Genomic DNA, 72,089 nt, shown 5'->3' with positions numbered 1-72,089 from the left:
CTTCCCCAAATCATATTTGCGTACGTGCAGGATCACAAGTAATGTTCAATCGATTCTGAATTGGAGTTGCATAATTTTAGTAACACATGAATTGTCCTTTAATGTGTAGTATGAGGATTCACAATAATTTCTACCCACAAAGTATGTTGAATCGATTCTGAACATACTGTAGTTGCATAGTTTTAGTAACACATGAGGTGGCTTCACATAAGGGTGATAATGGAGTGAACCATGATTTGATGAAAAATATATGAAAAGGCATTTCCACATGAGGCGACAAGACGTGAAGAATAAAGAATAGAGGGTTGAGAATTTTCAACATTTATCAATGCTTATTGTCTCATGTTATTGATAATTAGAATTTAAATATTCAAACATAAGTGAGTAGGTTTTGAAAAGTTTGTAGGGTAGAAATTTTATATACGAGAGTGGCATTTTGGAATTATGACATTTTGATCATTTGCCCTAGTTTTAGTTTTAATAATACAACCCTATTGAACATACTTTGTGGGAAACCCTTTTGAATCCTCACACTACACGTTAAAGGACAAATGTCAATTATTTTTTAAGGTCATCAAGGACACTAAAAACACGACAATTGACATCTAAAAAAAGTTTTGTCATATAATCTCCTCTATTGGTGTATAATTGTCGCCACATGTGGCTCGTGTGTTTTTCGTAAGTTTAATCTCATGCATAAGTAGAGGCCAAATATATGTGCCTAAGAAGTGAGAGTTGGTACATTTGACTTATGAAGTTGGAGAGGTTAACAAGGATGACTTTAACATTTTTTTTTCCAAAAAAGAAAACTCCTTGCGTTAGTTATAAAAGTTTACATCCGTGAATCGGGTGGGCTGTTATATACATACCACAAAAGGGGCTCAATGGTTCCATCTTATGTGGAGGCCCATTGATTCAAGAAAGGGAGAGGACAACCATTGCTGGATGAAGAGTAAGTGTTTTCTTTCGGCTCCTTCATATCTGTCCGTGATGCCGTTGTATTTATTCTAGCGTCGTCTGAGTACAAACCACTACTTTTAGGTTAATAATTGAAGAGTTTTGGCATTATCCCAATAACTATAGAAGTATTGAAACTTGATAGTTTATGGATTTTGTAGCATTGATTTAAAAATACAACGGAACTTCTGAAATGATAAGGTCTCCAATCAGTTTTCCATAACAAATCTCTAGAAGTATTTGAAATTATAATATCATGACACAAATCAATGGAACTCAAAAAATATTGTTTCTCCATCTTTATTAAGCAATATTTAATTAGCCCTTTGATCTTTTCCATATTCCCATACTTGAAACACATGATCCAATTGCATATCATGAATTTCTAAATAATTCAATGATACTTGCAATGGGTCATCGAGATGCCCTATGCTTAGTATGTTTCTTTTCATCTCTATAATGATACTTCACTTAGAGAACCCTCTCTCAAAAGCAACAATACTACATGGTATTATGTATAACTAAATAGCTTGCCACAATCTCATCAAATTTGATAAACTATTATATCAATTCTTCATTTTACAAAAACATACACCAAGCTTCATCCATGGTGTAACATTCACAATTCAAACACGACATATCAATAAAACCATTGAGTTCCACTTGACAAGCCTTTGCATCACACACTTGTTGAGAGCATGCATTGACATCAAAAAACTTGGTTGTAACTGAGAAATTGAAATATTGACCCTCTTTTTGCACTTGAATCCCTTGCAACATCATCAATGGCATCATGACATGGACTAAATAATTTTGATGCATTAAAGGGGCCTCGTCAGGGAACCTTGGCGGTGATCCATCTTTTGAACATAATGTTGACATATTTGAATACAACTTTCTGGTGATCCATCTAAGTGAGGCATCATTATGACTAGTCTTATTCTCAGTCATTTGCATCAAATAACAAATGACTATGTATAATATCATTATTTCCAAATACCTAGCATGTAAGGTTAAAGAGGGGAAGATAAAGAATCAAAGGTATTTATCCGGATGAAGTATAACAACAACGCAACACGAGAGAAGAGCAAAACAACCATTTGTAAAAATTATCATATATTATAGAAGGTAATAGTTCATCACATAATGTTGTATATAATTGATGTGTATAAAGTTACTATGTATACTTGAGTTTGATTTTGTTTTTGTCATAAAAAAAAAAGCCAAAAACTTGGATATTGGCCATAAAAAAACAACACTACTACAAAGTGTCAACATTTCATGCATCACATCATCAAAATTTTGGTATTCCCCACCCCCCTCCCCTTGGTGAATGCAAAACCTTACTCTTAACTTTCATGATAATCACCTTTTCAAAAATGCAAGTTAGAAAGCACACCAACTTGGCATATCCCAATCTTTCGAAAACAAATAAGTTGAAATATGATGTTTGAGCACATACATTTTACCTTTTGTGAAATTTTAAACACCATTCATGATAAAAACACACAATCTACTTGTGAATATTTCCAAACTTAGATCATCGTCTTATAGTATGTTGCCATATTGTACAAGCCTCCGCTTTGATAATTTGTTGCGCAAATGGCATTTTTGCTAATATGATCCGATGTTATTACAACATGGTCTTGAGTTTCATTGTTGTAATTGTTGGACAATGAGAAACTCTAAAGATTACGTACGGGTCACACCATAAAAATAGAAAAGGATTCCCGAGTCTTATAAATCCATGCACTTTGATTTTAACAATATGAAAACTAAAAACCAAGAATAAAACATTTGCCTCTAGCATTAGGACCCACCTCCATATCATTGTGGTCACGTGGCATGTCCACTATAGTGCAAGGCTTGTTTTTTCACTGCCCCACAAGCCCATGTTTAGTTCTCTTTACATCTTAGCACCAATATTTCTCCTTATAGTTGTTTGAAGTTCCAAACCATTCTCGACATGCTGCACAAATAACTTTTCTGCTTTAGAAAGATCTAGCTTTAAGAAAATATTCCTTCATTTTTTCTACTTTTTGGAACCAAGAAAGTTTTGCTATTATTGAAAACGCTATGGGGGTATATATGCAAGGGAATGTATGATACTTTCCCTTTATAATACACATACACATATATACATATTCCACATGTAACTAGCACCAATGATTTATTTGTTTGTTTAGCATCATCCTCCTTATATAATTGGCTTAACAGAATATTTGCTTGAAAAAGCAAAACGGAAAACCATGGGGTTTAAATGAAATCACATTAATCCATTCATAGTTTCCATAAAATCGAGTCTAAAAAGAAGTAGAGAGAGACATATATATTTAGCACGACATATTATAATTGGGTTAGGTTAATTGCATAAAGTTTTTCCATTTGAGCATTGTTCAAGTTTTTAATATTACTAGGGATAGAATTGACCCTACCTTCAGAACGAGCGGAATTTGTTGTAGAAACATTTTAAAGTTTTTTCTTTTGGTTTAGCCTTTCCGGAGAAACATTTCATGGTAATAGTGCAAATAGTAGTTGGCAACGGTGCGGCTCAAGCCTGAATCGAGCCATTAAACCAATTTTAAACGGTTTTTTTCGGTTCAAGCCTGAGTTTCCTTAACTGGTTTGAGCTCGGCTATGAGATGGCTCAAGCTGAACCAAACCGCTTAGGGTCAAACCGGTGAAGGCAAATCGGTTTGGCAAAACCTGCTCACAAACCGGTTTGCTGTAAGACCCAGGGGCCAAAACAGAATGCAGCAGACAATGAATGAGTTGGAGTGATGGGCCATGGCAATATGCCATCATCCAAGCATACCGACTTCTTCTGTCTGCTCAGGGCTTGCATCAAACAGGGGTCCCTTACCCAAGCCAGATTAGTTCTTGCCCATCTCACCTTCCATGGTGTCTCATGGGATGCCTCCTCCTCCCTGGGAGACTATGTGGTGGTCACCTTAGCAAGGTGCGGTTGCAGAGAAGATGCTCTTTCAATGGCTCATCATCTTCCTCATCCCCTCACTCTCTTCTCATGGAATGCCCTCATTTCCTCGTCTCTTCATGATCCTGATGCACTCCAAACTATGTACCTGCAGATGCAATCACAAGGGATTGCACCAAACTCTCACACCTTTGTGCCTCTAGTTAGAGCTTGCGCGCTCACGCAAGACGTCCAGCAAGGTAAGAGGTTGCATGCTGAGGCTCTTCATATGGGAGGAATGATGACTTCTGATGTTTTCTTGAGTAGCTCTCTCATTGGTCTGTATACTAAGTGCAGGGCCATTGTGGAAGCAGAGGAGGTGTTTGGCACGACTCCAGGACATGATATAGTGTCTTGGAATGCGATGCTTTCGGGATACCGAGAAACAGGGGAATGTGTAAAGGCGCTAAAATTGTATAGACAGTTGCAGGAACAGGACAACGTAGATGTAAACGAGGTCACATTTGTTATTATTGTCCAAGTATGTGGTGCTTTAATGGAAGATGGTGTTGTATATGATGGTAACTCATTGAGTAAAGATGATTGGCTTGAAGTCGGACAGGCGCTGCATTCTGACATATGCAAGAAGAATCTTGAATCCACCCTATTTGTGAGTAGTTCACTTTTAAATATGTACAAAAAGGCAGGATCTATGTCGGAACTTGAGTGCGTATTCTGTGCATTGCCAAAGATCGATGTTGTGGCATGTAATGTGGTGCTATCTGCCTATCTTGAAGAAATGCAAGTAGATATGGCTTTACAGTTCTACAAATGGATGCAAACAAGGGGCATCCATCCAGACAAGCGCACCTTTGTATTTGTTCTTCAAGCATGCGCCGTGCATGCAGAGGCGGAGAAAGCGTTGGATACGGAAGGGAGGTCAATCAAGAAGATTTCGTTAGAGATCGGGAATGCGTTGCATGTTGATACTTGTCGGGAGGGTTTTGCATCCTTCCTCCTCGTTGCCAATACTCTGGTATCCATGTATGGAAAATGTGGAGCTGTGAGGGAAGCAGAAGAGGCATTTTATGCATCATCTCAACACGACATTGTTCTATGGACATCGATGCTCTGTGTGTATGTGGAAAATGGTGAAGCCACAAAAGCTTTGTTGCTGTACAGGCAAATGCATTATGAAGGTGTAACTCTTGATGCATACAGTTTCATGTTTGCATTACAAGCGTGTGCTTCTCTTGCAGAACAAGTGGAACTTTCTTGTTCTCAGAGACAATCAAGCAAACGAATCGCCCTTGAAATTGGGCAAGGATTACATTCATTGGTTCGCAAGAAAAGGTTTATCAAAGATGTATTTCTTGGCAATTCTCTCATCAGTATGTACGGAAAGTGTGGTGCCCTTGTAGAAGCTGAGGATGCATTTAATGCATTGTCCCATCATGATACTGTATCCTGGAATGCGTTGCTCTTGGAATATGTCGAACAAGAGAAAAGGGTACAGGCTTTACAACTGTATGCACATATGCAAATGCAGGGAGTCAGTCAAGATCGGATAACATATGTTGCTGTTCTTCTTGCCTGTAGCATGCTCAAGGAAAAGACAAACAATGACATCAATCTCAATATAGGACATACCTTACATTCTGACATATGCAAGCAAGGCTTTGCATCAGATGGTTCTGTATGCAGTGCCCTCATGAGTATGTATGGCAGATGTGGATCAGTTTTAGAAGCAGAGTATGTGTTAGATTCGCTACCTCAACCTAGTCTCAGAGCATGGAATGCAATGCTTAACATTTATACTGAGCACAAACAAGGAGAAAAGGCTCTGGAATTGTACCAATATATGCAGAAACAGTCTGCCATTCTTGATGAACTTACTCTTATTCGTGTGTTACAATCATGCAGTGAAACAGGATGCCTAAGAATGTGTCAAATTACCCATTTTCATCTCATATCCTCTGGTTGTGAGCGGATCCACTCTGTGGTTGCAACCCTAATTCGTACATATGGGAGTTGTGCAAGAATGGAAGATGCCCAAGCAGTCTTGAATGAGATGTCAGACCCTGATATGGTGATTTGGAATGCATTCCTCACATGTAATGCTTGTTATTCAGTGGAAGCACATAGCTTTGAGATTTTAAGGCAGGAAGTTGTTGAACTTGATGGAGTGACATTCACATCAATCCTCATTCTTTGCTGTCATACTGGCCTTGTGAGAGAAGCTATCAAGTGCTTCGAATCTATGTGGAGAGAGTATGGTATAACTCCGAATGTTATGCATTATTGCATCATGGCTGACCTTCTTGGAAGGGTTGGAGACTTTAGGAGGGTTGAGAATATGATAGAGAGGATGCCGATGCATGCAAATACCACTGTTTGGTTGTGCGTGCTAGCAGCATGTCGAATACATGGCAATCTTGATCTTGCTAAAGAGGTGCTCAATCGTGCTGAGAGTCTTCTGTCCAAGCAGCCTTCATTTTATGTATTGCTATCAAATATGTATGTAGAAGCAGGGTTGCATGATTTCACATGTGGAATGGGAACTATATGTGACTAGAGTCCTTTCTGTTTTGTCCGTGTTACATGTACTGAGACAGGTGCTTTGAAGATGTGCTTATGGAGTCTCCCAAACAAGCTATGAAACATGGTTATAAGGAGATAGCCTTCTCAGGAGGGAGTTATTTGAGACATAGATGCATCCCAAACAGTGCCATTACTTTCTGCATGCATATTGTTTCGGCAGCTGCTAGCGCTCTTACATCTGTGATTGTGATAAGGCACTACGACCATCACATGAGTTCAACATTGTCTTCTTCTCGTAAGGAGGGCACACCATTGGAATGGTTTGAAGGTGGTCTCATCACATTCATTCTGGCACGAAATACTCTGGAAGTACTTGAGATGTCTGGCATCCCTTTGAATGCCTTGGAGACATGATAAACGAGAAATGAGGCAGTGCATTACCAGTAGTAAGCAACAATTCCTTGGATTTTAGCACGTGTTGCAGTCAAATCCAGTGGTTGGTTTGATGGTCTTTCCCAGTATTGCAAAATGCGAGGACTGGGTTCTTCAAGCTTAATTCAACCCATTCTATCCTTTGGATTAATCCTTATATTCCATGCTTACTGATGTTTAACATCAGTAAATTCTTATGGTTCCAGAGAAATCGTCTCACCTACACTTATTTTGAATTGGATCATGAGTTGTCCTTTGTCTTGTAAAACTTGCAAATCGAGTATTATTCTATTGCCTTACTTGTCATCGACTTGTTTTCTCTCTCATCTTGTTTCACTTCCATTGTGAGACATCAACACGAGAAATAGAGTTCTTGGTAGCAATAGAATTTTTACTTTTTGGAAAGAAAAATATATTCAAATTTTTTAAGAAGCCAAATGGCATATGAAACAAAACAAGAGGTTATACCTTAACATCCTGTCTCATCTATGGAAACAAAAAATTAAAATACTAAATGGCTAGAACTATGTAAGGCATCAAAGAATCTCGTGAGCAAAGAAGTTAACCATTCTAAGCTTGCATGGAATGCAACTTGTGTCTTCAAAATATCTCCAACATGGGGCAATCCAAGATGGAAAGGTCTTTGAATCGAGTGAATTACATTTGGTGTTGGATGATAGGGTCATGGTGTTGATGGACATATTTATGTGCACACAAATTGCTATTACCTGATCTCATGTAACCCCCACTTCAAATGTTGTTGAAGAGACACAATGAAATTACAGATGGGCTGATACCAAAATTTAGTGGTGTAGATGGACATATGTATGTGCACACAAATTGGTATTACCTGATCTCATGTAACCCCCCTTCAAATGTTGTTGTTGAAGAGACACAATGCAATTAAAAATGGGCTGATACAACAATTTAGGCCATTCTAGTTAAATGTAGTGTTATGCCTACTTGCACATAACTACACAACAGAAGGAAAATTTGTGTGCTAAATGCTAATCTTCTTTAATTTTCAAGTTATATTCGTCACGATGTTATTGTACTTTTTTTAGTTTTTTGAGTTCAGTAAACCGTATACGAAGAGCTCAGATCGAAATTACAAAACGGTAGTCCCGGCGGGGCTCGAACCCGCGACCTTCGGCTCATAAGACCAACGCTCTAACCAACTGAGCTACGGGACTTACGTATAGTGAAGTTTTACAAAATTTAATTTCAATGCATATTGTTGAATACAATATATAGCATAAAATGATTATGCTTTGCATAATTGTCGGTGGTATTAAAGTATGGTTAGTCCTATACCAAATGTATCTTATCATTCTCAAACCCTTTGTTTTAGAAGCAATGAACTTTTCCTTTAAAAAGCAAAATCCCATGAAAGGGGAGAGCTAATGGCATAACGTTTTTCATGTTTGCTTGTAAGTTGGAAATTTAGCAAAATAAAGACTATATTTTAAAAATCGTCTTGTTTTTCAATAGCTTTTTCGTTTTCATTTAATTCTTAACAGGTCATATTGTGATTCTAAATGAATAGCAATTTAATATATAGTCCTTCGCCAACTTCAATCAAACTCACTAGAAGTTAAATCATTTATTGCCTAATTACCCTTATGCACTCTTGCAACTAGTTCTAGCTAGAATATCTACCTCAATTTCTAAGGCCTTAAGTGAAGGAGTATTTGCACCTAACCTTCTTTGAATGCAAATACAATGCTATGTGCTACACCTTTGAATGTTTATACAATGTTAATGAGTATGCATTCTTTGTGAAGAGCTAAAATGATAGTAGAATTTATTTTGAATCGAATATTAGAAAAGAGATCTTTTGGGCCACTAGATTAGAAGGAATAAGCTATTAGACAAAGGCAATTTTTGGTCAATCTCTATGCTTGGTTATTTACTAAAGCTTTCCAAGGCAACTATTGTAGTGCTTGAACAAACTCTCTTTCTCTCATCTATACTTCTCGTAGAGTTGGACCAAACAATGGTCGACAAATTTCATAACTATATTTCTCATAGGGTTTGACCTGTAATATGACAAACACTCACTAGAAACCCACAAAGTTCGGAACAATGATTGATAATGATCGAAGAATACCAAATATTCTTTATCCTAATGCAACAAATTCACTTATAATGGACGAGGCAATGTTTATAAGTCATTTGATTTATTTAAAAGACTCTATAAGTAAACAAGGTGAAGATATTAGGGCACTCATGCAAGAGAATGCAAAGCTACAGATCATATCTATTGAAAATGAGAGCCATAAGAAAGCAATTGTAAAACTTAAAGATGAAGTTAGAGAATATAAGTAAGCTTAGTTAGAAACAAATGAATAACTAAACAAAATTGATCTAAACGATGCATTGAAGAGCTAAAAATAGACACAATGAATGAGGTAGGATGTGAGTGAAATGAAAATTGTATGCACAACAAAGTCGTGGGTTGATTTTGTCAATGACTCACCTATTATGCATGTGATAAATCAAGGAATGAATATAGAATATATCGATTTCCAAGAAATAAAAGAACATGAACAAAGGTTGAGAAACATTGTCATCCATGGTAGGAGTCGGCAACGGTGTGGCTCAAGTCTGAACCAAGTTGTTAAGTTGTTAAACAATTTGGTAGTTTGGTTAGGCTAGAGTTTGCTTAAATGTTTTGAGCTCTATTTGGTTTGGCTTGAGTCATGCTTTAATTGGCTCAAACCAATTAAGCAAAATTTAAAGATATAACATTTTTTTATTTTTTTTATTTTTTGAGAGAGAGATGATGATTGATTGAATTTTTTTGGCATCCATACAAAGGCCAATATTGACCCATAGGAGCTAAGTACAAAAGTTATCTTGAATATGTGACTCCTTCCTAAGAAAGGATATTCATACTTTGAAGCACCAAGTCTTGGTGTGCAAATAAGGCATACACATATAAGCTCAACTTTCTAGGTGTTCTCTTTAGTATGATACTCACGTCATCAACCCCTCTTAATATATCACATCATATCTTTCATGAATTGCACTATATGCAGAGCATGTAAAAAGCAAGTGATGTTCATCCTCTACTAGCCCTTCCTTGCATAGCTTACATGTCTTTATATTTGGTTCAATTTGATTCCATAATGCAACTTCAATACCTAGGTTGTGTGATCAAGTGAGACGGAGTGTTAGGGTTGTATGAGAGTTAATACTCATGCTAGTAATGAGGTAAGGCTTAATACAATCAATATGCCTTCTTGCCCTATATTGAACCCAACATTCAGGATTGATGTTTGCAATGTAATATTCTAATTTGTCTTTTTAGCGTCTTTCCACTTCTTCCTTAGTGGATCCATCAATCTTTCCTCAATACTTACATATTTCATAGAATCACTTGAAAACTCTTGGAGATGTTCCCCATGGAGATGTTCCCCATGTTTTGAACCATTTTTTGATGTCAACTACCCAACTGGATGAGAGAATTTTGCTCTTGTGATTCTTTTGTAGTTTACACCCAACATTCCAAGAAAGATGTGGTAATCTATTATTTGGCATATTCTTGATGTATCCATATACTCTCTATAGCGCCAATATCTCTATAGGTCGAACACCTATTTCCAAGAGCGTGACTTGATAGGAGGTGGTGGATTTTACTCCCTATTGTCTCCTTAAAAACATCCTTTGAATCTTCTCAATCTCATTCCATGCATTACGGGAGAGAGTACCTCTTGACCCTTCTACTCCATAAAGCGAAACTTGTGTTACCATGGCATTAAATAACATTTGTTTCACTTCCCATTCATGAGTATCACTCTGGTTGCATTAATTTTCCAACATATAATAACTCTTCCAACCAACTTGAAGTCTAGACTCAAAGCATACACTCCATTTATTCGTGGCTAGTACATTAATACCAATATATGTAAAACTTTGTACAAATTGTACGTGTTCTCCTTTATATATAAGCATAGGGTATTGGTGAGGCTACATGGTTTGCACTACCATCATTTTTGTTTTATCCACATTTACAATTAGTCCACCACTTTGGCAAAATGCTTCTAATTCTCCAAGTAAATGTTGTATACCACCAACATCATACAAAAAGATAACCATGCCATCCGCATAAAAGCAGTAAGATAACGTGTTGCATTAGTTTTGGGGCATCTATTCATTTCTTTTCTTGTTACCCTATTAACCACTTCTTCCAATTTATCAATGCATAATCCAAAGAGTGTAGGTGATAATGGACATCCTTGCTTAACCCCCATATTACTTAACAAGTGTTCTAAGAAACATGCAATAGTTGACATCTAACTTGTTCATATAATCATGCAATAGCAACTCGATACTCTAATGGCATGCCAATGCATTCGCTTCGAAAGCTCACTTCGTGGTATTGTATCAAATGTTTTCTTAAAATCAACAAAGCAACAATAAAGTGTCTTTCCTTACAGTCGACTTTCTTCTATAATTACCCTTAATGTAACAAGATTATCTATTACGGAGTGTTTTGGTCTAAAACCCACTTGCCGAAGGAGGAGGGGGGGAAGCAAAAATTAAACAAAAAAGAATCAGTAACCAGTTTAGCCTAGACCAATTTAAGGTTCGGCTCATTTCAAGTTTGAACTCTTCCAAACTAGTTAAACTATTGCCAATTCTTAATTATGGTATTAATGAGGATAGTATAGGAACACATGCATCCCTAACAATCGGCAACGGTTCGGTTCGGTTTGAGAGGGTCCAAATTGAACCAGTTTGGAACCGAACCGTTTAAATTTTTGGAAACCTGAACCGAAACGTTAAACAATTTTCAAACCGTTAAACCATTAAACCGTAAAACTGTGGTTTTGTGGTTTGGTTTCGGTTTTCAACATAGGTCAAAATTTTAATTTTTTAAAATTTATAATCTTTTATTTTTTAAAATTTGTAAGATGTTCCTAAAATGTGAGAATAAGGTCTGAAAATGACAAGATTGTTTAAAAATAATTTTTAAAATTTTTTACAAATTAAAAAAAAAAAAAGCATTAAGCTGTGGTTTCGCGATTTGGTTCGGTTCAAACTGAATTGTTGCCGATTGTTATGCATCCCACAAATTTCATTGATGAATTCTTTAGTATGCATTATGGCATGTCTAATGTGGATGTGTATGGGCTTATTTTATGGTGTTACTCATTCGGGAGAAAAGCCATTCTATGAAAAGAGGCTGACAATATAAAGTGGAGGACCATTCTTGAAAAAATTTGGGTATACCTCAAAGATACACATGCTTTGTGAGTGCATATCATAATATCTCACAACAAAATTCTTGCCATAAAACATATAAAGAAAAATGTAAGAATAAGGTTAAGGATGTGCCCAAAGATGGAAATTTAGGCAAATAGGGACATGTGACCTATGTGATTAATTTATGTATTTATGGTTATGTTTTTAGCATTGTTTTGGATACCCATGGAATGTGGGATTTAACACAGAGGATTTGACCAATGCATCAGGCTTCTCGTTGCAACTTGGAAGCATGATACTTAAAGGATTCAAGGTTTGGACAACTGCAATTTACACTCCTTGATATGGATAAAAATCCAAGCTAATGAAGATGACAAGGAGGGGTGGCATGCTTGATTAAGAGGGAATTGGAGAAATATGTGATGAACATAAAGGCTACACCAACTAGAAACATCCCTCATCAAGATTCTAATGTTTATTCTTATTTGCATTGAGATAAACCCTTTACCAATGTAGGAGATGACATTGCTTATTTCAAAGCCAAACAGGAAGTTAAAGACGTGATTCGTAGCCCAAGCTCTTGTTCCAAGTTTTGTTGACACATCTAATTCTACCATCGACAATATACTGATGCATTTGTATGACCCCAAATGGTATATTGGCCAATTTACAACACTTGCCAGAAATGATTTAGCACAAATGAAATTACTCCACTACTGAGGAGAAGGTTGTACGAAACCAAGGGTGACCTAGACAAATGGATCTTGGAAATGAACTTCTTCATACATTAAATGGTCCACCTATGACCGGCACGAAGAGAGATGAGAGGAAATGATTCACAATTCGGAGTTGCAACTTCTGCCTCCTCAATAATGTACTTGATGACAAATGTGTTTATATCTAGAGATGCAACATTTAGTATCACGAACATCTTGGCATCTTAAGAGAAAATGTCTTTGGTAAGCTAGTCTTTGGTGTTCAATCGTACCCAACAACCCACACCTATATCGCAAATGATGCAACAAATGACAACAACTCAACCAACTTGCCAAATTGTCCCGAATGTCACACCAACTCATGGAGATAGTAAAAAAATGAGGGGCTTGATTTTGTTGGTCCCTTCACCCCAATTTCAACCTATACGAACAATTGGCACATCTTAATACAAATGAATTACTATACAAAATAGGTGGAGGTTGAAGTACTCTAAGAGAACATGGCATCCTCAATGGCAAATTTCCTATTGAAAAACATCTAGTGTTGATTTTACTATTGTTCTTTCCTATCGTGTGTAGGATGACCAATGAAGACAAGGACCAGGACCAAACACAAGAATAAGGAAAAAGGGGATAGAACAAAACACATCTAAAGTTTAGGCCAAATGGTCACCCCAATGTGAAAGGGGACAAGCCCTTTGTAAAAGAGCTATAAAACGAGCATGTTGTGACTTTTTAGCTTCTTGAATCTTTGAGTCCCAAAACCCCTCATTTGAATCCAAGCTCTCTCTCTCCAAGCTCTCTCTCTCTCTCTCTCTCTCTCTCTCTTGGTGAAAAGGTCTCTCCCTCCCTCCCTCTTTCTTTCTTTTTTTCGTAAATCAATGTTTGTTATTAAAACAAGATGATAATACAACCCTTGCTATCTTCACTACTTCATAAACAATGATAGTGCAAGGGAAACCCTCTCAAGTGTTTTAAAACTAGATGACATAAGTCCATCTCCTCTTGGGACAACGTCCCCATACAACATAGTTGTGAAAATTGCCAAATCAACTTCCCTTTCATCCTATGGAGTTGTTGTGTTACCCCATGAAGTCCATCAAACAAGAACCCATTTCTCATGGTCCAATTAAACCACATCCCCCAATATCTAAGGTAGTAAAAGACAACCTTATATGATGGTGTGGGCATAGCTTTATCCTCATCAATAAAAACCCGCTTATAAGGTGACAAAATATTTCTTGTTATCAATGCCCAAATTTGTGATATAATCACTCAAATGGCTTTAGCAACCGGACATGTAATGAACCTATGTCTGACATCTTCTTCAATCACCATACAGAAAAAACATGTCCCATTCGAAATATGTCTTCGTTTTAAGGCCATCGCCAAAGGCAACCCACCAACTATGGCACACCAAAGAAACACCTTTGCACGATATGGAATATGAGACTACCACCCTGCATCTAAAACTCTATGCCACCACTTTACATGTTGAGTAATGCACAATGTATCTAAAACCTTATTTGATAACCAAGCTCTATCTTCAACCAACTTATGGTAAACATCATTAGTGTGCACCACAAAAATCAATTTCCCAATACCAAATGACCAATCTTTCCATGCCTCCACCACCACCTCTGGAATTGAGAAAACTAATCTAGGCAATGCCAATATTGATTGCCAAATATACCCATATGCACGTGGTATATGAAACTTATTTCTAATTGTCCAAAAGACCATCATTTTCCTACGTAACTCTAAGATACCATCTTCCACATTTACCAAGCCTAGCCTTGCCATTCAATTGAACTGTGAATTTAAACTTTCTTTTCAATCCCAGTGTAATATCCTTGAAGCTGCCAACACCTCTGCTGCCAATGAATTTATATCTTTTCTACATTTAGGAGGCCCCCAATTAAACAAATTCAAACATCGCTACCAAGAAACCACCAATTGTTGAACCATAATAGATTCTGAACATTTAAATGATCGGGTACTATTAACAACATGCCACCAAAAAGTTGTAATTCTCGTTTTCCCATGGTATATACCAACCTTTTCCACAAAATAACTAGTTATTTCTGCCCAAGGTTGGGTACCTATGCACATACCTTTCAAAAGATTGAATCTTCGAGCTAGCATATGATCTTCTAAATTTAATAACCCCCTAGCCGTTTCGGGGTACAAATATTGTTCCATGATACCCAACTCATACCAAGGTTTGTTTCTTTCTTCCATAGTGTATATTTAAGTGAACGAGCTAAATGATCAAGTGATTTCTTTGTCCACGATAACAATGGCAAAAAATAAGAAATCATTGAAATCATTATAGCTTGTACCACTTTGAGACGAGTACTAAACGACAATGCTTGAGACTTCCAATGCATAAATTTGTCCAAAATGGTTTCCAATATCCAATTCAAACTTTGCGATGATGAGATATCAACACCAATAGGGTAACCTAAGTGCCAACACACATTCCCTTGATCTAATATTTGGCCACCCCATCCAAGATTAACCAAATCACTCTCAGTTCATCTAATGAGCATCGACTTCCGCATATTTATATGTAATCCTGACGCCAATGCGAACACATTCCACACCTCCGCGACTTTAGCTATATTATCAGGTGCCGCTTTGAGAAATAAAAATGAATCATCATCCAATGCTTGAGCAATCAATTGTTTCCCTGATGGTAGAGCTAATCCAACTATTTCCCAACATGTTGCCAACACATGCATCTTCGCCAAAATCAGGTGTGTAGCAATTGCAAATAATAATGGACTCAATGGGCACCATTGTCTAAGTGATCTTTTCAATGGTATTGCCTTAGTAACTCCACCATTTGACATAATGTGTGACTCTACATCTAATCCCACCAACAATGATATTCGAGACATCCTTTCCCCAAAACCCATATAAGACATAAGTTGAGTAATAAAAGACCAACTTACATTATCATATGCCTTCTCGATGTCTAGTTGTATCATTACAATTTGTTGTTTGGATTCCTTTGCATAATCTACTGCCATTGCCATTTACACATTCAAAATATTATGCAAGATGTCCCTTCCCTCAATAGACCCATATTGCATTGGATGGACCACATACAACAATACCTTTTTGAAGTCTATTTGCAATTACTTTGGCAAAAATACTATACATCCCACCCAACAATGATATCAATCTCCATTGAGCAAAAGACGTAGGAGATGCAACTTTTGGTATAAGTTTAACAAGACTAACTTTCTATGAATCGGGCATTTTACCAGAACACCACACTTTTGGAATATCATTGTCAGAGGGCCTTTGAGTTCTGGTACAAATGCTTTAAAAAACTCATTCATAATGCCATCCCAACCCGGACTTTTATTAACTGCAATATGTGACAATACATATTCCTCCTCCTCCTCCTCCTTTATATCCTCCTCCAATGCAATCATGGCATGTTGCCCGCCACTCGCCTTGTCCGAGTTAAATAACATCGATCACGCTTGTGTTATGTCATCATTTAGAATATAGTATTGCCCAAAAAGATTCGTGAAATGTTTAACACAACTATCAATAATCACTTGTGGGTTTGTATTCAAAGTTCCATCAATCTCTACACTTACCACATTCATTCTAACATGAGATGCATGCAACCCATGGTAAAACTTATGTGAATTACTGTTGTGATCATGTACTTCATTTTTCATAGCCACCACCCGTGATTTTTGATAAGTACGAACCTCGAATACTTGTAAGGCTTGTGACAATGTCTCTTGAATACCCAACAACACAACATCAAATGGAATTTTTACCAACAATGCATTACATGTATCTAGAAAGTGTTGTAATAAACTCATATTTTGAATCCCTCTCTCTCTCTCTCTCTCATATTTGTATAAGCCAAGGGTTTGTTGGCCAAACCCTAACATTGTTGTAAAATACTTATCATAAAATACATGTAGAATATGTATTGTAAGTATTCTACAACTATTCTAACTTCTTTTTTTAAATACTTAGAATACGTATTTTACAGATAAAATACGTGTAGAATACTTAGAATACGTAGAACACAAATTTAAATGATAAATACTTGTTAAATACGTAGAATACATCATATTTTAAAAAACAGCGGTTCTAACACATAGAATAGTTAAAAGTATTCTAAAACGTACTCTAAACGTAGAATACACGTTTTTTAACAACAATGAACCCTAATCACTCTCTTCAATTTTACTTATCATGAGAATCTTTATGAATCGAGGTTTGCTTCATACTTATGCTTTAATTCGTTTGTCAGTGTTTGATAGTGTGTGTATTTAACCTCAAAGCCCATTAGGGTATCTATCTTTGTGTATACCTAATTGTTTTCTTTCTATTGTCCGGTTGAGCCAGCTATGTTCTGTGTCGTCGACCACTCATTTGGTTCACCACCAAAATGTGGAGATCTAACTCCACTAGTGTGAACACATGCGCTTGAAGTGAATGATTCGAGCTAACACACCTATACAATCAAACTAATAAATGACAAAGGAAATCATTTTATCATTTCAACCATATGGGACCTCACAATCTAATATGTTGTCATGCCCAAACATGGTATAATGTACTATCCATAAACAAATGGATTGGCCAAATCAACAAAGAAGATGCTTCAATATATATCGAAGAAACTGCCAATGGCAACTCAATCAAAAAAGACTAGAGAGCAATTTTACATGTTCAACATGCTAAACAAGGTATAAGACAAATACACAAGTGACACGATTCCCCCTTGCATTTGGACTTGCATTAGTAATGTTGTGTGAATTCTAGATTTCAACTCAATAAATCTAGGATCTAGGCAAAAGAACAATTGTATGAAGACATGTCTTGACATGTGTAAAATGCAACTACTATAAATCACGAAAGACTGTATGAAAGGGTTCCCAACTAGAACTCCAACAACTTGCTTTCATCAATCGAGAAAATAACTTTTCAGCCGATAAACAAGTTTTCATCTCTTGTTCAATGCCCTTGCTCCCTAATTAAAACTGAAAAATAAGCTGAGGAACTTGTGTCTAAGTATGACTTGAGGACCTAAGGGATTGCAATTATAAAATGAGCATAGCTAACCACATTAATGAGAGAGAGAGAGAGAGAGAGTTAGAGGCAAACATCTTCATTAGAACATCATGCGACACCAACAATGCGATGAGGTTCTTGTTACATTAGTGTTGTTGATTGCATCTCAGGCATGATCTCAAACAATAATTTATCGTATGGGTCATCAATGGTGTTTCAAATACGTCTCAAATCCTTAGATAAACAATGGTTGAGCAAAACAATGCCCTTTTGGTCTCTTTTGATTATAAGTCTATTTGCTTAACCATTAGTGATATCCTTAACAAAAATCCCACCCTAGGGTACCTTCTTCTTCTTCTAAGTCCACCACTAAAAACCTCGTTGCTTTCATATCTTAAAAGTAATTGATACCCTCAAAGCATGGCTTAGCCAACATGAGGCAAATGGCCTCCTTCATGTTGTTGAAAAGCCTCAACCCAACTATGTGTTGAAAAACTCTATAAAAAGGAATAAATGCGCCCCTTGGCCAACAATTAATTAATAACATCATGTAGCTAAGTGGTGCATTTAGTAAGAGTAGGCAAACATGTGACCTACTAGCCATCGTACCATGTATGTAGCATGTGCTCAATTGCCATCGATTGATTTGTTCACGAAAAACCTGAATAGTTCAACCCTTAAAAGGCAAGACAATATATACCTCATGAACAACCTCTTTGCTGAGAAATCAAGCCAACTAGAGTTGCATAAGACTCACATGTCAACAACATCACTAGAAAAACCAAGTCCAACGAGAATCGATGAGGTGACAAAAGGTTGTTACTTCATGATGGTTGTACTATAAAAGGTTTCTCTAGGCAACATTCCAAGACCTAGCAAAGATCTGCCTAAAGACAATAGTGTTGGGTAGCCAAAACGTTTGAAGGATGAATGGCCCTTTTGTAGAAGGGGCAAGAATTTGTACAATACATATTTACACAAGCATAAATGTAGGGCATAAGAAGATTGAACTAGACTTTTGCACAAGTGATATGGTCACCTGCACAACTAGAATGCACTTACTTCTTTGGGAAACATGTGTAGAGGGATATGTCTTTGAAGATAGTTTCAAATCTATCTTGTGCACAAAGGGTAACATCAGAGTACATATGCCAAGATTCTCCCAGCCAAAAATAGTGCACCCTTTAAAATACAGTCAATGGAAAGCAATTGAAACATAATCTATCAATCTTTGGGCATAAAAAGTGACAAGAATTAAGATATCCTGCCTACTTAAAACGGCAATGCTACTGGTTTTTGTTATGTCTTTGCTGTGTGGAAAATGTGCCCAAAAGTGGGATCCACAATCCTAGTTTTCCACAGAGGAAGATATATATTTAAACATTAGAATCCATATAATTACACATGAATCTAAAACATCTGAACTCAACAACCTTGAATGAAAAAACCAAGTGGACCCCTCTTTAGTTTCAAAAGCTCCTGCATATACATAAGTTGTTCGAGCACAAACTGAGACATGCAAAGCTGTTAAACATTCAAAAATGAATAACAAATAGTTCATTTGCATACAATGAATAAAAGCTAATTCTTGCATTCAACTGTTAATGGCCAATATGACACTACATTTTATGATAGCGGCAATGAAAATAATCAAGTCAATCATGCTTATGTGTGCAACATAAACACAGTGACAAAATTCCCGTGTTAGTGTGTAAATTTTAATATGAAATAGCATCCCATGCCATCACTGTGTACAGTTTTTTAAGTGTAGAGTGCTTTCCTAATTACAAAATAATGATATTTCTCAAACTACGAGGACAATGATGGATTTTTTTCCCTATGTAGTATAAATTTTAAATACTTCAAGCTTCTTTCAATTTTGGCACAACAGTGTCAATCTTTAAGATCTAGTATTGGCCCCTAAGTTTTCCTCTGTTTCGCTGAAATGTTCGAAAATTTCCGTGATAAAACCAAAAATACCACTGCCCAACCCCAATCCTCGGAGTGAAGAAGGGGATGACGAAAGGCCGATCTTTGTCCAAATGCTACTACATATATTTATTTGATAGGGACCCAATGCTACTACATATATTTATTTGATAGGGACCCAGTTAACCATGGACAGATAGGGACATGAAAAACTCGGGGCATTTCAGGGCGGTTCCGTATTGCAATCGTCATCATGTCGGATGGATCTGACATCAATCCCAATTCGAGAGTCAAATCTAGATTTGATTGACATGATCATCTCAAATTTCAAATGATTATGATGTTTTCTACTCTAGATTTGATTTTCAAATGTGTAGGTAGAGTTAGTTCATGGGAGCCACACTATTATTGATTGACATCGTGAATTCAATCAGTAAGCAGTTCCAGGTCGACCTCAAGACATACAACATCAAGCTTGGATTTAGCATGGGGGGACCATATCGCATAGGCCGTGAGCTCATGAACTCAATTTAATAGTGATTGAGAACATAGCTTGGATTAATAATACGTTTGGGGAAATGCAATTCTATATACATACATATATGCATACATACTACAGTTATGCACATAACAAAAGACTGACTACATACAATATTGTTCCATATTGTCGGGCTCATCGAGACACCGACGACAAACAAACTTCGGTGCATTCGAGCAGAGATGGAGAGCTCTTAACTCTAGTAATGTTCATCCATGCTATTATATATCACCATGCCTGCAACAAAGGGATGAATACCTACATATCTAATGGGCTCTAATCGAACCACGATGTTTAAAAACTCTGAAAGACATGTGGAGTTTTTTATGGACATTCAAGTGGAAGTCTCCAAATGAGTGAGGTTTTCAGGAAGCCCCTTTGGACAACTAATCTAACTGTCAAGTAGGAGAAGAAAAAAGTTTAAAAAGAATGAAATAGAAATTAGTACATGATTAACGAGAGATTAACACCACCAGATTTGCCTAATAAGAAACGAAAAAAAGAAAGAAAGGAAAAACACACAATGTCATCCTATTTGTAACTTGCAACAAGCATAGCTTCCCGGTTGAATTCATAGTAATTCACAGTCTTCATTGGCAGCAATGGATGGATAGATTGATTGATTGATTGATTGATTGATGGGAAAGAAGGAAAAACAGAGCAAGGAGTCTAGTGGAAGAAGAAGAAAGCCCAAGGTGGATGAAGGGAATTGGAGGGCAAAACATAATAACATGGCAGACAGACCTGAGAGTGGTAGGTAGTGAGAGTGAGATCTTGAAACCTTTGGTTTTGGCCTGACACATTTTTTAAATTATAACTTACCAGCTAGCAGACCAATGCCTCAAGCCTGGGGTCGTATGCGAAGGCATGAAAAGGAGTGGGTTGAGAATTGAAGGCCGAACCGCCACCGCCTCCGCCGGATGATGGCTGAAGAGGAGGAGGGGTGGTGCCGGAATTACCGGGCATGTCGGGGGCGGAAGCAGGGGTTAGGTCGGCGAAGGGGCATCTGGCCGCCCACCGCCACACCTTCTCGTAGAAGTCATAGAGCAGCATGTCGGGGGAGCCGGGCAGCGTGATGAGGATCTGGTTGCCGTGGCCGATGCAATGGAAGGCTCGGTGGCCCGACACGCGCGTGAAGTCCTCGTAGAGGGCGTGCGGCATGCGTTCGAGCTCGGTCCAGCTGCTCCGGGAGGCTTGGAGCCCCCAGATGCGGATGCTCTTGGGCACATTGAGCTTGTTCTTCTCGACGGCGGCCACGAGCACGAGGCGGCCGCGGCACTCGACGAGGTTGGGAGTGCGGAGGAAGCGGCGCATGGGGGCCTGGATCTTGCCCCAGGTGCGGGAGTGGGTGTCGTAGGCGAGGACGCTGAAGGGGCTGTAGTTCATGCAGTAGAAGAAGCCGTTGGCGTAGGTGGTTTTGCCGGACTCCAGGTTGCAGAGGCGGGGGAGAGGGGCGGTCATGGCCCAGTGCTGGAGGCGGGAGTCGTAGATCTCGGTGGTGAGGTTCTTGACGGCGAAGGGAGAGATAAGGTCATCCCCAGCGGCCAGGACGCGGTAGGCTTTGGTGTGCGGGTCCACGAGAAGGCCCACGGTGGGCTCGAATCGCTCCTTCAATGACGGCGGCAGCCGGACGTAGGCGCGGGTGAGGGGGTTGCATATGAGCACCGCCTTGCGCCCCCGCTCCTCCGAGATGCAGCACAGCAGGCCCCCCGCCGACGCCACCACGCTGAAGCGCGGCGGCAGGAAGGAGAGGTCCAGCCGGTGCCACGCCTTGGCGCCAGGGTCGAATGCCATCGCCTCCCTCCATAACCCCTTCCGGAAGAGCAGGAACCAGCGGCTGGCGGCGCGGCGCGCGCTCGCGCTCGCGCTCATTTCAAGAAAGCTGTCGGAAAACAGGAGGCTGTACCACCTCTTGCACACGAGGCGGGAGCGGAAGAAGCTCGGCAGCGGCAGGCTCGCCAGCACACGCTGCACCAGCGTCTCCGGGAGCCGGCTCCACAGCCGAGGGTCTAGCCATGGCGACGAGCTCGACGACGATGGCGGCGTAACAGTAGCAGCTGCCATTCCCATTCCCATCCCCATCCCCATTCCCATTGCCATTGCCATGCCTGACGAATTAACTTGGTGTAATCTACCTCCTCCTCCTCCTCCTCCTGTATTGCCGCCGCCAAGCTGCATCAGGACAGCGGCAGGACAATCATCGACCCCGCCTGCCGCCCCCCCCGGTGGGGGTAGGAGATGAGTATCCATGCGACCACAGATCATTGATCCTCCTGCTTGCTGTCCTGTGCTGCTGTTGTTACTACTGCTTATGACCGTGGAGTGCTGCTGCTGCTGCTGCTGCATTCGCCTCGGCGGCTGCTGCTGTTGCTGTTGCTGCAGCGATGGCGGCGGCACAGGCAGGGGAGGAGGTAAGGGGCCACTCTTCCGCTTCATGAAGTTCTGCTGCTGATGCTGCTGCTGATTCTGCAATTGTGTGTGCTGAAATTGCGTGTGATGCTGCTGCTGCTGGTGATGGTGCTGGTGATGATGATGGTGATGGTGATGTTGGAGTACCTGCATCTGCTGTTGGATCATAAGCTTATGCATCTCATCTTCTTCGTTGGCAGCTTCATTTGCATTGGTGTGGAGGCCCAGAATAAGCTGTGGTGGAAGAGGAAGAGAAGCAGGAGGAGGCGGAGGCGGAGGAGGAGGATGTGCAGGAGCTCCATATAAGGCGGCGGCGGCGGCATCCTGCAAGCTGTCTCCGCCGCCGCCGCCTGCACTGGTGGTGCCACCGCCTGCACTGGTGGTGGTGGCGTCGAGGTAGAAGTTCATGTAGGCATTGTTGAGATGGTTAGGAGGGGCGTCCATGGAGAGAAGGCCCACGTCCATCAAAAGGGAGCGGAGCAGTATGCTAGTAGTAGTAACAATGGTGGTGGTAGTGGTGATGGTGGTACTCCATTGGAGGAGGAGGAGGAGGAGGTAATGCTGCTGCTGCTGCTAATGGAGCTCATGGGAAGCTGCAGTAGTTAGTGGTGGAGGTGGAGGACGAAGAAGAAGAAGAGAATGTTATTGAAATTGGGTCCAGAAAATGATCTACATGATATTGTGAGCCCCCCCCCCCCCGAAGCATCACAACAGCAGAATAGAGACAGAGACAGAGACAGAGACACACAGTGAGAGAGAGAGAGAGAGAGAGAGAGAGAGAGAGAGAGCTCGGCAATGGCGGCATGCTTATACACGCTGATCCTTCCCCTTTGCCCCTTTTCTTTCTCGGCCTTTTTGCAACAATCCAACACACCCTTTTGCCTTGCGGTCCCTGAGCGCTTCCTTGTACAACAATCGCTGCTTGTATTGCTGCTGCTGTTATCTTATATTGTACATACATACATACATACACATACATACATATATACACACATGTATATATATATATGCATACGGATGGATGGATTGATGGCTGAAGATGTTAAGTTGCTACTACATACTACGATTTCAGAGAAAAGAAGAAGAAGTCGAAACTGGACGATCCTTTCTTTTCTTTTTTAAATCCATACCTAAGCAGAGGCAGAGGAAGATGTAGAAGCAGAAGCAGAAGCAGCAGGCGATGATGATGATTATGGATATAGATATGGATTTATGATCGAACCACTGCTCATTTGGACTGCTGTCATTAGCGAGATAGCTTAGGTCCGGGCCGATTAGACATGATGATCACTCTCATGACAACACAAAATTTAATTTAATCGATGAGAGGCTATATATGTACATATAGAGAGAAACATATATATATGTATTAACGTCTTCTAAGGCTGCATTTGGCTAGCAGTGCACCACCACATATGAGCAGCAAATCAATTACTCGTGGATTCACTTGAACAGAATTAGAATGCTCCCTCTTCATTCATTCAGATTGCTTGCTAAAATTGCTTGGAGAAGCTCCCCCACCCCAAGCAAGGCCAAAGCCAGCTCATGTAAATTTATTTATTTATATATTTATTGCTCTGTTTTCTTTCTTTCTTTCTTTTTGGGGAGGGGGTTGAGTCAGAACGTACTGTTGCTGCTGCTGCTGCTGCTCTATTTGCCGCTCCTCCCACGCAATCTATATAAATCCCAATGCAATGCAATACATGTTTTCTCGTTTGATGATTGAATTGACATGTGTTTCCAAAAGCTCTGTGTGTTTTTCCTGTCTATGTCTCTCTCTCTCTCTCTCTCTCTATATCCTGAACTTTAACATAAATAAATAAATATAGCCCTTCTTCTTGCCCTTTCCCCTTTTTGCTACAAGAATGAATGCCGCAGGTCTGCGTTCTTACTCCTAATACATACATAATCTTTATTGCATTCCCCAATTGGGGATCAAAACTGGAGGGAGTATATGAGAAAGAAAGAGAGATTGTGACTCTGGCTCTTCTTTTATGGGCACGCATGTCATTCTATTCTTTCTGTACCAAAAGGGAAGGGAAGGGGTTCGTAAGAGCATGCGTGTGTGCGTGTGTGTGTGTGTTTTCAAAGTTCAAACCGAAGACACTGTTCAAGAAAAGCATGCCAATCAAGCAGCTGAGCTGAGTCCACACCTATCCATCATCATCATCCATTTCGGCCGCTTTCACACTGTCGTACCAATCCAGCACAGTGGATGGATTGCTTGGATGGCCTCCCACACAAACACACACATCCATCCCTCTATTTTGCTACTAACTAATATTACTTTGCTTACTTCTATACATTAACCTTGAGAAATGAACAGCAAGTAAATACATATCACTACTAAATTTAAATTTAGAGCTTTGACATCTTGATAAAATTGGAACGATACAGAGAAGATTAGCATGGCCCTCCGCAACAAGGATGACACATGCACAAATCGAGAAATGGTCCAAATTTTCTCATGGGCCAATTTTGGTCTTAGAAGACATTAATATATCGTTCTTTCTCTATCTTTGTGTCTTGTTGTCTTTCTCTCCGATTTTGTCCCTCCACCCCTCATTCTTGTCCCCAACACTAGGGTCGGATAGTTTCTTTTTACTAAAGGGGATGAAAATTAACCATCGTATCCTTCTTATTTATGTCTCTATGTAAATGATATGCTTACTCTCAACCTTTATTTATTTATGTACGTGCCCTCCCCTCCCCCTCTCCTCACATATGCACACACGTATGCCTGGCTTGGTCAATGTCACATGTCAGTGAAGATTAAGCACATTGGTTATGTATATTAGTATGTTCATTATAATTAAGTGGCGTTTTGACGTTGGCAGACACTTAGAAATGGGTTTTTGCTAATTATGGGATCTATTTGGAAAGTTAGCTTGCCCTAACCTAGTCAAGGGCATCAAAAGCATAAAAATGAGCAAAATGAATCATGATCATTCGTCTATAATAGAAACATAACCCTAATTTTCCATTCAAACAAGGAGCACAACATAGTTGTATAGTCTAGGTGGGCAATTGTGACAAAAACCAAGAGTAGCGGACTTCCTTGGGCTCCATTTTTAGATATAAGCATCTCATAGTAAGCTTCCTTTCATCGTTGAAGTAGTGAGTTCTTTCTTAGACATACATATATACAAGCATATTTTTGTAATTTCTTCTTTGCGCAAACGAACGGTACATATGAATTCTGAACAAATATTACGGCTATGGTTGGAATTCGAGTTTAATGTTTTTTGTTTCCCCAGAGCCATATATGTATATATAATGACAAGACATAGCAAGTGTCAATTAAGGTTTAGGTTGTCTTTATGCGTTGAATGATCATTTCGTCTAGTCGTATTTTTGTAAAGCTATAAAGACGATGATTTGAGTGGGACCACATCACTCTTGGCCAAAACACAATCTATAGGTATTGTCAAGATGCTCTTTCTCTCTCTCTCTCTCTCTCTCTCTCTCTCTCTCTCTCTACAATATTTATTCCTTCTCTTCTTTCTAAGTCTATCAAATTGATATAACCAATGTATAGAATCATAAAGCACCATTCTAGTACATTGGCAACAAGGTTGATGCCTCCATTGGAAAACAACCCTAAAATGCCTTTACCACGATGATTATACTCTTTGGTCATTATAATAAATACAAAGCAACTAGAAGCAACAAAAAGTTGAGATTTAAAAGACATTAAAGAAGAAGGGGTACATACACACTCAAGATCTTGAAAGAGAAGAGAAGAGAGAGAGAGGTATCTAGAGAATGTCTCTCTCCTTGTGCGTGTGTGTTTTGCTGAGATATATCACCAAACTAGAGTCGAGTTCCCCTAAAGCCATGCACCACCACACTTTATTGTAGATAGATATAATCATGCGAAAACTATATATAAATGCGTGCAAGTGTAATCCTACAACTTGCTAAGTGTGCAAGGTGTAGGTTGGTTCGCCTGATTTCTTGAAGTAATGATCTTCAATTCAACATTGTTACGATAATTGTGCAACTTGTACATAGATGCTTGCATAGATCTGTTATTTTTGTAACAACTAGCAATCCCATCCTTAGGAGATTGCCCGCTCATAAGCGAGACTCGAGAGTGAGCGACACCTACTTTACCCTAAACTTTGTTCATAAACTATTTAATGCTTCGTTATTATTGGTACTTTCTTATGACACCTAATATATAGAGGGACCTTCTGTACATGTACATATGGAGAACCCATTAGCTTTATTTATGGAAATTTTCCATGTAAACAACACCATCCATCAACATCCTGACTTGAATGGAAGTTGAATGGTCATAAAAGCCTAGTGGGCCCACAAAACCAAAACCCCATGAATGTATAATAAGCCTTAAAAGTTAAAGCACATTCTACGAATGCATTGCTCGTACTTTGGCCTCAGCTCGAGATGACTTCATTGTGTTTGTACACATGAATGTAACACCAGTGCCAAACTATGTATTTCATTGTGATTAGTGGAATAAATGTTCTCTTGTATTCCCATCTCTACTCAACACCATCATTGCCTTCGTTTTGTATTGAATCAATTCATGTTCGTTGACATCTAGAGAATCATGGATGCGCATAATATGCACCCTCTTAAAAACATACAATTTGCTTAATTCAATGTTAATGTTTAATCTGTACAAGACATCTATAATGTGTACTATATTATGCATCGTATGGACTATCGATGTGAATGCATGATGTAGTCATTGGAATTTAATGGTTATCTAGACATCTCATGTAATTACAATATTCCACTAATTGAAAGTTTTAAGATAAAATGAAGACGAAAAGGAGTTGGAGTGGACCAAATGCAAAATGTTATTTCCCTTGTCACATTTCACATAAAATTTAACCTTTTCCAACAAATATTGTGAAATGCACGTAAAGGGAATCAAAACCAACTTGCTTAGGTTCTTACTTCTTGTTCAAATTATAGTCGATACAAAGGTACCCATTTGGGTTGGCTTAGCTTAGCCACATGCGTCCTAAAAAGGGTGTGCTAAAAGGGTGGCTCAAAGGAACACATGTACATCACAACATGAATGCATGCGTGCTAAAAAGGGGCACAGAGGAACACATGCACACACAACATGAAGGCATGCACTTGTAGCAAAGGGACACCACAATATCAACCACCTCATTATGTGTCTCGTGGGCTTATCTACTTGTGTTAGTATATCGGGGTGCATTGCATCATAATATGTATGCTGACTATTTACTTATTTTTTGCATCTTCCTCATTTTTCTAAAAAATCTACACCGACATCGATTTTGTTCACTTAGACAAATATGCTCGCGGTCCTTTTTACTCGCATGTCTTCCATATTTTTGCCATAAAAACATAGTCATGCAAAAATTGTTTACACTATTAATATTATGGAGAGGCCATTCCCAACAATTTTCTAGTTTTAAGTAAGTTTACGTTTTGAGACACATTCTCTGCCCTACTAGTCAAGCTGACAAGAACAAGTCTTATGATCTAGTTTACATTTCGTCAAAGGCTAGTCCAAGTCAATACTTATGATCCGGTTCTCGCACTACAATAACTCAAAAGATGAGATCCAAATCATGCACACATGCTCTCTCTCTTGATCTCTTTCCCCTTCTTCGTCTTATTTTCTCATAAAAATAACATATTAAAACAACATCCCTTCTCATCCATGATACAAAAGTGTGGATATTATTGTGAGGTGAACACTCGATGGTGATGTAAGACTATCTACTATAATGGCAAAGCTTGGAGAAAAAAGGTGCCCACTGAGCTTAGTTTTGAAAACCACCAAATACGATTTCCTTTTGGCATTTGTATTGATTGTGGTAGCCCATGGATGCCATCAAACAAGAACCCATTTCTTATGCTCCAATTGTTCCATGACTCCAATAGGCACCGTCATTCAAGTATGATTCTGTATGATGGGTAGAGGAAACCTCACGGAAAAGGTGACAAAAAGCTTCCCAGTTAACAATGGCTAAAGTTACAATATAACATTCTAAATTCTTATAATAGCTAGGCATGTAAACAATTTGCCCCTCACACCTTCCTTGATCATGGTATAGAAAAACATGTCTCATGTGAAATGATTCAACGTTTTTAAGCCCCCCATTGCATTTTAAAGAAACACTTTTGCATGGAGTGGAAGATGAGATTCCCATTTTCCATCATCATCATGGTATACATCGTGTAATGTGCCAATATCGTCACCATTAACTAACTTGCGTGGCCCAATGAGGTGTTTCTTCAAGTTAGGTCTTTGCTCAATTGTGGTCACTTCTTTGGGCAAGGTAGTTAATTGGGGTCATTCCACCATCATCCCTGTTGTGGGCGAGAGGAGTTAGGGAGATGATCAATCTCCAAGCTTTGATTAATTATGTTGCTATTAAGCGAGATTTCTCATAGTTCACAAGATAGCTAATAAACTAGATAAGCACTTATTGACATCAACACTTAAACAATCTTTACTTCAACAAAGATAAAGAAATATTAAGGGAACAAGAGAAAGTTAGTTATTTTGAAGATAATACAAGCTCAAGCATAAAAGTGCTCAACATATGGCTCTACCTTAAAGTGTAGAAAGTGAAGGAAAAGCCACAAAATTAAATTATTATGCATTGAGGCCATTTCATAGTTCCACATGTATGGAGAATTGAGTTAATGGCATTGGGACAAAAAGACTACTCTACTAGTGGTGAGACGAGTCGGAAGTAGATGTTAATATACTCCCAAGCCTACTTCGAATGATTATATTGACTTAATCATTTAACATGAAAAAAATTAAGGAAACAGACACAACAATATAAGAAAACAAGCACGATCAATGACATTAAGGGACACATTACAAGTTACAATCAACCCAAAGGATTAAGAATTGGTCTTGCATACATATATAAGTAAGCTGATTATAAGTTATAACAAAGTTAGGAGATAGGTATTAGGAGAGGATTAAAAGCTATATAGCTCAAGTTCTTATAGATTGATTAAAAGAAGCCAGCTAAAAAAAAGACTGATAAAAAGGTATTCTGTAGAACTAACCAACCAACAAACGCGAAGGAAGGACAGAAGGGCTAAACGAAACGAACGAACGAACGAACACAGACGCCGTGTGATTAACGGCCATCAGAGCTTTCCATTGCTTTTGTCGTCTTCACCATATCCGTCCATGATGCCGTTCTGTGATAACCCCGTGGAGGTAAATAGCTTCTCTGTGCCTTCTGCATTTATTCGGGCTATCAACCATCCTCAGACAAAGTAAAAGAACTCCTAAATTGCCAGACGATGTATATTCACAGCCTAACTTGATCCCTTTTTTAGGATCGCGGGGAATTTTTCCATAGAATGAGTCAGAGAAGCTCTGACACAATGTCATCAATTGATTTATGGGATGATTCAAGTGGCCTAATGATGGGAGGTGATAACGGTAAGAAAATGCATCCATCATCAAAGTTTTCTGCTAGATTTACGATCGATCCTCAGAGTTTGATTTGATGCTTGTAGTTCTAGTGAATTAATGGGAAAATGTGGTCACATCATGTATATTGCAGAACATCAATTCCGATCGATGAAGCGAACTCACGATAAATATAGTTTTTGTATATCATTTGCTTAAATATTACCTGAATGTGAGAGGGATTTAATCTATATGTGCAGCTGATTTGTTTAAGAATGGCTTCACAAACATGGTTCAACAACTCCAAGACAAACAATCTTGTGTTGTAAAACTCGAGAATGAAATCAAGCATTTGAAGGAGGAAAAGATGAAGCAGGAGTATCAAAATCATATTTGTGTAGCACGGTATGTGAAATCATGTGATTCTACAGAACTTGTTTATTATTTTGAACCAAATATCAAAATCTTCTAATTCTTTCTTACCTCTCCATTTTTTAGAACAAGTTTTCCTGCTGGCTGTGCATTGTGCTAGAAATATGAGTCTAGCTAGTGTTGTTTTAGGATTTTTAATCTTTTCCACATTTTTTGCATGCATTGAGCAGATCAAGCTAGGCATATGACTAGGTACGGGTCTGGTTCGGCTCAGTTTCTTGGCCATGACCACTTGTGGACAGTGATGGTACTTCACATCTTTCTAGTTTCAATCCTTGGAATTTATGGGAACCAACAGGCTCCTTCTCCTGGGTTTTTAAACTCTGGATATATTCACACATTTTATATTCTTTGGAATTATTTCCATGTCCTTTTGATCCCTTGAAAATAGTAATTTTTATTTGAAGGGGCAAAGAGCATGATATGATGTGAGGATGAAATTTAGGAGGCAATGCCTTCAACTTGTGATACACAAACATGTTTCAAGTTTGGACTCAAAGAAACTCTGATCATGATTATAATACGTATAACATCCATTGTATTTTCTGTTGATATATCCTGGCCTCACTCCAACCGAGTCATTATGGCTATTATTTTGTCTCTCTCGTTTCTCTTTCCATGTTATCTTCTTCTAAAGCTCAGCTAGGATGAGAAGGCTGTAATAGTTGTACCAGATTTATATGCTCTGTTACAATCATGATTATGGTTGGATGCTATTTTTCATGTCTGGATGTTTTCTATTACTGGACTTAAAAATTGAGAACATCAAAATTTCGTGAAATGTTGCTCCTATGAAAGGCCATGCTGGATTGACAGTTTCCTCTACCTATATGCACATGACACGAGTCAACCTGCAGTGGTGGTATTTTATAGGTACAAAAATCCCTGAAGCATCGTTTATGGCATATTATTTGATGGCGTGCCTGTTTATTCTTGTCTGAATGGGGTCTCCAAAGTGGGTTTGGCTTTTCTCATCGCCACCCTACGGTTGCATCAACAGGAGGTCTGATCTATGATCTTATGTGGAACTGAATCAAATACATCCTATTATTCAGAGGTTCCATTGTGCCAGATTTCAATAGACATCAACGCATGTGAAAGAGATAAAAAAAATAGAAATTAGAGTATAAGAATTATGTGAATTCAAAAGTGCTGATATCATCATATATAACACTCTCCTACACTACTATTTGTCTATCTCCATCCACGTATCATGCTAGAATGCATGAGATAATTCATCGACATATAAAAGATAACGGATATATTAAATTGTCTAGCTTTATCAAAATTTACTTGTTACCCTCATGGTAGGCTAAAAGATGAGATTAAGAAGCTAGAAAAAAAAGCTGAGTTTGATATAGAAGACCTGAAGAGACGTCAAAACAAGGTAATCATGTCTGAACACATTGCTCTGATGCATTTTTTGTTAATGAAAGTGATATTATTATATAGGCTTAACCTCAAGACATCAGTAGGATAGGTGTTTGAGTCGAGCTACATGGATTGACCATAATCTTTTCATTTTTTAGTAGCTTAATGTCCAAACCTACCCCTCTGAATGTTCTTCTTTGATGCATCTTGGTGTTTGTGAAAGCGATATTGTGGCTCATATGTAAACAATAGACTTAACCTCAAGACGCCAGTAGAGTCGTCAGTAGAGTAGTTGCTTGAGTGTAGCAACTTGGATCAATTGTAACCTTTTCATTGTTTGGTATTGTAATGTCCAAGCTCACTGTTTTGGATGCCAATCTACAGAAATGTTTTTCAGCTTGATAGTCTGTATATCTTGGAGGCTATTCTTCGGTATGATATTTTCTATGGTTTGTTTCCTACTTGTTAGTGGCTAATTATAATACAAACTCGTTGTGTAAAATTGTCTCTTGTGTGCAAGCAATTTTACTGGTATGTAACATTTCAATTCTCGTATATGTTAACAGCTGGTAGCAAAAAAGAAACTAAAATATCTAAATGTCTCTTAAATGGCCTATGAGACCAAGTCGGAAACTACCTCCAAAAATATTCTCTTCTTGTAGAACAAACCAAAATAAATCCTTGGGGAATGGGCTCCAAGTCTTCAACAATGCTCACCTTGTTCTAGATCATTCAAGATCAGAGGCTAGCAGCTTTGAATTCCCAAGAGTAGTCAGGTGGCTCGTGAAGGAGAATGTCTTGAAGATGGTGCAACTTGCTTAACGAGATTGTCTGTTATTTTGGATAACAATTGTTCTGGAGGCCATTAGAGAAAGTTGACATTTTTGGGTTTTGTTAACATCTCTCTTGTCAATAGAACCTTGCCAGTCAACGAATTCCCCTCGTGACTGTGTGGTATATGAGTTCTCATTGATGGCTAAGCCATAGTTGCATCTTCCAGCTTTGGCAGCTTGTTTGGAAATTCCTTTAGTCAAGCTCAAGTGGATGCAGAGAACCCCAACCCCAACCCACATGTTATGGGGGTATTGGTTTGAGGTACTCCAAGCTCATGAGGTAGAGCCTACTGATTTGGTTGACAATTACAGACCATCACTTCAATAAGTTGGCCTTGAAGGTGTTTCTCTAGAAGTGGTAGTGAATTGTGTCTTGTACCTATGCTGTGAGTAGAGGACGTCATGACAAGGCATTTTGATGTAGCTATCATGGTAGCTCTGTGTTCTTCCTTCTTGCAGATGCCTTTGTCTCGTTGAATCTTGGGTTCCTTGAGAAAACCAATTGGTTTAAGTAGGAACATCCCACGAAGATTTTTGTATTTAAAAGCGTTTAGCCTAACTAAGAAATCTAGTTCCTGTGTAGTTTATTTTTCTGCTGCTTCTAGCCTCTTTGACACTTGACTACTGTTCATAATAATTCTCTAACAGATTTAACAGTTTATGCAAATTGTTTTAACCCTATTGACACTTGGGCTCACATATTTTAATAAATTTTAGCATGTTAATGATATAAAAAGCTACTAAGTATCGAATAACTTGGATTTTACTAAATGTAAATTCGTTCCTTTCATTACTTGATACATCATTCATATTGTATTGTATGTATGTAATCATGTTTCAATTCAATAATGGCATTGTGAGATCTACTTTGATATCTGATAAAGTTTTGAATGTGCAAACAGATTGAGACAGATGTTCCATCATTAGGAGAGCAAATCAAATCACTGAAAGATGTACTGCATGATCTTAATATTTCTGAGACTTTGTGAGTCCACCGTTGCACGATTGCATTGGATGTCTTCTATTACTTCTTTCAAAGTGCTTCATTTAATTGTCTAATCTATATTTGTTATTGTTTTGATGCAACTTGTTAGGTATTCTGAAATAATCGCCATTCCCAAGGAATCACGAACAATCAGGGAGCACATTTTAGTCCTAGCTTATGAAAAGATGTTGAGTTACCGTAATGACATTGAAGCTTTACGACATGAACGAGACATTTCCAGGTTCACACATTTTCCTTATTGGTATCAACCTTTATTGGAATGTGTTTTTTCTTTCTGGCATCTCCATACATTATCCTATACCAACATGGTTTTTGGTGCACTCTCTGGATGGTGCGATTCAGAATGGACCAGAAATCCAGGCTTTCATTGCTCACCTATTGGCGTAGTTTTAAACCCTGGTTTAGTACCTACAATAGTAGTGCCAAAAATGTAAGAACATGTTTCTCTTTCATTTGAAGGAGCTGAATACGAAGTTTCTTGGTATGTGTCATGATAGCTGATTTGGCTATGATGACTTTTATGTCCACATCGAACACATCCTAATCAAATACCATTATGTTTGGGGTTGTGCAATATCCTCATTGAGGTGGTACAATTAATGACCTTACCTCACCTACGTTTGCAATATAATCCTATCTATCTTTTTCCATCAATCCTCGCATACCTTTTAAGCCAGAGTCCTCCTACTCATCAATTGTACACTTTTTACTATACTCCTTTTAGGTGATCTATAGTTGAGAAATTTCTCTGCATTGGTTGTATAATTTTTGCATCCACAATCGCTTATTCTGCTGATTTTCTAATGTATGTGTAGCTCATCTTCACTATAGCTGTTGTGATTAATAGGGAAGCTCTCTTGCGAGCCAATGATGAAGTCCAGAAGTTAAGGCGTGATATGCAACGGAATGCAGCAGTCAGTGCTTTTGATCAACAATCCAGAGACAAAGAAGCAGAAGTGATTTTGGCAAGGAATGAAAGGCTAGAAGCAGAGCTTCAAGATGCAACCTTGCAAATGCAGATTCTATCTGCAAAGGGTGCTTTGTACGATGAGGTTTATAGATCATTGATTCATTTTATAATTCAAGGAACTAAGCATGCTTCCTGGTTATGGAACCAATGTATGATGTACTATGTGGATATGCTTTTAAGCATTTTAATAATAAGGATGCCATTTGCGATTTCTTGCCTACTTTGGGAAAGTTTTGACCCTCCTTGCTGCCAATGCCATTGCCCTTCCTTTGACCCAACAATTGCCCATGATTTCTACCTATTGTCTTTATTTTCATTCAATGTTATCAACGAGAGAACATTCACGCCAACTGCAAAGGTTATGTAACATGCATGCCAAACATCTTGTATTTGGCCCAGGATGTTCTTTATGTATAGAACTAGCCAATGCATGATGTATCAGACAAATGTCAATTTCGTATTCCTGAGCAGATTGCTCATAGAGGTGTTTGTGAAACAATCATTGGGCTGTGAGACATCCAATTTATGAAGGAAAGTTACAAGCCTTTGAAGGTATCAAAGACATTGAGGGGATGCATAGGCACATTGCAGCGTTAGCCACCTCATGCAATTAGAAGAAATGTGCAACGCTCTATTTATGGGAGAAAGTGCGTGGCTGAAACCTATCTGAACAATCTTTGAGCACAGTGATTAACAACTTTACACACAATTAGCTTTCACCCAAATTGTAGTTATTAAAAGTGTGGTTGAGAAGAGGGTAAGAGTTTAGAAAATCCAATAGAATAGATCAATTGACTCCACAGTTTGGTGCCTTCAAAGGTATTTTATGATTATTCAAAGCCTACAAAAGAAATAAAATTTCAGCTAGTGTAGCACAACTCCTAGGAAACATGAACCCACAAGAATGTCCAAATGGACTTGTCCGGCTGCTGAAAATCCTACTATTAAAATCACAAACATTCGTAGGAGGTTTTCTTCAATCCATCATAAAGGCTTGTGCAGATAAACTTGCTGAAGGTGAATTCGGTTTTAGAAATCCTCTATAAATTACAGATAAAAAATTCCTAATTTCTGATATTGGTTGGAGGTTTTGTTCAATCCATCATATAGGCTTATGCACACAAACCTGGTGAAGGTGAATTAGGTGTTTTAGAAACCCTCTGTAAACAACAGATCAAACAATGCCTGGAAATCAATGATCAGAAACCCATTTCTTTTATCAGAAATGCATAATTCTAGATTCTATTTCTTATCAACCTAAAATCATCAAAAACTCTAATTTTGTGATTAATGGTGATAAGCGTGGTAGAGGTTGGCACTCTCTTCATGCGACATTTTATTCCTAGGCAAAAAATTCCAAATTGAGACCTCAAACCTTCTTGATATCACTCCCAACATTTGTCCAAGTAAACATGCATGTTGCATCCAGAACCTCATTCCCACGTGAGAATCATGGATTCACTACTTAAAACTCTAAACATATACAACCATTGTAACTTAAGGAAAATTGTGCAACTAATGACTTGCAATTGTAAATCAGCCAGATTGAGGTAAACCTAGATGGTTTATCTTCTAGAGCACACAATTATCAATCCAATGATATAGCATATGTACTCTAAAGTTATGAACAACTTTTGATAAGACAGAATCGGAGTTACTAATGTAGGGTTGGTTACAAGTGTTGAAGTACTGCATATGCATTGTTGCTACAACATAAGATTTGGCCACATTATCTAATGACTTCCAAGTATTGTAAAAGTGACCAACAAACACAATCACAAACTTACATGTATTCCTAGCCTTAATGCTAATCAATTATACAATCATTTGCCAAATTCTAATCTCACATTTAGCTATAGCATTGTCTACACTCGGAAGCCTTACATATGTTTTCTTACAGACATGCCAACATGCACATAAAGATAAGTAACAATAACATGGGAAAGTTGATGAGCAATAACTTATAAGAATTGACATACTGGGACAGATTCCTTTGAATACAGAGGATAAATAAGATGATAACCAATAGGTTTTGGTTCAGGTAAAGTGTAGCGTCATCAAAATGGAAGAGATGCTTCTTGTGAAAGAAGAGGAGAAAGCTGTTTTGTCGAAAACTCTCCAAAACTCTATTAGTGAAAAACAGCAATGTGAAGAATCTCTCAGAAGCAAAGAGCATTGCATAGAGCTACTTCAAATGGATAAGGTTCGATGTAAACAAAAAAATATTTCTAAGTCTAGCCTTGGTTTATCACCTGCATAAGAAACCCATAGAATAGAATATTCTATCATTATATATCACTATGATTCATATAGGTTCTGTTTTGAGTGTTTATGCAATGCTATTTGTAGGCATATCTGCAGGGTCAGCTTAAAGGACAGGAGGAGCAGTTACTTAAAGCAGAAGCTGAGAAAAAGAATTATGAAAATAAGCTGAAAGAGTTGGAACAAGGTCAACAATCATTCTATGATCAGCTCCTACATAATGAGAAAGCAAGCTTTGCTAATCTTGATCAGCGCTTACATGTGTGTAATTCTTTCCGGTGAAAATGAAAATGCACACATTGTAGGTCTTTTCTTGCAAGTGATATACTTCCAAATAGTTCTGAAGTTTTATATCTGAAAGTGATCGAAAATTTCAATGCACAAGTATTTTGGGGATTAAAACCTTGATTCAACTGCATATCTTGCTAACTTAGAAATTAAAGAGCTGGCTAAAGAAGCATGTGTAGCACAGGGGGAGTTGGGATTATAGTTAATATTCCAATATTCCATAAGATGAAGAGATGACATCAGAGAGTCATCTGATTATTTTTCTTGAATATGGTAAGCTAGGTGCTTGGTAAAATTTAAGAGTATTTATATATCAGATTGAATTTCAGTTCTGCTTTCATCAATACTTCTCTGTATTCTTGTAGGATGAGAAAAAGCAAATCCAAGAGAGAAATAAGCAGGAACTTGAATTGTTGAGAACCCAAGTCTTCGAGGCTGCAGAATTCGAAATTCAGTAATGTGTTGCATGAGTCAACTATATATATTGATATAATTCATAGTTGAACAAATTCTTATTGTTGAGATATATCCTGTTGTGTAGAATGCTTCGTAAAACAAGAGAGCTGGCTGTTGCTGAGTGTGAAAACTTCCAGGCAGCTTTAAAACAGACCCGGAAAGAAAACGAGGATTTATTGAAGAAGTGAGTCTAATGTTTAATTTGATATTCCTCCAAGTTTTAAATTACTGGCATATGTCCATGAATTCTCTGATGGTGTTTATTGGTCTCTAATGTAATAGGTGTGTTGAATTTCAAACCTCGAGCTTGAGAAATGGAAACGCAGAGGGCAACATCAGTAAAATAGATTCTGAACTACAGAAACGATATGAAGAAACATATCAGCTGCTTTGTCAGAGCGTTACTGAGAACGAATTGCTTGTTAAGAAAGTGGAGGTTGGTGTGGTTCTGCTTAAATTTCAAGATCTGCATCAGTTGCACTGGATAGCCTTAAATTAATCATTGTTTAGTGGAGGGAATGGCAAACCAAGAAAAGTGTATTGATTGTGAATATAATGTAATGTATCATGTTCCTCATTTGCTTACTGCATGACAGGTCCTCACACAAAGACTTACTGCATTGGAAAATGATATGGACAAAAGTGTTGCGGATTTGAAGTTGAAACTGGAATCTGCAAATGCTAATCTGAAACAATATCAAGTGGAAGAGCAGATTCTAAATGATATTGTTACTAGTGCATTCAAAGGTTTTGTTTTCTCTTTAAATAATATCCCCTATAAAATGAAACGAAAAACAGGAAAGATACTGTTTTCTCATAATACTCATGAAAGAAAACTACAATAACATTAGATTCATCTGCAAAATGTAGGTGATTAATACAGGAAATTGCACAGGGGATACAATAGATTCGGAAACAGCAATAATGATTTGCCTTGTGGACCATGATCTCAATATCATTGTAATCTATAGATAAAGGTCATTATCTCCCATCATTCCAGTAGCTTCCCTCGTTGCGAAGATATCTCTATTCTGGATCAATCTATGCTAGAGATATTTCAAAGACAAATTACAATCTATCTAACTTGAAGATCTTACATGTATAGATAACAAGATTCTTTAGTCACTTTTATTTTTATTTGTTTATTTACTTACATTTATTTTGTTCTCAAAGATGAGACAACATTTTAAGATGTAATCTCTTATTTTCTGTTTTAGGCTATTATGACCTAGTAAAATACACTAATATATCTTTCTTTCTTTCTCTTACAAGAGGTTGCTTGTGCTTGAGTCTCTCATGGATATGCAGCCATTGGTGCTCTTGAATGACAATGTGCATATATATCGTTCCAAGAGCACAAACTAGATTGTGGCTATTTAGTACACTTATCACATCGACACTTCTCTATGGATTAGAAACCTGGGGACCAAGCCTTAATAAGGCAAAATCCGGAAAGATTCGTCTCCACAAATTAAACGCGGAGTTCAGAAAGGTAGGGGGACCTTAGTCTCAATGATTGCCTGCATTAGAGGAGCAAAGCATTGGTGCCCCAAGATATAATCTAAATGGAGATGGGAGCAACCCCAGTATTCATTGAGGCATTATTATGATCAGTGACCGGTATCTGTTGGCTTTGGCAGCTGAAACGTAATGTTGAAACTTATGTCATCAAAACAACTTGCTAAACACGGAAATAGTCATCGTTTGTATGTGGAAACGTAACAATGGTTCGACTCTCATGGTATGAGCATAAATGCCCTGTCCTGGTTCCAATATAACTTGGATTGTCCCTATCTGAAAAGAATATAGTGATCTGAAGTGATATTATCAACTTCTATGACGGGAGAACATGGATCATCTTGGTGGGAAGAGGGCCCATTGAAGGCACGCTTTTTACACAAATTGGAGGATGGATTCATCATCAAGCCTCCTTATATGGAGATACATGTATCTTATGAACTACACACTTTGATAGGGCAGTTGTGGATCTCTTTGCATTTATTTAGAGATTGAGGTAGGCATCTCCGCATGCATACCTCTAGAAGAAAGAACTTGTTAACAGTGTCATCTTGGAAGTAGAAATTGAAGAACACTGTCTGTCGCTTTACTAGTTTTTATAAAATAAGAGGGAGATATCATTGCATAGAAGGCTTTGGCCCACTATGCAAGGTAATGGAATATGAGGACCAATGATGCCTATGGCTGTTCTTGCTAGAAATCCTTAGATACAAAAAAGTTGTCTCAGGACAATAACAAAACCACACAAGCTCATCGACCAAGAACAATCTTTGGTTTGTTCTCAAAGACAAGACATCATTTTATAATGTAATCTCTGGCTTGGTCTTGGAGGCCATTTTGGCCTCTTTAAAAGACATCGATATGTCGTTCTTTCATTCCCCAACACCTTTATTTCTTTTTCTGACTTCTTCCTGCCGACTGCTCTGTTTCACTCAATTTTCCTATGGTTCGTTTTCTTTATCTAGTTTTTTATTTTCCTATTTTTTCTAGGGGTTGTGTATTGATCTACTATTTCTCTGTTAAAGGTAGGAGGATAGAATCTTGTAGAATCTTGGCATAACCTGGTCATTCTTCTTCCAGGAGCCTAATATCCATGACATTAGCTTGACATAGCTTCAACAAGATGATAAAAGGATCTATATGGTCATACAGCTCAAGGTCATTTTGACTATTAGGTATTGATGACCTGATATATAATAGGGAAAAGTACCAAGATACCCCTGGAAGTTCGTCTATTTACCAGAATGCCCCTGGAAATTTCAAATTTACCAAACTACCCCTATGTCCAGAACATTACACTTTATAAAGTAAGTACAAAGGACCCAATGAATCTCTTAAGTAAATAAATTTGTGTTTGAAGGGTATTCTGGTAAATAAGGCTTGTAGATTTGAGTGTATAATTACTTTATAAAGTGTATTTTTTTGGACATAAGGGTAGTTTGGTAAATTTGGAACTTCCAAGGGCATTCTGGTAAATAGACGAACTTCCAGGGGTATCCTGGTACTTTTCCCTATATAATATTATCAGCAACTGTGCACCCTACCTACATTTCTCGGAAAGGCACCACTGTAGTCTGTATGAAAAAAGATGAGAGCCAAATTATTTTATTTCATGTGTTTGTCTCACCATTGCCCATAACCTATTATCTCATATATGGATGATTGTAACATTGCTGTACATATATCATGCAGTTCTAGTGGACATGGATGAAGATGACAAGCCTGCCAAGACACAATCCGAACCTATTTCAGCAATACAAGGAAGGGTTGATGTAGTATTCATGGTGCTCAAAAAGTGCAAGTTTCTCCAAGAAAATATCAAAATACTTGAAAAGGAGAAGGAAAGACTACAATCCCAACTAACTGATGCGGAGCAGATGGTAAGGACTATTCTGCCTACTTTATTCAAATTTGATAGAATATCTTAAGATATGAATGTGAATGTTTCAGAAAGGTGAAATGATGCAAAAGATTGTCTATGTGAACCAGCCAATTTCTTCTTTAGTTAGTGCATCTGAGTTGACAGAAAAGAAACTCAAAGAAATCTTTGAGCAAAAGGAAGCTTTAGAAGTCAAATTGAGGTATAATGATTTATCTGTAACTCACCCTTAGAATATAGCAATGACAGTAAGGATTCAATGCATATACTAACTAGAATGTGTTTAAAATAAGACATAATGAGCATGATGGAAAAGCATCGCTGTTGTATATTATTTAAGAGATTTAATTATTGCTCATAAATCCCTAGGTTACCGAAATTTAAATCACAGATACAGTGGTGGAGATTTCTGGTTTGACATGTAAGGTTAAACTCGAGACTGGGTTGATGATTCTTAATCATTTTAGTTTGAGATCATGCACACTAGCTGTCTACTCCTAAATTTGATATTAAATCTCTTTCATTTATGGTCTTGCATACTAGTGTTCACTCTCAAATTTTGAATTGATTCATTTTAAATGATAGCATTTCCCTTGAAAGACTCATATATAGAAAAACTAGTAGTGTTATTACCCTTCTTGAATGTTGAGGATAAAATTCGATTGGAATCCTAAGTCTAGTCTCCTCTTAATTAGCCTTGTATCTTGTGATAGGGAAGCATTGGCAGACAAGGAAAAGGCTAGTCGTGCTTTACAGAGCCTAAAGAATGACTTGAAAAGGCTCCTTGAGACAAGAGGAAATATTGAAGGTCTTCAGAAGCTGTTGATGGAAAAGGATTTTGTGCTTGGAAATGCAGTCTTGGAAAAGCTAAGGCGTTCTTCAAGCTGTTCATGAAGTCGTGTTTGCCCCTTGTGAAAAGAAATTAGATATTTTTCATCAATATCTACTTTTTCTGACGAAGAGGGCTTATCAATATTGAGAGAAGTGAAGAACAATGGCAGGTACAACTGTTCTGTGTGTGAGATGCTGAGTTGACATGATCACCTCAGAAGAAGTTTCTTAAAGAATGTCCCCTTCGTATTGTTTCATTCACTAGCAATGGCAAGGAGCGAAGGGTGAGTAGAGTCTCCAATGTAATATAGATCCTTGTATTTTTCCTTTAAGGGTGAGTGAAGGAGTGTCTTTACCGTGGTAGAACTTTCACAATGGGACAAGGAGCTTATTATTGTTCCACATGTAGGTTCCGTATATGTAATATTTTTCTAAAAGAAATAGTGATGTCTATTGAATGATGGTTTACTGTAGAGGAACGGTAGCCCAAAATTATATGTCACTAGAAATGACAAACACAATAATGCTGCATAATAAGCAAATATTTGAACAAGCATAACGCTCAAATTGTCAAATATCTTTGAAAAGTAAAAGATGCTCGCTCCTCAAAAGGCCCTCCCCAACTATTGTCTGGTTTAACATATCAGATGTCAAATTTTAGGTAGGACTTTGAACTTAAACTTCTTATTGCTGGGACTCAAGTTATTATTATTTATTTTATATGGACTTGAGATTCCAAAAGTTATGTGCTATATGAGCATTTTCTTAACCAATAACCAAGATCAAACAGCATGCATGTATTTTTAACTTTGGTGCCATGAAAGGGTATGAAGGTGAAAAATGACATTAGAACCAAATTTATGTGGTTTAGGGTTTACCCCATCACTTGCACCATGTGAGCTGAGACCTCGTAAAAAGGTAGAGGAACAGAATAACAGTAAAGAACCAACAGAGGATAGAAGACATGTGCAGCATGCTAAGAACACCTAGATGTATCCTATGTACTTCGTTATTACATCATTGAGGTTAGGCACATGTAACCCACTCAGCAGTCAGGAATAATTGCTTACATTATAGTTGTGCTATTCATACCCATTTTACTATTCCAACACTCATTATCAATTGTAGCAACACCTTATACGTTAAGGTCACTATCAGAGATCTTTACGAAACTTGAAGCTTTCTTTTGTAGTACTGGTACCCTAGAAATACACATGTAGAAAAAACACCACACTTGTAGCAAATTACTAGAATACCCTTAAATATTTGTTTGCAATAAAAATTTGGATCATTGGCAAAATTCAGCCTCTACTTCACTTCACTCTTCTTCTCATAAACATTGTTTTGTTAAAAGTTGAATGTTGATGCATTGCACCAGGATTTACCTATCACACTTGTTGGGCGTTAAAGAGTCAGATTCATTGAACTTGGATGGTGATGCTATATGGGGATACTGCACATCATTCGAGCCACATTGGCTACCCAAGTACAACAAAGGAGAAGTTTTATTCATCACGTGTCATAACTCTCAAACTAGATTAGCTATCAGGCCCAACAAATCCCAAACTTGATTAGCCTTTCAGCAAGTTTGAGACAAGAAAATACCTACTCACACAAAAGCAGAACCAACTAACTAATTGTACATAATCATGGAACCGTTGCAGGACTCACATTTCAAAAATGTAAGAAAGAGATTATGTGCTAAAACACTTAAATCATTCCATGTATACATCATATAAGATATGTATGCCCACATCTTATACATTCAAGACAATACCCTATTGATGTTCTAAAATATGACTAGAACTATGAGAGTGATTTCAAGTCTTCAGCAGCGAAAGCAATGAGCTTGATATTCTGTTCCTAATTAGAAACTCTTTATTACCTTAGTTTAAGATCATCCAAACTATTGAAACAATACCAGTGGGGAAATCCTAATGATCACAAGCACAGTCATTCACCATGGTCACAAAAACGGAACCTTTTAAATAGAGAAATAATGAGGCATCTAGACGAGTAAATGGAAAGCTAAAAGGGTTTGACGAAAGCTCTTTTTTTTTCAGCTACAACTCAATTTGCCACAGTATGCTACTGTTGATGAAAATTGTGATAAGAATATGAAATGATACCAAAATGAACTTCACGTAAAAATGCAAACGAGACTGCTTGTAATTTAGCTTGCACACATGTTCACAATCCATTTAACATTATGTTCAAGACTGATCAAATCAAACGAGTTCTTTGTTACTTTGAGCTCTCTATCTGCCTCATTCCGATGCTTGAGATAACTTTATCTTGAAATTCTGAGAGGACTATTTGCAGAGAATCCAGTGTTTTAATGTCCAAACATTCCCATTTAACACTCGCCTTTATGTCCTTCAACTGCTCAGTCAGAGCATTAATTCTCCTATTTGTTTGCTGATTAGACTCTATGGCAGCAATCATATCGCATGGCTGAGTATAACCAATGTTTGTTGTACATATTGTCAGGTCATAAGCATGATTTGTTGATACTGTTTGCTCATCCACACTGAGTAGTTGCGTGTCTCCAGAAGTTTCTGGGCTGTCTCCGTTGTTCCATTCATCGAGAGGATTTTGCAATTCTACATCATATGACAAAGTAGCAGATGATACAACAGTTTCAACATCCTTCGTTTCAGAAATATGTCTGCATGAAACCAGCTGTTTTTGCACGTTATTTTCAGTACCCATCCTTGTCTGAACTTCATTATCTTCATCCGAGCTCGTCAACTTCGCAGAATGCAGTTTGGGCATGCTTGCATCTGTGACATTTTGACTCTTCTCCCTCTCAACTTTTAGGTCCTTGGCTTCTTCAGGTGCCTCATCATAAGCATTCTCGGGTTTAGATGATCCTAAACCATTGTGAGTCAATGGGCCTTCAATTTTCTGATCCACCTTCATATACACATCCAAGGTTATCTCTTCAGGATCTTCAGAGTCAAGCACCACTTGACTCTGGCTGAAATCCATATTTGTGTATGTTTTCATGCCTATTCCACCACTCTGTTGTGTGCGTCTCACTTCTTTCTGGTGATCTGTCAATGGACATGGCAACTTTGGAGTAAGAGGAATGGCGACATACTCCACACATTCGTCTCCAGTAAACCTAACTTTTTTTCTGTTTACTGCAGTTCCTGAATCATATTCTGTTCTGGCATCTTGCACTTTCTCATAAGGGGGGAGCTCAGAAACATGTTGGCGTTTTGCTAGCTCTGAAAATGAGTCTGTTATTTTAAGACCTTTGTCTTTAGATCCATGAATATGAGAGGCATTAGAGAGGGGTCTTTTGATCCTTTCCAGCAATCCATCTACTGGCTGGTCAGCATGCACTCTTTTAATGCTCCCGATGAAGCTTGATGTCTGTAGCCTCTTTGTTGCCTTACCTTCGGCTTCAAGAGTGGAAGGTGAGAGTATCGAGCCTTCCATGCACATTTGTTCCTTGTACGCTCGTAGCTGTTTTCGTCCAGAGGACATGTCACATCTAGAGGACATATCTACATGAGGTTTTCCCTTCACCTTATTAGATTGCATGTCCCAACCTGGCAAGGAAATATTCACCTTATCTTTGAGTTGATTAAGTACAGGAATCAAGCATGGTGGATATTTCAGAAAAGATGCTTTAGTGCCATATGTTGCTTCCCAAAATGAAATAGTTATGTTGGCTATCAAAGTTTCTTCATGTTGAAATGCTGGTATCAGAAGGGAGGCTTGAATGGCCAGAAGATTTGAATCGAAATTTAGAGGAGGCCGACACTTCTCTATGCAGCTTAGGAGCTTCTCCCACACATTCGCCAGTGCACGCATGAGGATATCAGAAGATAATGTATTTTGCCTAATGCAAATTCTCTCAGGTGAACTAAGCCATTTTGCTAAAATCTTGGATAGTTCCTGGATGTGGTAAAGACATTATTAGAATCTCATTCGTTGCATCCTTGCATGACTTGTTACTTACAAGCAATATTCTAAGAATACCTGCAAATACATGAGCACATCCTGCTGTGTATTGAGCTGAGCTGAAAAACTTGCTAATGCTTCTAAAATCCTGATATGAAGAGAAAATCAAGGTTAAAGAAAAAGCATATGAAAGTTATCCAAAGTAGAGGAAAAGTAGACTAGCGTTAAAAGATAAATCGTACCTTGACGTGGAATCAAACCAATGATTTTCTTGGGTAGGGAGTTCATTCCATGCCAAATCTAAAAATCTGACAAGCTTCATAGGATTAAAAAGTTGGTTCAGCTTTAATAATACAAAAATGCATATACACAAAGTGAACAGAGGCCAAACCTAGATATGATACATAGAGCATCACGAATATTACTTGTATCCTCCACCTCATTTGCCAGCAAGCCATTAGTCAAATAAACTCCACTTCGGAAACTTCCAAACCTCCTCTTTCTATTTAGAGCAAACGATGCAAAGTTTGATATGTCTAAGTGTTTCAGAATGTGGACAATGATCGCACCAATTATGTCAGGGAAGATAAATCTTGTAAAATCATCATTTCTAGTGTGTGCTCCATTAGGCCAATGAGTTTCTAGCAGCTTCAAAATACTTCTGCAATGACCACTGGCGAATAGATTTGATTTTGATGATTTCAATGATGAGATTCGTGAACCACAATTAAAGAGTGTAGACCATGTCAAAACAGCATGTTCTACCTCATTAACAGCTTGAGAAGATGTCATATCCTGGGTTCCTTTGGAACTTCCGTAACATTTCGAACCATCATAATAAGGCAAATTATAGACATACATTGAGAACTGCACAGGAAATAGCAGAAATGTGTTTATAACTTGAAATCCTGAGTCATCAATACCATCATGAGTAGTTGGTATATCATTTACACTGTCCAGATAATTTTCCAAATGGCCAGCAAAAATTTTCCAGACTCTAAGTAAGAAAAAATACTTCTGCAATGGCAGAAACATTTTGGTTGTGGTATCTCCCTCAGCAGTCCATGGTCGCTGCGTGTGTTCCCTCACCATGGAGAGGAACTGAACCAAGATATTGCCCATTCCTCTTAGATTATCCATTATACCGAGGTCTGTCTTGGTAGCAATGGCAATCTTTTCAAGTTTTTGTAAGACCTTAACCTCTTCTCCATCTATAGAAAATATGTTACATCCAAGTTGAATCCACACTCCAATAATGTACACAATAGGAGTTATCAGCTCATCTGAGTTGATCTGATTCCGAGCTGAATGCAATGGGTTGTCAAGTATGGTAGATAATTTACATGGGTGTTCAAAGAGCAGTTTATAAAAGGACGATGATAATACAAGAGAGCCAAGATTCATTAAGACCTCAACAACTGGCCATACAACAGAAACCAAATGCTCAGTGCTTAGAAGTAACTTGGCCTCCCTAGAGAGTTTGCTAAATAGCATAAGTAGAGAATGTACAGATCTCACATGTTGCTCTGAGGGTCTAAGAACCCCCTTCTCATCATCTTCTACACATTTGATCACTAATGACAGAATTTTCAAGCTTCCATTTAGACTGAGGTTATCGCATTTGTGTTTGTAGTTCTCTAATCCGCATTTCCAGAGGATCATTACATATTTCAGTATGGACTCAAGTGCATCCAAATGCCATGTGGTCCATTTTATCGTTCGAGAACTTTCAACTTCTCTCGCATATGTAGATATGGGGGAACTCTTAGGAGAAGCAAGCTGTCCCTCTGAAGTAATAGAAATATGCTGAGGTGAGTTCATTGGAACTCTGTTTGGAACCTTGCAAGCTATTAATTCAAACAATGCATTCAAGCAGAGTTCCCACACCCAAGGAGTACAAGCATCAGGACCAGACCTAAATATCACCTCAAACATAGGAGATACAACAACATCTTGAACAAGCATATCATTGATCTGACAGTCCAACTGGTGAGCAAGGTGAATCCATGTGCGCCAACATGCAAGCTTCACGGACTCGTGACTTTTACTGTTCATGATGGTTATCAAAGGTGTCATTAAAAGTTTTAAACGTTTTATAGAACAACTTGTATGTGGTTTGTGAGCGTCTGCAGATGGAGGGGATACGCCCTCTATTTCTGATTGAATACTGTCTTCTATTGCTGAACACCGGAGAAATGCACCAATCAAAGCTTCCCATGCAACCTGTGGCAAAACCAATTTCAACTATCGGTGATGTACTAGAATCAAACTGGTTAAATTAAAATTAAATGGTAATACAAACCAGTGAAGCAATTTGAACTTGAGAATCTTGACTGGTAAATGTGGTCTCTACTACTTTGAGCATGCGGTTCAGAAGATGTCTTTTCTCCCCAGCTTGAACTCCAAGGAGTCGAACAAGCCAACTCCAAGCACGAATTGTAGGTATCATTAAGCCCCTTGATGCTACCATCTTTTCCATATTTGGCAAAAGACTTTGAGATATATCTATAGCCACAACCTGTACAATGTCAACCATGGCCAAACATTTGAGACAGATTTGTGGTGCAATGCTTATGCATGATAAACATAACTACAGTATCAATAATGCTGGCCTCACTACAAACAGCTTTGCAGTGTTTCAAGAGCCTACTTGGTATTCAGCATCAAGATCAAATTTTTGTGCTGTACTTCAACTTTATAATTTTCCTCGTCACAGCAAAATTTACCACTACCAATATGTGGATGATTAAGAATGCAATTTGAATGTAATCACGAGCATGAATACATCACACATACAACAACCCTAATGATGCAAATATCAGTGTCTGTGTGTTGCACCATGGTGTCATGTATGTTTTATTGTTGTAGCCTTGTTTACACCGATGTGCTGGGATCTTTCGCCCAATAGATAGTGGAAATGCATTGGCTTTATCCCATTTGCAATTCCTTGTGAATTATTCAAAAGGACACAATATATTGTTCTCGTTGAATAAAGAGGGTTGAGGTCCTCTTCTATGAGGAATCTGTATTGCAAACACATTATGAAACAAAATTAATGCATGAGTTTCATATAGCACCTTTGCAAGGGAAGAATGTGTTGGCAGTAGCATTGGCTCGAGATCCTTCAAACATCTTTCTGCTATATCTCTATCCCTTTTATCAGCAGCTAGCAGCCTTTTATATATGAGAGGTGCCCAAACAGAAGCAGTCATCTTCATTTTTGGAACCTTGTTCATCATTTTTACAATAGCCTATATTATCAAAAACAGTATCATAAATTTAGCTTATCTTATATCTAAACTACTGAGCATAAGCTACCAAAACAAGTGCATTGTAAATATTGTGTGACAAAGGTCGAAGTTTGATATGCCTGAAGAGCTTCATATGTTATCGCTTTTGAGCCCATGGGGTTATCAATAGCATATACGATAGCTTGTATTATAGCATCCATATTGCTTTCAAGTTGTGACATCCCAAATTCTTGAATTCCAAGACACCAAACGGCCAAGTTACAGAGTACCTGGATAACATGCGTAGAATTATAAAATCATGTCAACTGAATGAATAAAATTTACATGAATAGAAAGCATGCCAAAGAAATATAAAGAAAAAAAAGCATACTTTCCGATCAGTTGAAGTGATGAGTTTCACTAAAGAAAGCAATACCATTGAAGAGCTTTCAACTGCAGATGATATTTATAAACTTAGAAGTCCAAAGTTGCAAAGAATAGCATGGTGTTTTTATAATAATAAATTGGATTAAAAGTTACCTGAAAACATCGTCACAATGTTCTCTTTGTGTATGATATAGCCAAGAGATTTTATAGCCATTGCCACGCTGGAAAGAAGAATTAACAACAACTTTTGAAAGGAAAAAAAAGGAGAGACAAAAAAAATCTGTAACGAAAGGCACGCTAACAAAAAGAAACAAGTTTTGGGAAATCTAATTTCTATTAACTCTGTAGGCTAGCAAGATCAACGTTTCTCCAATACAAGAAGCACGAATTAAATAGTTCTACACGATAAGTTAAACAGATAATCTTTTGTTACGCAAGCGAATTGATGAAGAGAATTGACTTACGTTTCTTCGTCAGGAGAATTGAGCTGAGAGAGAAGGGGTTGGATGAGCGACGGGGGAAAGCAGCTGTGCTCATGGCGATGTAGGTGATCCAGGAACGGGCGCAGAAGCTCGGCTTCTGCATCTCCCGACATGCCTCCATCGCCGATCTCGATCATCTCTCTCTCTCTCTCTCTCTGTGTGTGTCTGTGTCTGAGTCTGTGTTTGGCGTGTGATGAAGGGAGAGGAAAACGCCCGTCTGTCTGTTTCGACGGCACAGGTATTGGCGCCAAAAACGTAGTCTGCAAATTAAAATCGGACGGATCTACATACATACATACTGATACATACATACATACATACATACATACATACATACATATAGCTCGTGACTAACTACTACCAAATATTAAAGAGGGCAAGTGAGGGAATCGCGGAGAGGGACGGTGCAGGTCGCACCGCTGATGGCGCGTTCGATCTCCACCGTCCAAGATGGATAAAAAGCTGACAACGTCTGTCACAAGGAGCCCGACTATGTGAAAAGGAGCCCGACTCTGCGAAAGGGAGCCCGACTCTGTAGCAACAAACATCAATAACTCCACAAAATTGTAAGTGTACAACAAATATTTGCCATGAAACTGATCATAAAATTTCTCAAAAAAACCTAAAGATTCAAATAACAAGTCTTACATAAAATATTAAAATGTCAAATGTTGACAACCCTAAAATGAAATATGAATATACACGTTACATATTAAGATTATGACTCATGTCGAGATGATTGCAAGATGCAACCACAATTTTTACAACATGTAACATTTGAGTTCCTTGAAGTCAAGGTCAAGCCATCGCAACGCAAACACCGAACCTTCTCATGGTCAACCAATGGCAATCTCCTCCTAGCCCGACTAGCACCTCTTTGTAGTTTTCCGGAGTGGGATTTAGAAGTGTTTGGGGAGCTGCCAATAAGTTCTTGTGAGATGTCTATTGTTGCACTTCTTTTGGCACTGATTTGTTGGTCGCGACTTATTGATCTACCATCTTCTTCATTGGTTGATTTTGGTGCACCAATGCAATACACCTTCTTAGCCACATTTTCCAATGTTTGTATACCTTTGACAATAGTTGCACGGTCGAAGGTTCCTAACCCTTGCTCAAGACATTGAAGTGCTTTCACGACCGTTTGTATTTTGGACTTGAATGATTCAATATCGGATGTTGTGGGGTTTGTCTCCTCTACTTGCTCTACCTCTGCCTCCACTTCTATTTCTGTATTATGGTACATTCGCATTTGGGTCACGTGATCTATAAAAGGCAATGAGCCACATAAATGTGGCATATGCCTCTCAATAATAATTCGGATACCGAGTAAATGCTTACATTTACTCATAAAGTCTTGGCAATCACAATATGAGCATTGGAGTGAGACATTATACCATAGAGTGGGAGTTGTCATGCTCAAGATTCTAAACCAATATTGGGCCTCATCAACAATTTCAATTGTGGAAGTATTGTCAACATACCTTTCCAATATTCTCTCCGCTTCTTTAAGTCAGGACCTTTGATCCCTACAATTCGCACGGGGTGCAAACCGACCACTCTCACATATTTCTTGTTGTTGCTTGAAGGTCGGTAATTGATCGGTTTATTCCTCCCCTCAAGGCAGTATACTTGATAAACTGCCAATGTCTTTCCACAATATTGGTAGTGTCAACTTGTCCATAGTTGAACATTCTACCAAACTTGGGCCATAGTTTCCTCCACACACATGTCAAACCACACCATCCTCCTTCTATATATTGCCAAACACCGGGCTTGTCCGCATATTCTACCTTTAACTCCTCACACATTGCATTGAATGATGATTCAGTAATGCATTGCATCAGTTGGCACATTCGTTGATAAAGATGGCTTCTCTCATTTGCGCTTACTTTTGGCAACAAGTTGTCCACCCATGACTTTTTGGCGTGAAATTGACACAACAAAAGTCGACAATGTGTTTGGGACCGTTGCCCATTTACAACAATCCAAGATTGACGGTTTGTTGCAACCACATTAGTTATGGCATTATATGATGTCCAACATTTATCGATCACTGTCGCATTTGGCCTCACCGTGGGCATCATTGCGAATATGACTCTCAAACAAGTTTCTAATGCCACTTGCTCATGGTTTGACCCCTTATGAGAACTACAAAGCATGTACCATAATGGGATCCCAATTCCCATGGCGTTGGGGGCAACTGCTGCATATAATGGTAGCCCGAATTGGTTTGTTCTAAATGTCGAGTCAATTGCCCAAGAGTTGTTTAGGGTCAACCCCTCACACATTTCCAGCATCCATTGATCTTGAAGTATCAAGATAAATGGTTGTATGGCGGGAGATCTTGGTTCACTAGGCATGTAGGGTTGAACATGAGCCACTTTCCCAAGATCTCGGAGTGCATAGGCATCTTGCATCATCAAAGGCCAATCAACCTTAGTCATGGCACTCCCGATTTTTAACCTATTTGCCATGTTAGGGACCTCCTTTGGTATCATAAAGAACCGATAGGTAACAAGCTCTAATGGACTAGCCTTGGACTTATGATATGCTTCCTTATGCATGCTCATTCGTGCCACATGTCGTGCACACCCAACATCAAATAGGTCATCTTTGCAACAACTTATTGTTGTCCATAGACCAAAAACATAAATTAGTTAAATGTAATACGCTGGTAGGTAAGGCGAGTAGGTAAGGTAGAGTTAGGTAAACGCCGAGTTTCGAGCCTCACAATTAGCCGACCGCTCGGCTCTGTATGAAGAAAATATATATAAACCGAGGTCTGCGTACCTCGGCAGGGGAGAGATATCTAGAGCCTAGGCGAGGTCGTTTCATAGATATAAGAGCTTTGTAAGGTCACCGGCTGGGAGCCGTGTTTTTGTAATCATTGATAACTGTTTGCAGTAATACATATCTATTAGCTCTTGTTGTTTTCATCTATGTGCCGTCATTTCTAAGGTCTCGATTACGTATATGACCCGGGCTCTATTCCGGGTAGGCTCTCCATTTTCTTCCCCTAACGACGCCTCCGTGCACAAGTCTTCATGTTCACTTCCCTTGATACCGATAGCTTGTAGGCATATCCAAGTTGTTTCCAACAAAACGGTTAACACAATTTGGCACGTTAGATTACAGTTGTGAGATCACAGCGAACTACGTTGAAGACAACCTTCAGCCGCCATTACAGCGCCCAATTGCACCAAGCGGTCTCAGCCATCTGGTCGACACCTTGAGCCAGTCGAAGGCTCTTCTGACTCGACGGTCACGGACCAGTTTTTCCAACAAATATCGGAGGCTCACCGGTTGCAATCCTTGCCACCTGCTACTCGGTCACAAGTTGAGTCCACACCAACCTCTCCACCAAGCCCTCCAAAGGTCACCCACCCTAACCCTAACCCTTTTCCAGTTTTACCGGAAGACCCCAAATTCGATACCATGCCATATCCTTACCCACGATACACCGACAACCCCGACGCGGAGTCGCACATTCGTGCCTTCATGTCCACCTGGCAGGCCAACCACTCAACATAATGACTCTCGCCTGCCGAAATCTAGGCCTAAAAAATTGCCGAGTTTACGCTATCCCTCGATGGACCAGCTGCGCGATGGTATTCTGGCCTCGACACAAGGGAGTTTGCCACCTTCCATGACGTTTGCACACAGTTCCTAGAACTGTTCCATCGCAAGGTGCCCAAACGAGAATTGCTCCGACAGTTCTTTTCCATGCGACAAGAACCGCACGAGACGGTCGTACAATTCACGATCCGGTTCCAGGATCTCTATAGACAAGTGGCCGACGATGTCTCTGCACAACACATTCCAGACGCATTCCTGTCTAGCCTACGGGAGCCTCTACGGACAACTCTTGCACTTACTAATTTTGCCAACCAAACAATCGAGCAAGTCATAGCGCGCATCCTTGCCGTCGATCGGACTCAGCAAAGCACGACTTTCGCTATGAGTTCATTGCAAAGTGCCCTTCCCTAGGAGGACAATCGCTTTCGCCAAGCCCTCCAATGCACAATTTGCTCAGGATCGGGCCATCTGGCCCTCGAATGTCCTCACCGGCCACAGTGTCCGATCTGCCAATCCCGATCTCACACTGTCGAGCATTGTGAATACAATATGCTCAACCACACAACGATGGCCCCGGGTCGCCAGATCGAGCCCAAGGATACATACTCTCATCAGGACGAGTGACAATCCTATCGAAACTAGGATAACCAACGACCCCGATCGCCGGATAGACGGCGCCGTAACGACGATTACCGTTCGGATGATGACCGTTACCGAAACGACAACTGACGAAGATCGGACGACCGTCGTGATCGCTATCACGATGACCAGTATCAGGCAAACGACGATTATGATCAGAATGAAGATGATCGGGATGACCGATACAATCAGAGAAATTTTCGTAATGATCGGCGCAACTCTCACCGAGGATTGCACAATAACAGAAGGAATAACGACAATCGTCGTCGAGACCCCCCGCACAATGAACTACGCAGCTCGAACGCACCCTGGACCAACCCACAAACAAACGAGGCCAGGAATCAACCGCACCCCCCCCACACACAGATCGAGTTGGCACCAGCAACTCGGCCAACGTTACTTGCTTCAAGTGCAACCAACCCGGTCACTACGCTACGCAATGCCCAACAACAAACCGCGGAAAGGCTCTTGCCGTGAATAGTATTATGGCCGACGTAGAAAACGTCACAACACGCAGCAAAGCCCAGGCCACCCCATGGCAAGTACAGGATGAATTCTGGTAAGCAGCCAAAGAATGGACGGATACGGCCAACAAAAACAATGTGGTGCGAATGCAAACAGAAATGGGAGACACGACCATCGGAGCAACACAGTCCTCGGCACCATCCACATCGACAAAAGATGACCAGTTGGGGGATGCCCTTACCAGTTCCAGGATCTCCTTGCCTCTACATCAACTCTTACCACTCATGCCGCGTTTTCGGGACACCTTGGCTACACTCACGACCAACACCCATTCCACCGCGCCACTTGTGCACCTGACCACGCCAGGAATGGGTCCACCCCTCATGGATGTGCAAAATCTAGCCATAAAAATTATGATTAAAGGAAGGGACCTGCACGAGTGCATAATCGACGATGGCTCTGGCATGAATGTCATCAGCGAGGCTACCTGTCATAAACTCGGTCTGAATCAATGGGAACCTTGCCCCTTTTGGCTTCGAATGGCCGACACACGATCGGTTTGCCCCATCGGATTAATCCGCCACCTCAACTTTACTCTAGGAGGCCACATGTTCACTATCTCGGCCATTGTATTACGACTCGAAGCACAGGGGGCTTACCCAATGTTACTGGGCAAACCATGGTTGCGCACAACAAATATCAAACAACATTGGCAGTGCAACATGATCTCGTTTCGCCGAGGAAAGACCAAGGTCCGGATCATAACCGAAGAACGCGTAACCACGCCCCACAACACCTCGTCGTTATACGCGGATCACATAATTACGACACGCTCGGGATGCTTTTGAACGTGAACTCGCCATCTCCCAATGAGTGAAGGCATCAACGCTCGAAACACTGAACCTCGGTTCGGACGAGAACCCTCGCACACTACAAATTGCTAATAACTTACTAGCCGGCGAACAAGTAGCCCTGATACATTTACTCGCCGATTACCAAGATGTATTCGCATGGTCTTACACGGATATGAAGGGTTTGGACCCACAATACTACCAACACCAGATCCATCTTCTCCCAGACACTCGGCCGGTTCCGAAAAGACGATACCAGATGAACCCCAATTATGCGGCTAAGGTCAAGGAAGAGATAGACAAGCTCCTCTGAGTAGGGTTCATACGACCTGTAAAACGCGCCACATGGTTAAGCCCAATCGTAGTCGTCCCCAAGAAAAACAAGAAAATCAGAGTCTGTGTCGACTACCGCAAGCTTGATACTACAACGGTCACAGATGGATTCCCTCTTCCGTTCACGGATAGTGTTCTCGACACGGTGGCAGGTCACGAATGCTACACCTTTCTAGACGGGTTCAATGGTTACAACATTTGTCATGGAATGGGGTGTTTTCGTGGCAGAAGTAATGATGTTCGGTTTAAAAATGGCGCTGGCGACGTTCCAACGCATCATCACCGAAATTTTTAACGAGTATATCCTGGCGTTCATGCAAGTCTTTCTCGATGACTTCGCCGTATATGGTCAGCGACTGGAACACATGACCCAGTTACGTCTCTGTCTTGATCGATGTCGCCAGGCTCAGTTAAGTTTAAACCCGGCAAAATGCGCGTTCTTGGTCACAAAGCGGCAACCTACTCGGGCATATCGTCAGTCAAGAAGGTATCACCATGGACCTGGATAAAGTACAAGCCATCCTAAATGCCCCCGCACCCTTGAATGCAAAAGGCCTCAACCAATTTCTGGGACAAATCCGATGGCACAGCCGGATGATACGCCACCTGGCCGATTTCGCGACAACACTACACACGACAGTGCATCGACTCCCCTTTCAATGGACTTCAATCGAAGACAAGGCTTACCAAGGATTGAAATTAATGCTCTCGCATGCCCTAGTTGTACAACCCCCGATATGGTCGGAACCTTTTCACGTCTTCGTGGACGCATCAGATATCGCCATCGGGAGCGCACTTATGCAATGTACGCCCCCAAATTGGTATCGGCCGGTGTATTATGCTAGCCGATGTCTCTCAGCCGCGGAAAAGAACTATTCAACCACAGAACGAGAGGCCCTCGGGATGATCTACAACATCAGTAAATTCCGGCATTACCTCTTAGGCCGAAAATTCACATTTCACGTCGATCACTCGGCCCTCCTTTACCTGGTTAATAAACAAGCCCTGACAGGTCGACTAGCTCGATGGATGCTCCTATTGCAAGAGTTTGATTTTCATATACAACATTGACCCGGAGTCCAACATGCCGTTGTTGACTACCTAAGCCGCCTCGAGTCAGGAGACCCTGTCGAGCCCACGTATGACGATTTACCCGATGCAGGCTTATTTCATCTCACAATGCTGCCAGACGACAAAGAAGATGAATGGATCACGGAGATGACCCATTTCCTTAGTATTGGCTTGCCTCCCGACCACATGGCCCTCGATGTACGGAAACGACTCGCAGTACGTAACCGCAACTTTTGTCTCGTTTCCGACATCCTCTACCACAAAGGCTCGGATGGAATATGGCGTCGGGCCATTCGACAATTCGAGAAGAAGGCCATCCTCCAAGAAGCCCACCTAGGAATCGCCGGCAGACACTATGCCGGAGAGTCCACGACAAGGAAAGTATGGCAGAGTGGGTTATGGTGGCCTACAACAAAAAAGGATGCCCACGAGTTTTGCCGACAGTGCGACTTGTGCCAACGGTTGGGCCAACTGATGGAACAAGCTCGAATGCCGCACCAACCCATTCTTCCATTGGAACCATTTCAAAAATGGGGATTAGATTTTGTGGGACCCTTCAAACTAGCCACGGCCCGAATCGGTATAAGTATATCATCATGGCCACGGACTACTGCACAAAATGGGTCGAGGCAAAGGCTTTACGATACAACACGACAGCATCCACGACCAAATTCGTGTACGAACATCTCTGGTGCCGTTATGGATGCCCAATTGAGCTCGTTAGTGACCAAGGTGGGCACTTTATAAACCATATAATACGTGAGCTGACGACACACTACGCGATGGTACATAAGAAAAGTACACCATACTACCCGCAGGCAAATGGATTGGCTGAATCGACTAACAAAATTCTCCAAACAATCCTGAAGAAGATCGTCAACGAGAACCGCACCGATTGGGATGACAAGCTCAAGAGTTCACTATGGGCTTATCGCACTACATTCAAAACGAGCATTCAATCCACCCCCTTTTGGATGGCTTTTGGTCTCGACACCGTTATGCCCATCGAGTTCCAAGTTCCGAGTCTTCGAGTTCAAGTTAAAGCACGGCTCCCCGAGGCCCAATCCGAACAATTGAGGTTGGAACAACTCCTTGAACTTGGCGAGGACCGATTAGCGAGCATGGCCCAACTTGAACAACGCCAACGACAACAGAAAGCCTTTGTGGACCGACATCGGAAAGGATTGGAACAAGAATTGATCATAGGCAAACCGGTCCTCGTTTTCCAAACGCGACTCGGTGCTATGCCAGTAAAGTTACGATTTCGATGGACCGGCCCCTTTTGGATTATTGACGAGTTTAATGGCACGTTCCAGCTCGGCACCCTCGTTGGGGAAATTGTCAAAAGTTGGGTGAATGGATTCTGACTGTGACTGTACCAAGGAAATACCCCAGCCAACCCTTTTGCCGAGTCTCACGACAGGGACAATGCCACGAAGGAGGCCAACATTCCAAAGTAGACATTAGGTAGGATTAGGCATAGTTTTAGCAATTAGTTAGTTCCACCTACCGCATCACCCAAATCACGTCATGTTTAGAGGCACACATTAGTCACTTTCACGTTCACTTTAGTATTTAAAGGCACATGCACAACACCCAAGGCAAAGCACTAACTCCCTAGGACACGTGGCCATAATATCCTATTATGGCATCCATGCCCAAGAATCTCCAGGCTCCTCTTCATGCACAAAACCCTAGGCGTTTGCTAAAAAACAGTTACTCCAAGCCCACCCCACACACAGAAGTTTTCTTGCACACCCAACTTTCATCGCTCCCACCGCTCTTGCTCACAAGCCCTCTCTTGTCCTCGTAGCCCCTTTCCCTGACTCTGTCTCGGCCTGGTCGAATCCTCCTTCCCCAATATTCCACACAACAGAACCCCCCGTCCATTATGCCTCTTGCAGCTTCACAGGAAACCTACTCCTGGCTTCAGGAACGAGAATTGGGTGGTTATTTAAAGGTGATCGATGCCCCTGCACACCCTGATGCCCAAGCGATCGTACGCCGAATTCACCAGGACACAGTCACCAACAATATGATTCGTGCTGCCTTGGACTTGAAGCGAGGAGGTGATCATGAAGTCGAGATTCCCCCTTCCACGACCCTGAAGGAATACTTTGGTGCGTATTCCATATCTGGTAAAGCCTATCGCACCTACGGTGGATCCAACAAGGCATTCAGAGAACTCGCTCGCATCCTGATGGAGTACGCGTTCGTGCATACCAACCCTACAAGTATGCCACAGAGCAAAGTGGTGATCATTATCAATGCCTACGAGGGAAACAAAATCGACTGGGGAATCATCACAGGCGAAGGAATTCGTGCGGTGCTCGAATCCTTCCAAACTAGTAAGCGTTTGTTCCGTGTGATCAATCACTTCCTTACAGTTCTCTACCCACCTCCCTTGGTTTCCCCTTGTCGCATCCTGACCTCTCCACCACCACCAAGGAAACAACGAGAGAAGATGTTGGAGATAACCTAGGAAGAATGGGAAGACCCCTCATCTTCTCCACCTCCCTCAGGCACTCGGAACCCCACTTCTGCCTCGGCCCCACCCCCACCAAAAACACAAAAACAACGGGCGGTAACAACCCGTGTCGAATGGGATGAGGCCGAGGAGGCAATCGCCGAGGATGTCACCATACGCCAATGGCCACCAAGGACATCAATGACCTCTCCACAACCGAGCCCACGGCCCACAAGCCAGCAACCCTCGACCATCCGACAACAAAAGAGGAAATAGGTCGAGGAGCCAACACCACCGGCCCCGGACGCACAGGATCAGCCGTCAAAAAGACGCTGCATCATTCGAGAGGCAACCACATAAACCGAAGGCGACCAACGTCAGAAATCAAAAGAGGCCAGCCCCACCTCCACGGACATAGTACCAGCGGAGTCATGGCTCCAAGTCAGTACGGTCAAGCATGGACAAACCACGCAGATATCAGAGGAAGAAGTCCTTGGTTACAAAGATCTCCCCGCGGAGGCATACGAGTTCAGTACACTACTTTGACTGGGCACAACTTACGAGTTAATGAATTTCCTCGCGCGCTGTCGTGAAGATCCGTCACTACGCGCGGATCGTGAGGCGGAACCGCCGGGGTTCTGGACTGGAAGGATTCAAAGTCGGTACAAGCTTTGGCGCAAGCTTTAGCGAGAAAGTACTTAAGATAGATTGGGAAAGAGAGAAGTTGAGATCACACGATTGAGAGAGATTGATTGAACTTTTAACTTTAGGTTTAAGAAACAAGTTACACGATCAATTTGATAACGAATTTCTTCCTCTTAATTTTCATAAAAAAAAACCGTGTTTTTTCTCCTCCCCCTTCCTTCTTTTATAGATGCTCTCATGCATATGATGCATGTGAGGGTACAAGACATGCATAAATTGCATGTTTGCCATTTGGCGCTTATGTATTACATGTGGTGCATGATAACCATGTCACTCATTTTAGCTCTCATGTATGAGAATTTACATGTAAAAGTACAATGATAGAAATATAATTTCAACTAAATAGCATGGCTTAATGGTAAGCCAATTGACTCATAACTCGGAGGTGCAAGGTTCGAATCCTTACTTCCCCTCCTTGTATATGTATATTTGTATATATATTTATATATTTATTTATATAGTCGCCGGATGCCGTCACCGGATGCCGTCGGTTACCGGTGCCTCGCCAGATGCCGTCGCCGGATGCCGTCGGTTACCGGTTGTTGTCCGGAGGACAGAAATGTAAAATTAGGAAATTAGCAGACGCCGAGTCCGAGTGTCACGGGCCACCAAGGGCTCGGCTGTGTGTAAGGGGAAAAGTTATTTAAATGAGGAACAATACCTCAGAAAGGGAGAGAAGAAAATTATAGGCGGAAGCACTAGCTTAGTCATTCGAATTAGATAAACTTGTAAGGTCACCGGCCATAGGCCGTGTTCTGTAATCCTTTCTGCCATAGTAATACATATTATTTGTGCCTATTTTGGTTGCATGATTCTGTGTTTCGATCTATACCTATGAGTTTCACGCCGCCACGTCTATCAAAACCTCGCTAGTGTTTTCTCTCTGAACCCTGTATCTCTCTCAACGCCTCTGTACGAGCCTTCACGTACCACGCCCTTGAAGACTGATAGTCGCAGATCTATCGAAGGTGTTCGCCCAAAGGAACGGGTAACACAATTTGGCACGCCCGGTTACAGCTGTGAGTGCACAGCGAACTTCGTTGAAGGTAACTACCAGCCGCCGTTACGGCGCCCTCTCGCACCACGAGGTGTCGGCCACCTGCCCGATGCCCTGAGCCAGTCGAAGGAACTTCCGACTCGGCGGTCACTGACCAATCGTTTCCCGATCAATCGGGGGCTTGTCCAGTGCAATCCTCGCCACCGGACACTCGATCGCGAGTGGATTCACGACCAAAGCCCCCGTCGAGCCCTCCTGAGGTCAATCAACTGGAACCACACCCTTTTCTGGTGCTACCAGAAGAACCACAATACGACATCATGCCGTACCCATACCCATGATATGCCGACAGGCCTGACGCGGAATCACACGTCCGTGCCTTCATATCCACGTGGCAGGCTAACCACTCCACGCACCGCCTCACACCGGCCGAAATCGATGCATCGAAGATTGCTGAGTTCACACTCTCCCTCGAGGGACCGGCCGCACGATGGTACTCTCGTCTCGAAATAGGAGAGGCCACCACTTTCCAAATTGTGCGCACAAAGTTCCTTGAACTTTTTCATCGCGAGGTGCCTAAACGGGAATTGCTACAACAATTCTTCTCTATATGCCAGGAACCGCACGAAACGGTCGCCCAGTTCACGATCCGGTTCCAGGACCTCTACAGACAAGTGGCCGATGATGTCTCGGCACAACATATACCGGACACTTTTCAATCCAATTTACGAGAGCCTCTACGAACGACTCTCGCACTTACAAATTTCGCCAACCATACTATCGAACAAGTCATAGCGCGCGTTCTCGCCCTCGATCGGAATCAGCACGGTACGACCTTCTCGATGACATCCTTGCAAACCACTCTTCCCCAAGAGGACAATCGCTTTCACCAAGCCCTCCAATGCACTGCGTGTTCAGGATCAGGGCACCTGGCCCTCGAATGTCCCCACCGACCACAGTGTCCGATCTGTCAGTCTCGATCTCACACGGTCGAGCAATGCGAATATAATATGCTGAACCGCACAACTACAGCACCGGTCCGCCAGATCGAGCCACACAATACATACTCTCGGCACGACGAGCGATACATCTACCGCGACCAGGATAAGGACCAATCGCGATCCCCGGATCGATGGCACCGAAACGACGACTACCAACGTGATAATCGCCGTGATTATTATCGCGATGATCGGCACGACGATTATGCTCGGTACGATGACGATCGCGATGATCGGTATGACCGAAGGAACTCACGCATGGATCGGCGAAACGGCAATCGTAACACATGCAACAACAGAAGACCTAATCACAACCGCCGACGGGACGCTCCTCAATAGGACCAACGCAACTCCAACACACCTCGGAACAACCCTTCACTAAACGAGACCGAGGATCCACAACAACAGCTCCCACACACAGACCGAGTAGACACCAGCAACTCGGCCAACGTGACATGTTTTGAATGTAACCAACCAGGCCACTACGCCACGCAATGTCCGGCAACCAACCGTGGCAAGGCACCCGCGGTAAACAATATCATGGCCGATGTGCAAACGGTCACTACCCGGAGTAAAGCACAGCCTACTCAGTGGCAAATCCAAGATGAAGTACGACAGGTAGCAAAAGAATGGGTCGACACGGCCAATAAAAATAATGCCGCACGCATGCAAACTGACATGAGGGACGGGCCCAGTAAAGTACCACACACCTCGGCCCCACCCACGTCGTCGGAGGATGACCAACTATGTGATGCGCTTACCAATTCCCGCATCTCGCTGCCCTTACATAAACTGCTACCACTCATGCCGAGATTTCGGGACACCCTGGCGGCACTACAAGCCAATACTAAGACCGAGACACCACCGGTACACCTCACCGACGCAGGTACTGGTCCACCACTCATGGATTCTCAGAACCCAGTCGTACGAATCATCATTAAGGGACAAGACCTGCAAGGATGCATCATCGACGGCGGGTCCGGTGTAAACGTGATTAGCGAATCAACGTGTCTCAAACTCGGCCTGAATCAATGGGAACCATGCCCCTTTTGGCTTCGGATGGCCGACACTTGCTCCGTTCGCCCCATTGGTTTAATCCGCATCTCGACTTCACACTCAGAGGACACATGTTCACGATCTCGGCCGTCGTGCTACGACTGGAGACACAAGGTGCCTACCCAATGTTACTAGGTCGACCGTGGTTGCGTACAACGAATATCAAGCATCATTGGCAGTGCAACATGATCTCATTCCGAAAAGGGAAGACAAAAGTCCGGATCATCACTGAAGAACGAGTCCCCGTCGCCCTCAATACTTCGCCGTTATACGCGGAAGGAGTCCATATGCTCGACGGATTGGCCGATGCGGAGGTCGATGACTTCGTAGATGATCATCCCACGATCATTCCTCTCTTCGAAATCAATGCCTTACCAACCATCGAGCCATCTAAAGACGAGGAAGTCATGGAAGAGTCACCAACCCAGGATGAACCCAATGCAACCACAGTGGCCGAGCTACGTCATGCTCGGGAGGCTTTCGAACGCGAACTCGCCGTTTCACGAGTGAAAGCATCAACCCTAGAAACAATAAACCTCGGTTCGGACGAGAATCCCCGTACGGTACAAATTGCCAATAATCTACCAACCGGCGAACGGGCATGCCTTGTAAAATTACTCACCGACTACCAAGATGTTTTCGCTTGGTCTTACACCGATATGAAGGGGTTGGATCCTCAGTACTACCAACATCAAATTCACATCTTACCCGACACTCGGCCGGTTCAACAGAGGCGCTACAGGATGAACCCCAACTACCCCGCTAAAGTCAAAGAGGAAATTGACAAGTTACTCCGAGTGGGCTTCATTCGCCCTGTTAAACGGGCTACATGGTTGAGCCCGATCGTAGTGGTCCCAAAGAAGAACAGAAAAATCCGCGTCTGTGTCGACTATCGGAAGCTTAACGCGGCAACAGTCACCGACGGTTTCCCTCTCCCATTCACGGATAGCGTCCTCGACACGGTAGCAGGCCACCAATGCTACAGTTTCCTCGACGGGTTCAGCGGCTATAACCAGATAAGAATGCACCCGGAGGATCAGGAGAAAACCGCTTTCGTCACGGAATGGGGTGTGTTTGTAGCAGAAGTGATGATGTTCGGTCTAAAAACAGCGCCGGCTACGTTCCAGCGCATCATCACTGAAATCTTTCATGACTACATTCCGGCGTTCATGCAAGTTTTTCTCGACGATTTCGCCGTGTATGGCCATCGACGGGAACACATGACCCAGTTACGACTCTACCTGGATCGATGTCGCCAAGCTCGATTGAGTTTAAACCTGGCGAAATGCGCATTCTTAGTCACCAACGGCAACCTTCTCGGCCACATTGTTAGTCAAGAAGGCATTGCTATGGACCCGGATAAAGTAAAGGCAATCCTGGAGGCCACCGCACCCTCGAACGCTAAGGCACTAAGCCGTTTTTTGGGACAGATCCGGTGGCATAGCCGAATGATACGACACCTGGCCGATTTCGCGACACCCTTACACGCGGCAGTCCATCGCTTTCCTTTCCAATGGACGACAGTCGAGGACACGGCCTATCAGACCCTCAAACGAATGTTGTCACATGCCCCGGTGGTCTAGTCTCCGGTTTGGTCCGAACCGTTTCATGTCTTCGTGGATGCTTCAGACATCGCCATCGGAAGTGCGCTAATGCAATGCACACCCCTGAATTGGTATAGGCCCGTATACTACGCCAGCCGACGGCTCTCGCCCGCGGAAAAGAATTACTCCACCACCGAGCGAGAGGCTCTCGGTATGATTTATAGCATCAATAAATTTCGGCATTATCTCTCGGGCCGAAAGTTTACCTTTCACGTGGATCACTCGGCCCTTCTTTATTTGGTCAATAAACAAGCCCTCACCGGCCGGTTGGCTCGATGGATGCTCCTACTACAAGAGTTTGATTTTCAGATTCAGCATCGACTCGGGGTACAACATGCCGTCGCCGACTACTTGAGCCGTCTTGAGTCAGGAGAACCGGCGAAAACAACGTACGACGAGCTACCGGACGCTAGCCTATTTAACCTGACCTCGGTACCAGACGATAACGGAGATGAATGGATCACGGAGATGACCAATTTTCTCACTACCGGTGTACCTCTGGAGCACATGACCCTTGACACGAAAAAACGCCTAGCAGTGCGGAGTCGGAATTTTTGCCTCGTCTCGGACATTCTCTACCACAAAGGCTCGGACGGCATATGGCGCCGAGCGATTCGGCAGTTCGAGAAGAATGCTGTTCTTTAGGAAGCCCACCAGGGAGTATCTGGGGGACACTACGCCGGGGATTCTACGGCAAGGAAAGTTTGGCAAAGTGGATTATGGTGGCCGACAACAAAGAAAGACGCTCACGAGTTTTGCCGGCAATGCGATTTGTGTCAACGTCTGGGGCAACCAAGGGAACAGTCACGGATGCCACACCAGCTGATTCTTCCGTTGGACCCATTTCAAAAATGGGGTTTAGATTTTGTAGGTCCTTTCAAACCACCCGCGGCCCGAACAGGGAATCGATATATTATCGTGGCCACGGATTACTGCACCAAATGGGTCGAGGCTAAGGCACTCCGAGATAACACGACGGCATCTACGACTAAATTTGTGTACGAGCACCTCTGGAGCCGTTACAGATGTCCAATCGAGCTCGTTAGTGACCAAGGTGGGCACTTCATCAATCATATAATACGTGAGCTTACACACCACTACGCGGTGGTGCACAAGAAAAGCACACCATACTACCCGCAGGCGAACGGTTTGGCAGAATCGACAAATAAAATCCTCCAAACCATATTGAAGAAGATCGTCAATGAAAACAGGACCGATTGGGATGACAAACTCCAGAGCGCGCTGTGGGCGTATCGTACGACCTTCAAAACAAGCATCCAATCAACCCCCTTTCGAATGGCGTTCGGGTTAGAAGCTGTAATGCCTGTCGAGTTCCAAGTCCCGAGCCTCAGAGTTCAAGTCAAAGCACGGCTCCCCGAGGCCGAATCCGAACAAAACCGGCTGGAACAACTCCTCGAACTCGGGGAAGCTAGGATAGAGAGTATGGCCCAGCTCGAACAACGCCAACGGCAACGCAAGGCTTTCGTGGATCGACATCGACACGGGCTGGAGAAGGAGCTCACCATCGGCAAACCAGTCCTTCTTTTCCAAACACGACTCGGGTCAATGCCGGGAAAATTAAGATTTCGATGGACCGGTCCATTCTGGATTATCGACGAGTTCAACGGGACGTTCCTGCTCGGCACACTCGCCGGCGACACGGTCAAAAGCTGGGCCAATGGGTTTCGGCTTAGACCATATCGCGGGACTACACCACCCAACCCATTTACCAAGCCACATGGCACCAACGAGACTCGGGAGATCACCACGGAGGACGCCACGGGTCCCCCTGAATAAGGACTCACCCACCTTCTGGAAATTCATAAAAGTAATAGTAGGTAGGATTAACCATAGTTTAGCCACTGTTTAGCTACACCTACACCACCCACCTAGGCACCCCACTTTTAGGAGCACTCCTCGCCACCACTCAGTTAATACCTATTTAAACTGTTCACACATGCAAACCACATGCAAGGCACACTAGAAGCACCCCACTCACCTTCAGGACACGTGGTGCTAGTCACTTATTATGGCACCCACGACTCAGAATCTTTAGGATTTGCTGCAGGTACAAAACCCTAGGAAGAAGTTACCAAAACCATTTCCAAATCGCAGCACAGACCATTATCGCTCTCCATCTCCATTGCTCTCAAGATCAGAAACCCCATCTCGCTCTCAACACACTAAGCGCTCTTGCTCTCAAGCCCTCTTCTGCTCTCATAACCTCTCTGCTGGACTTCCACTTCCTGCTGCTCCTGCGGTAGCTCGCCCTCGCCTCATCACTTTGCTTCACGCTTCCACACAGTCGAACCCAGCTTCCATCTCCACTATGCCGCTTACCGCCTCAGCCGAAACCCGTGCCTGGCTCCAGGAACGAGGAATGGGCGGTTATCTGAAGATCATCGATGCCCCCGCGCACCCAGATGCCCAAAATGTGGCGAAACGTATAAGTCCCGAAGCCATCACCAACAACGTGCTTCGGGCTGTTTTGGACCTGCAACGGGGAGGGGACCATGAGGTCGACATACCCCCGGCATCAAAGATGAAGGCGTACTTCAGGGAGTACTCAGCCACAGGGAAGGCATATCGCACGTATGGCGGGCCCAACAAAGCTTTCGGGGAGATTGCGCGTATCGTTTGTGCATACGAACCCAACGAGCATGCCGCAGAACAAGGCGGCCATCATCATCAACACTTATGAAGGAAACAGAATCGATTGGGGAGTCATCACATGCGAAGGACTCCGCGTTGCCTCAGCTTCATTTCAGTCCGGTAAGAAGATGTTGTCTGTTCTTACCCACTTTTTGATGGTGTTATACCCACCCTCTTCGCTTCCTTCCCCTCGCGCACGCACGTCCCCACCACCACCACGAAGGCAGAGAGAGAAATTCGTGGCCATCAGCCACGAAGCCTGGGAGGAGCCCACATCGCCTTCACCCCCTGCCGCCGACCAGACAACCGCATCTGCACCACCACCCGCTCAACCCCAACAAAAAAGGGTAGTTTCGGAGACCTGCCAAGACTGGGAGGGGGAGGTAGCCGCGGAAGACAACACAGCTGATGACGTCACCATTCGACAGCCAACGTCGCGGCCCTCAGTAATGTCCCCAGGACCTAGCCCACGCCCCAACACACAACAGGTTGCACCACCACGACCACAGAAAAGGAAGCAGGCGGAGGAAACAACACTACCGGCCCCGGAACCCCAACCACAGCCAGGCAAAAGAAGACGACTCAACCGCGAGTCCTCGGAAGAACGGAAGGAGCCACAACAGGAGCAAGCCTTAGTGGTCAGATAGAGCAACTTGGCTATCACCCCTACGGAGGCATCGCTGAACCAGGGAACGATCGAGCATGGGCAGACAACACAGATCTCGGAGGATGAAGTCCTCGGGTATAAGGATCTCCCCGCTGAGGCTTACGAATTTAGTGTGCTCCTCCGCCTTGGTACGTCATTCGAGCTGGTCGACTTCCTCGCCAGAGCCCAAGTCGCGGCAGCCGCTCGGATGGCGGAAGAGCACGCCGAAACAAAAATGGTTCAACGCGCGCTAATAGGTGAAATTGAGCCCCAGGAGGACAGGGCTTTACAAAAAATCGGGAGGAAGAAGCAGGCAAAACAGGCCGCTCTCCTCATGGAGGTCCCCGAGTTGAACACGACCCTTATCAAGGCATATCGGGACCTAGATCGCACTACGCGGGCAACCAAAGACATGGCCCGAAAGATAAAAGTAGCCCAAAAACAGGCTAAGATGGCTACAGAGCTATGGCACGCTGCGAACCAGAAGTTGGCAGCCTGGGAGCAAAACCGGCTGGAACATCAAGTCTCGAGCCTTCCGGTAACGACTACCGAGGGTCTCCCAACGCCTCCACGCATAACGATGATGGATGGAAGCACCATCACCGACTCCATCCTGAAGGTGCAGGCCAGTACACAAACGGATTCGTTACAAATGATCGATGCCTGCACAACAACCGAGGCGGCCACGGCCGTGGAGCAACTCAAACTAACTGCACCAACCAAGGAGGTGGCAACCCAGACAGAACCCCCGCTCCGGGATTACCGTGCAGAGCTTAAAGAAGAACAACGGCGAACCGAGAGACACGAGCAACGACATCAAGAAGCGATGGCTCGCCTAAAAGAAGAAGCTTCCAAGCAGATGGCCGAGATAAGAGCCCAGGCCAACCAAAGGATACACGAGTAGCACGAAGCATTGGGCCGGGTACAAGCGCAAGCCGCGGCCAAGGAAGCCGAACTCAAAAGCAAGGTGGAGGAATACGCAGCCATAGTAGTGAAGAAAGAGACGGAGGTTCTAGACCTACAGGCCGCGCTCGACAATGCCCACGACTGGAACCAACGGCAGGAGGAAAGAAATCGCGAATGGGAGGAGAGGATGAACGCGGAGAATGCCGAGCTGCAGAGTCAGCGTACGACCCTTAAAGAGATGGCTGACGAGTTTTTCATTAAGTGCAAGCTACTTTCCGAGCAAAAAGAGGCCTTATCAGATTCCTACTTCGCCCTACAAGAAGAGAGAATCGTCGAACGGGAACAAATCCGGGCCACGTGTCAGAAAGAATGGGAGCAGGCCACCGAAGAACTCACGAAGCGTTACGAGCAGGCTCTCCAGCTCGTAACCATGGATGCAAAGAACAGTCAGACCATCTATGAGCTAAAGACACAGAAGTTTCAGGCCGAGGTCGACGGCTTAAAACAGGAATTAGCTGTTGGGAGACAGATCCCTCCGGATGGGAAGGGAGAAGAACAGTGTCGATGAACAAACTCGGCTACGGAGAGCCGGATGGTGCAGGCCCGGTGTGAACCGGATGAGGAGTACCCGGCTACGGAGAGCCGGATGGTGCAGAACCGGTGAGAACCGGAGGAAGAGACATATTCGTAAATATGTTTCTGAGAGCCCATCGAGGCTATATTTGTAAATAGCCGAAAAGTTATATTAGTATAAATATGACTTAGGGCAAACTTTTAAATGTGGTTGTCATTTTCTGTTTTGCACGAGATTAGTGTGCGTAACTGTACAGAGAGAGAGAGAGAGAGAGAAAGAGGTCGTTGCCTCTGTTGTAACCGTTGCTTGTGGCGAAGATTTGTGAGCACGAGGTCGGTGCCTCAGTGAACTCACTGTTGTATATTCCTACATAGTGACAGTTTGCAGCCTGTGGGCTGCCGTGGTTTTTCCCCTAGTTTGGGGTTTTCCACGTAAACCTCCTCTGTATTCTCTCCTTCTTTGTGTCGCGTTTTATTTCCTGTTTTTTGTGTATCATTCTAAGCTCGGTTGTGGCCGAGTGTTGCGCATAAGGAACGTTGGGTTCCCGTCATTAGCAGCCATCCGAGCACAGTCCGACATGGATGAGACACGCATCCGCATACTGCTCGAGAAACAGCGCCAACACCTCACCAAAAAGGTCGAGGAAACATTAAGTCGCGCAGGAGACGAATGGGCAGCCCAAGCTGCCGAATTGCATATTTTACACGCCGACGCCGAGAACCGACGGAAGGAGGGCCGCGGCTTCTACAAAATGGACGAAGCCAGCATTCAAAATCTGTGTGTAGATTTAACCGAGGATTACCAGTCCTTGGCAAAATCTCACACCGCGGCACTCGAGCAAATAATGGAGGACTTCAATGACGGTCAGATGTTGTTTCGCCTGGAAGCAGAAGCCTTCGAACGAGAACGACTCGCTGCCATCTCCATCAGCCCTCCAACGGCCACAGAGCAGAAAGAAGAACCTCCCAGCGAGGAGATCACGGACACGGCATAGGAGGAACTTGCCCCGACCAACGGGCATCCCATGGACGTCCACACGGTACCAGAGCTTGTCAAAGGAGAGGCCAGTGCCCACGAACCCACACCCCCACCAGAAGAATCGGCTGCACCCGAGGCGGACGCCCGAGAAGATATGCCACCCTCGGACCAAACTCAACCCCCCGCACCAACAGTCCAACCAGACCACCTTGCCGCCACCCCGGACCCCGAAAGCATCCTCGACATCTTAAAGGAGGAATGAAACGAGGATCACGCCTAAAAGGCCATTTTTGTAATATTGTTAGTATTTTGAAGGTCGTGGGTCCGACAGACAAGGTCCTGTCCCACGGGCGTGCCAGGTGTTGTCCGGAGGACAGAAATGTAAAATTAGGAAATTAGCAGACGCCGAGTCCGAGTGTCACGGGCCACCAAGGGCTCGGCTGTGTGTAAGGGGAAAAGTTATTTAAACGAGGAACAGTACCTTAGAAAGGGAGAGAAGAAAATTATTGGCAGAAGCACTAGCTTAGTCATTCGAATTAGATAAACTTGTAAGGTCACCGGCCATAGGCCGTGTTCTGTAATCCTTTCTGCCATAGTAATACATATTATTTGTGCCTATTTTGGTTGCATGATTCTGTGTTTCGATCTATACCTATGAGTTTCACGCCGCCACGTCTATCAAAACCTCGCTAGTGTTTTCTCTCTGAACCCTGTATCTCTCTCAACGCCTCTGTACGAGCCTTCACGTACCACGCCCTTGAAGACCGATAGTCGCAGATCTATCGAAGGTGTTCGCCCAAAGGAACGGGTAACACCGGTGCCGTCGTCGGATGCCGCCGGATACCGGTGCCTCGCCGGATGCCGTCACCGGATGTCGGTGCCGTTTTGGTTGGCCAAAACCCTTTATGAGTAGCTAGCCCACCTCCACTCTTAGTTCAAGTTACCTTGAACTCTCTATGCTCCACATATAGACACAAAGATAATATCTTTTGCTCCACCTTATATATGATGAGAGCCGTATTTGTCGTGCCTATGTGGGATATCTCACAATTTTCTCTTTTCTTTTCACAAACTTTATACCCTCATATCTTGACATTTAGTTGTCCATTTCGCATGTAATAAAGTGCATTCGAAACCTCCATCATTTTGTACTTAGATATTAAAAATGTTATCTTCACAATTATTGTATTATGTGATTCTTACTCGATTTCGTACGTTTTATGGGATTTTCACACTATTGCCGAAAATCTTCACGACATCCACCCCCACCAAACCGCACGTCCTCCGGTACGTGCCAAGAAGAGAGAAAGTGAGATTTCGGCTACGATGATCAATTAGATTCCTCCATGTCTTCATTTTCATCCGGGCTATTATGTTCATCGTCGAGGTAATCGAGGTCAGGATCCTTGTCTTGTCTTTTCTTGAAAAGCTTTACTCTTTTTCCCGCAATGGGTACGACCAACCTTGATCCGTCTAGTTCCGCAAGGTGGTATGTGGCATTATCGTTGGCACTTGTCACCACATACGGCCCGAACCATCTTCTTGCAAGCTTCCTTGTTGTACTGTGTTGATTGTCAAGGGTGCTGTCGTAAACCAAAACCCAATCCCCTTCT

The 72,089-nt window shown here is 41.7% G+C and overlaps 5 protein-coding genes, 1 non-coding gene and 1 pseudogene across 7 annotated transcripts; 3 read left to right on the top strand and 4 right to left on the bottom strand.

The window, feature by feature from the left end:
• The first annotated feature begins 3,994 nt into the window (after positions 1–3,994).
• LOC147849574 (pentatricopeptide repeat-containing protein At4g33170-like) lies at positions 3,995–7,150 on the top strand. Of its 2 annotated transcripts, XM_087337366.1 has the most exons (3): positions 3,995–4,131; positions 4,229–6,465; positions 6,498–7,150. In XM_087337366.1, the coding sequence occupies exon 2, from the start codon at positions 4,296–4,298 to the stop codon at positions 6,444–6,446; it is 2,151 nt and encodes a 716-aa protein (XP_087193492.1). In that variant the 5' UTR covers positions 3,995–4,131; positions 4,229–4,295; the 3' UTR covers positions 6,447–6,465; positions 6,498–7,150. The 2 variants fall into 2 exon arrangements, with proteins under 2 accessions (XP_087193492.1, XP_087193491.1); XM_087337365.1 differs by having other exon boundaries at positions 4,229–7,150.
• Positions 7,151–7,963: 813 nt separating this feature from the next.
• On the bottom strand, positions 7,964–8,037 carry TRNAI-UAU (transfer RNA isoleucine (anticodon UAU)). Its single transcript has one exon. It is a non-coding gene; the product is annotated as a tRNA-Ile (tRNA).
• Positions 8,038–20,949: 12,912 nt separating this feature from the next.
• LOC147849572 (protein UNUSUAL FLORAL ORGANS-like) lies at positions 20,950–22,305 on the bottom strand. The gene has a single exon (XM_087337368.1). The coding sequence runs from the start codon at positions 22,163–22,165 to the stop codon at positions 21,119–21,121; it is 1,047 nt and encodes a 348-aa protein (XP_087193494.1). The 5' UTR covers positions 22,166–22,305; the 3' UTR covers positions 20,950–21,118.
• Positions 22,167–23,274, bottom strand: LOC147849571 (uncharacterized). Its single transcript, XM_087337353.1, has 2 exons — positions 22,268–23,274; positions 22,167–22,175 (listed from the first exon to the last, which is right to left on the bottom strand). Exons 1-2 carry the CDS (start codon positions 23,165–23,167, stop codon positions 22,167–22,169), a joined length of 909 nt encoding a protein of 302 aa, XP_087193479.1. The 5' UTR covers positions 23,168–23,274.
• Positions 23,275–25,053: 1,779 nt separating this feature from the next.
• Positions 25,054–25,167, top strand: LOC147849570 (U6 spliceosomal RNA; annotated as a pseudogene).
• A 4,598-nt stretch (positions 25,168–29,765) lies between these two features.
• LOC147849569 (uncharacterized) lies at positions 29,766–42,497 on the top strand. Its single transcript, XM_087337358.1, has 16 exons — positions 29,766–29,900; positions 30,023–30,128; positions 30,359–30,503; positions 31,842–31,917; positions 33,637–33,719; positions 33,829–33,960; positions 34,588–34,792; positions 36,752–36,913; positions 37,060–37,233; positions 37,626–37,714; positions 37,802–37,900; positions 37,999–38,152; positions 38,313–38,463; positions 40,927–41,114; positions 41,185–41,315; positions 41,827–42,497. The coding sequence occupies exons 1-16, from the start codon at positions 29,871–29,873 to the stop codon at positions 42,005–42,007; spliced, it is 2,106 nt and encodes a 701-aa protein (XP_087193484.1). The 5' UTR covers positions 29,766–29,870; the 3' UTR covers positions 42,008–42,497.
• A 1,592-nt stretch (positions 42,498–44,089) lies between these two features.
• On the bottom strand, positions 44,090–50,134 carry LOC147849568 (uncharacterized). The gene is made up of 10 exons (XM_087337357.1): positions 49,941–50,134; positions 49,630–49,697; positions 49,481–49,542; positions 49,230–49,379; positions 48,937–49,110; positions 48,162–48,377; positions 46,251–48,082; positions 46,102–46,167; positions 45,938–46,007; positions 44,090–45,853 (listed from the first exon to the last, which is right to left on the bottom strand). Exons 1-10 carry the CDS (start codon positions 50,093–50,095, stop codon positions 44,189–44,191), a joined length of 4,458 nt encoding a protein of 1,485 aa, XP_087193483.1. The 5' UTR covers positions 50,096–50,134; the 3' UTR covers positions 44,090–44,188.
• Positions 50,135–72,089: the final 21,955 nt, after the last annotated feature.

This window comes from Azolla caroliniana, unplaced genomic scaffold, assembly GCF_043228905.1.
Source record: "Azolla caroliniana isolate FFs.n. ecotype wild unplaced genomic scaffold, voAzoCaro1.0.p SCAF_31, whole genome shotgun sequence".
In the NCBI taxonomy this organism is placed as follows: Eukaryota; Viridiplantae; Streptophyta; class Polypodiopsida; order Salviniales; family Salviniaceae; genus Azolla; species Azolla caroliniana.
Note: the sequence above shows the minus strand (reverse complement) of the source record. Positions and strands in the feature narration are given on the sequence as shown.

Bases quoted from the DNA above. Each gene is read 5' to 3' on its own strand.
- LOC147849571 (XM_087337353.1), bottom strand. From the start codon at position 23,167: ATGGACGTGGGCCTTCTCTCCATGGACGCCCCTCCTAACCATCTCAAC.
- LOC147849574 (XM_087337366.1), top strand. From the start codon at position 4,296: ATGCTTTCGGGATACCGAGAAACAGGGGAATGTGTAAAGGCGCTAAAA.
- LOC147849568 (XM_087337357.1), bottom strand. From the start codon at position 50,095: ATGATCGAGATCGGCGATGGAGGCATGTCGGGAGATGCAGAAGCCGAG. The intron at 48,378-48,936 runs GTGCTATATGAA...GACATTGTACAG, and splicing joins CACATTCTTCCCTTGCAAAG to GTTGTGGCTATAGATATATC. The intron at 45,854-45,937 runs GTATTCTTAGAA...TACCACATCCAG, and splicing joins ATGTGCTCATGTATTTGCAG to GAACTATCCAAGATTTTAGC.
- LOC147849569 (XM_087337358.1), top strand. From the start codon at position 29,871: ATGATGCCGTTCTGTGATAACCCCGTGGAG. The intron at 33,720-33,828 runs GTGAGTCCACCG...GCAACTTGTTAG, and splicing joins CTTAATATTTCTGAGACTTT to GTATTCTGAAATAATCGCCA. The intron at 38,464-40,926 runs GTTTTGTTTTCT...TATATCATGCAG, and splicing joins TGTTACTAGTGCATTCAAAG to TTCTAGTGGACATGGATGAA.
- LOC147849572 (XM_087337368.1), bottom strand. From the start codon at position 22,165: ATGAGCGCGAGCGCGAGCGCGCGCCGCGCCGCCAGCCGCTGGTTCCTG.